The sequence below is a fragment of the Physella acuta genome, unplaced genomic scaffold (assembly GCF_028476545.2).
Source record: "Physella acuta isolate Inbredline_101_S28 unplaced genomic scaffold, ASM2847654v3 ptg000260l, whole genome shotgun sequence".
In the NCBI taxonomy this organism is placed as follows: domain Eukaryota; kingdom Metazoa; phylum Mollusca; class Gastropoda; family Physidae; genus Physella; species Physella acuta.
In genome coordinates, this window is record NW_026731779.1 from 389,289 (window position 1) to 461,377 (window position 72,089).

General features: G+C 37.4%; 3 protein-coding genes across 12 annotated transcripts in view; 2 read left to right on the forward strand and 1 right to left on the reverse strand.

The window, feature by feature from the left end:
• LOC131938962 (ankyrin-2) overlaps positions 1–3,651 on the forward strand; it is a 23,318-nt gene extending 19,667 nt beyond the window's left edge. The window contains exons 32-35 of the mRNA XM_059297212.1: positions 538–670; positions 994–1,230; positions 2,056–2,193; positions 2,681–3,651. Coding sequence (XP_059153195.1) covers positions 538–670; positions 994–1,230; positions 2,056–2,193; positions 2,681–2,838 — 666 coding nt within the window. The 3' untranslated portion in view covers positions 2,839–3,651. The remainder of the gene's footprint in view (positions 1–537; positions 671–993; positions 1,231–2,055; positions 2,194–2,680) is intronic.
• Positions 3,652–7,971: 4,320 nt separating this feature from the next.
• Positions 7,972–42,902, reverse strand: LOC131938963 (uncharacterized). Its single transcript, XM_059297213.1, has 8 exons — positions 42,803–42,902; positions 39,683–39,753; positions 13,750–13,921; positions 12,917–13,001; positions 12,623–12,800; positions 11,749–11,936; positions 10,876–11,051; positions 7,972–9,881 (listed from the first exon to the last, which is right to left on the reverse strand). The coding sequence occupies exons 3-8, from the start codon at positions 13,843–13,845 to the stop codon at positions 8,025–8,027; spliced, it is 2,580 nt and encodes an 859-aa protein (XP_059153196.1). The 5' UTR covers positions 13,846–13,921; positions 39,683–39,753; positions 42,803–42,902; the 3' UTR covers positions 7,972–8,024.
• Positions 40,441–48,591, forward strand: LOC131938938 (mpv17-like protein 2). 10 transcript variants are annotated; one of them, XM_059297179.1, is made up of 7 exons: positions 43,757–44,366; positions 45,307–45,509; positions 45,893–46,054; positions 46,249–46,325; positions 46,538–46,673; positions 47,754–47,786; positions 47,960–48,591. In XM_059297179.1, the coding sequence occupies exons 2-6, from the start codon at positions 45,332–45,334 to the stop codon at positions 47,765–47,767; spliced, it is 567 nt and encodes a 188-aa protein (XP_059153162.1). In that variant the 5' UTR covers positions 43,757–44,366; positions 45,307–45,331; the 3' UTR covers positions 47,768–47,786; positions 47,960–48,591. The 10 variants fall into 10 exon arrangements, 9 of the variants coding, with proteins under 9 accessions (XP_059153158.1, XP_059153161.1, XP_059153157.1 ...); XM_059297175.1 differs by lacking the exon at positions 43,757–44,366 and adding exons at positions 40,441–40,462; positions 40,824–40,882 and having other exon boundaries at positions 46,538–48,591; XM_059297174.1 differs by lacking the exon at positions 43,757–44,366 and adding exons at positions 40,533–40,560; positions 40,824–40,882 and having other exon boundaries at positions 46,538–48,591.
• The last annotated feature ends 23,498 nt before the right edge of the window (positions 48,592–72,089 follow it).

The window sequence follows — 72,089 nt, forward strand, 5'->3', positions numbered from 1 at the left end:
CTGTGGGTTTTTGTTCCATGTTCTATGGCAGGTCCTACTGTGGGTTTTTTGTTCCATGTTTTATGGCAGGTCCTACTGTGGGTTTTTTTGTTGGATGATATATGGCAGATGTCAGGGTATTTTTTTGTTTTACAAATTCCCCCCCCCCCCCCCCCTTGCACCCAACCCCCATGATGGATTCCTTAAAGTTGATCTTTGAAATTCAAGTTATGACAAATTTTTGTTTTAAACATTGCTATTGAAATAATTGTACTGTATATTTTAGGCCCACAAAAATATTAATACTCATTTGCATCATAGTTAACTAAGTATTCCAAATGTTTCCTAATACCATTTTCTGTCATTTCAGTATTTTTTAAAAATCAAAAGCACCAATTTTTTATAGGCTGTGCTGGAGAGATTTTAATAGAAATTAAATATAACTGAATGCTAACACTCTTCCACCAGAAATATAAACAAAAAATACAATTTTAGTTCCTCAATAATATATTAATTGCAGATAATTCTGTGACCAAAAATGTGTTGTTACTTCTGCAGATTGGAACGGATTTTGTACAGCCCAACACATTAAGTCCCATAGATACATTTGAGTTCTTGTTCTTTGCTCTGTTTGGGTTGACAGACCCAGCCAGCTTTCCTCCCTTGGATAGAAGCCCTATGTGGACTACAGGTTAGCACTAAAAGTCTTTTATTTCTTTATTTGGTTATTGATAAATCATTTGTCATTTCCAAAATTCATAGTCAGTGTTTCTCTTAGACTTTTATTTTTCTCAAGGGGAAAGGGGGGACTTGAAACTTCTGGGAGGGAGGAAAAGGGGTTTACAATTAAAGTTTATTTATTTAACATTTTTCATTTTGTGCAGTAGAGGGAGGGGTGGTAGACATGCCTGAAGGAAACACTGTACACAGTTACCTTTTCAGAAAACATTAAAAAAAAATTAGTTTCATAATTAACATAATATGAAAATATGACTTTTGTTTTTCTTCTTAAAGTTTTGTTGAAGGTGGTATTTGGAACGTACATGATGATCACATTTATTGTGTTGATCAACCTGTTGATAGCCATGATGTCAGACACTTATCAACGCATCCAACAACAGTCTGATGTGGAATGGAAGTTTGGCAGAGCTAAACTCATCAGAAACATGAACAAGACATCCGCCACACCTGCCCCTCTCAACCTGTTTACAAAACCTTTTTTCTACTTGAAACTGGCTTTGAAATTAAAATGTAAATTTGTTTCTCACACCTTTGTTTCATATTTTTAATTGAACTTCTTCTTCTTTGTTCTTAATTTTTAGTGTTGGAAGGGATCGAGCCGTATCTGCCAGAGGGTTTGAACTCGACTTTTTTCAAATTTATCAACCCCATGAGCTTTTTGCCGGCTCGACCAACCATGAGCTTTTTGCCAGCTCGACCACGCCTCCATCACAATTAAGGATATGTGTCAACTGGTTATGCGCCATTGAGGCCATTGACTCCGATTTCAGCCTGCTTTTCTTTTTGGATTTGCTTCCATAGCCTTTGCCCAACCAAGAACAAACTACAAGGCAGCAGTTGTTTGATTTTGGAGTTGTCTCTCCTAGAAGAGTGGCTGTCCCCAGCTAACGAGCCTCATCTGCCCAAGGGTTCGAACTCGAGACTTTTCGGTTTAGCAACCATGAGCTTTACCGACTCGACCACGCCGACCCCTTGTAATTGAACAAAAAACAACTTTTTTAAAAATAAATTAAACTAAAGATTCATCACTGATTTTTAAAATTATTTGTTTAATTTAATATTTCAATGAGTTAAATGACTACTTTATTAAGAGAATTCATAACTGTCAAATTACTTGATTGTTTATCTTAGATTTGGAGTCTTCCAGCATTAAAAAAAATGATTTGACTGATTTTTTGTTAGGTATAATCTAAAGCATGCTAGCCTTAAATTATTTGACTGTTATTTGATTGTTAGGTTAAATCTGGAGCCCAATAGTCTTAAATTATTCGACTAATGTTTTTATTTGATAAAATTTGGAGCCTGCTATTCTTAATTTGAGTGTTTTTATGTTAGGTAAAATCTGGAGCCCACTAGCCTCAAATTTCATGAATGAAGAGGATCACGACACCATGTCAGACTCCAGGTCCTTGGATAATTTTGGTGGCTCCAACTACAAGCTGTGGAAGCGGAAGAGCACAGTGGAGCCTGCAGGTTGGGTTTTGTTTTCTGGGGTTGGGTTTTAGTGTCTTAGGTTTTTGGGTCTATGGTTGGGTTGTCATGTTTATGGTTGAGTTTTGTCATTAGTGGTTGGGTTTTAGTGTCTTGGGTTGGGTTTTTGGGTCTATGGTTGGATTGTCATGTTTATGGTTGAGTTTTGTCATCAGTGGTTGGGTTTTGGTGTTGTGGGTTGGGTTTTGGTGTCTTGAGTAGGTTTTCAAGTGTTCAGGCGAAGCTATGGTATTTTGAATAGGTCTTAGTATAATGAGTAGGTTTGTAGCTTAATTTAGTAGGTTTTCCAGCCTTTTTAAGTTATACCTGCTTGCCCAATATCTGTATAGAATTTATAGTAAACTGAAACTAAAAGCTGTATAGAAGCAACTATAGAAAATCAAATCACTTTGCTGTAATTCTTATAAGTGCACATTGAAAAAATGTAACCCATCCAATACAATAACCTTTTTAACATGTTTTTTCTCAGGAGTGCAGGTGCATGCGCAGAACATCGAAGACGTGGTGGATTGGAGAGTGGTGACTCATCGGTACCTGGTCATGCAAGGGGCCAGTGACCTGGACGAGACGGTCATCAAAAGCTTCAAACCCTTTGGGATGGATGCTCTAGAAGATGAGGTGACCTAGAACAACATTGCCTGTGGGTGGGGGGAATTCTTGCTGCAAAACTGATGGAGTGTTGTCTAATAATACATCTAATTGAATGTGAAAAATTCTTATAGCCAAGCTTCAGTAGCCTGATACCCCATATCTAATGGAATGTGATAGATTCTTAAAGTTACTCTAGGTAATGCAGTATTGAATAGCCTTGAGCTAATTAAATGTGACCGGTTCTTAAAAGTTAAACTACAGTATCCAGTTAGTCTTCAGTTAAGGAAATGTGATGTGTTCTTAAAGCTAAACTCTAAGGAAGGCAATATCTGGATAGCCTTGAACTAATGAACTGTTATAGATTCTTAAAGCTACACCCTAAGGAATGCAGTTGTTGGATAATCTACAGCTAATGGAATGCAGTTGTTGAAATACAGCTAATGGAATGTGATAGATTCTTTAAATGTAAGGAATGCAGTATCTGGATAGCCTTGACCTAGCAAGATCTCATCTGCTCCTTGTTACTCTTAAGACTTGTTACTTGTTAAAGTGATATTTTTATAATGTAAAATGCTATGGAGTGATTACTTCAACCATGTTTCTACTTTAATGTTACATCCCTGTCATTCATTACCAAATTTTTTCTTTCACTGTGTAAATACTTCACATCTTCATGAATAGGTGTGTTAATTTAAATGTTTTTGTATACATTTCTATAAATAAATATAAAGCACTTTGTGAGGTGTCCAAACAAAACACCTGGACATAATCCCCTATCAACATTAGACCCCAGGACATAAACCCCCAACCCCAACAGAAGCCCCACAGGACATTTCTCCTCCTCCCCCCCCCCCCCCCCCATAATATTAAAAACCCCAACTATAAAGCTTATATGAAGAAAAAAAACAAACATTAACAAATTAAAATAAGTTTAAAAACTAATCAAAGCTTATTTTTTGTAAGAAGTTTTTTCTCTGGTTTAAAAGTAAATATTTCTCCGAATATTTTGTGTTAATGTTTTTGTTAGCCAAAAAAAACTTGTCTTTATATTTGATGTTACTTTGCCTTTAGAACACACAAACAAAATAACACATGTATTTATATTTGATGTTACTTTGCCTTTAGAACACACTGCTGCTTACAGACATTTTGTTATCACTGTTCAATTCCACGATATGTAATTGTTTAATTAATCAATGTTTAATTAATATCAATATTTAATAAAAATATAAATGTTCCATCAAACTTAACTGTGTTGGTAAAGACTGAACTTGTGGACCAACATCTCAAAACATTTCTAGTTTTTAACTTGTTCTCATTCATGCCTGAAAGTGTTTTCTTCTCCATATTTTGCTACATATTTCATAGACACTGTTCAAATGGTTTAAACTGTGCATGTACAGATCTGCATTGGTATAGTTGTCAGGATATGCTGTCATTATCTGATGTCATGATATTTGTCATATGTAAACTCTACCTTCAGGAATGAAACAATATTTCTTGAAATCTTGAATGAATTAAAAATATAAATCACATGTTACAGTTTACATATTCTAATTAATAATACACTGTACGTTTCTTTTAAAAAATCACAATTTAAGGTAGGCTATATTTTTCTTCAAGCTAGCCTACATCTTGTTGTCTATCATTTATGATTTTAAAATTTTTTATAGAACAAGTAACTTTTCTATTTGTTTCAATGATTTAGTAAAAAAAAAACTAACTCAAGTACAAGAGTTAGAAGTTTGTGACCACTTACAAGCCCTATTTCTACAAAAATAAAGATTTTTATAAAAATGGCACGTCAAATTTCTTAAGCTATCTTCCTCCCCCATGTAGTCTATGTCACAAGTGTGAAGTCCCCACCTCCTATTTTGGGATTGCTATGTGACATTATTTATGGATCACCACTAAACATGCAAGTTTCAATCCTGGCTAAATGCTTTTATTCGGTTGACTGTGAAATGACAGATTGATTACATGATTGTTTCATTGATGATTGAGTCATGATTGAACAAAATACAGGCATAATTTCTACATGATAGGCTCTTGATTTTAATTTTTAAACACAAATATTGTAACTTTTCTTGTAATTTTATTTTACATTTTTCAGTAATGAATTCTGGTTACAAATAGTTAAAAGGTTCATTTACATTGTAAAAGCCTAAATGTTAAAGGGAGGTCAAAGAATATATTTTACATCATATACAAAAATAGAAGTTTCAAGAAATAGTTATCAAATTGTTACTTCTCAAAAAGGTTTCATTTTCAAATAAAATGAATGCTATTTCTAGTATTGTTATTTTTCATTGATGTTTTAACCTTTTTTTTTCACCATGCTATCTATATGAACTAGATTCTATTAAAATTGTTGATAGATGGTATTTTTCCATGATAAAAAGCATAATGCCAATTTAGGTGTTAAAAATATCTTGACTTAATGCAAACATTTTTATAATTAAATCAATGCATGTATTTTGTTTAATTAGTTAATTTTTATTTAAGTTAATATACATTTTTGTTAAGTTACCCATCTTTAATTAACACATTTTTTTATGCATACATTTATTTGATAAACTTATATTTTTAAAAATAAATGCACAATAAATAATGCATTAATTATTTAAATAATTTATCCATTTTAAATTTTAATGAATGCATGTACTTATTGTAGCTGATATGAGAGAAATACCTGGTTCACTTAGACAATTCACAAACAACTCATAACATGTAAGGTTATTTTTATTTACAAAAACGTTAACACATAAATTCTATGTACATCAAACAAAATAAATCATAGCATTAAATTATCACCAAATTAAGTTATGGAGACAAGTGTCCATACTAGAAGTCAGGTTAGAAGATACTGTAAAAATTTCTAATTGGCTAAAAAATTACTGCTTAAAAAGACAATTTTTAATATTTACAAAGCATTGACATTGTTTTGCAAATTTTAAGACAAAGTATACAAATACATAAGTACCTGGATGTTTAAAATGTAGCACTCAATGACTCATGGTTTAATGGTTAGAGACATACATCAAGAAAACAGACTGCAAGTTACATCTTTAAGGCTAGAAAAACTTCATTAACATGATTTAATGTACAGCAATCTGCCATTTTGTAATGTGAGCCATGAAAAACCTGGCTACAAACAGCCAGCCTCAGTGCATGAACCTGTAACAATGAATGAAGACTGACACCACTTCTCCTGACACAACCATCAGAAAGTCTATTGAAAGTCAGTGGTAATGGGAATGAATGGATTAGATAAGGCCTTCAGTAACATAACATCTCATGTACTTGCCTAGTAAAATAGCTCAAACATCTGCCTTGATGAAAACAAATCTCATGAAAATACGTCACACATCTACTTTAAGCTGAGTGAAGACAATGTGTAACGAGACAGGTTTTAAGTCATGTTAAGAAATTGTAATTACATAATGTAAGCTAGGAAGTATGTAAGTGGGAGAATGATCCATAAAATTGTAAATTACCTTAGTGAAAAGGTAGATAGTTCCCATGACCCTACTGAAATTAACATCAAATGATCATAAAAATAAGATTTAAAGTTTTTTTTCTATTCATAAGGACACATTTAGTTCCCCATTTATCTTCCTATTTAACACAAAAATATTTTCCAAGCTGATGTGGAAATTTGAAAAATTACTTCAAACTAATTTTGGCAGTATTTACAATGATTAAAACAGTTTAAAACTAACCTGTACTGACAATCTCAAACTTTGACAAAAAAAACACATCCAAACTCTACAATCAAGGGAGATAATTATGTCACAGACAGGGCCAAATTTCTGTTTTGGCTGGGATTTCAAAAATCTTTACAAAAAAAAAACAACAACAACACAAGAGGAATGATCTAGAGATGGAAGCATTAGATACATCTAATAAAACTCACAATGCAGTTTCTTCAAAATGGTTTTAGCTTGAGACAAAAAAAAAACCTAACCAAATATGGTTTAAAACATACAATGACATGCAGAATTTCTCATTTGAGATGTCTACCAACATATCCTGGTCATAAATTCTGAATACAAATTAACAGTGAAAAGACACATTAAAATATGTTGTTTTTTCTTCAGAAAAGTTATTTAACATCAAGAGATATACATGCAAAATTAAACTGTTGAATAACTGAAACTGTTCTCATAATGTAGCTTTAAAAAAAAAAGATGAAAGAACTTAACATTCAGTTTTATACTTCAGATGATAGCATTGGTTTCTTGGTGTGAAGCACTACGTTTTATACAACATGAGAGTTGTGGTCTTCATATTTACAATAACTGATTTAAAAATAACAACATACACTTAATGAATCTTGTTTAAGATGAAATTTAAATGGTGAAGAGTCTTAAAGATGTAAACAACATACATGATTTAAAATATTGCCTAGGGATAAAGTCAGAAATGGAGGGAATTAAAGATAAGTGGGGAAAAAAAAGATTGCACAACATTTGTAAGTTGTTGATTACCATATAAGGTAAATGCAAGCAATGAACCAACCTAAGGCAGAAGTTGAGCACAAAGTCTCTTCACAAACCCTGTGCTTGTTCAACACAGGGAAGTAACTCTGGAGACAACTCATTTTGGCATAAAAAATCTTGGATGACATTGACAGATCAATTTATAAAACAAATAATTTAACATGACTTAATTGAATGATGCACCTCTATAGCTGCACATAAATTTGTCTTCATAAAACTCTAAATGTACAGAATCTTACTGTAGTTTGGTTAGTTTAAAAAAAAAAGGATAGTATGTAACTTTTAACCTGTATGATGGTTGGAACTGAGATTCTAAATATGCATCTTTCTTGTAAGTGCTGGAACAGTCTGAGCAGGTTTTTTGGTCTGGATGTCAGCCTCTCCTGGTCTAACTTCTCTTCTGTGCTACCCTCCCCCTCCCACCCAATGTCAGCCTTTCCTGGTCTAGCATCTCTTCTGTGCTACCCTCCCCCCCCCTCCCCAATGTCAGCCTCTACCATGTACTAGCTTACACTTGTCAGCTTTTCTCCCATGTATCCCTCCAACGTAGGCCTATCCCCCTCTCTCATCAGCTCTTCCTCTTCAACTGCTAAAAAACAAGGTTTTCAAACCCCTGAACGTAGTCTATGTCAGCCCCTCCCCCCCCTCCCATATCAGCACCTCTGTAACAACTGCTGAAACAACTTGACCAGATTCTCTAGCCCCTGGATGTATTCTATATCAGCCCCTCTGCAACAACTGCTGAAACAACTTGACCAGGTTCTCTAGCCCCTGGATGTAGTCTGTGTCAGGACCAGAGTGGCGCACCTTGTCAGACATGAAGCCTTGATGTGTGGTGTGGGCAAAGTCAATCATCTTTACATCCACCTTCAGATCTTGCCCTGCTGCCGCCTGGGTCAGGTTGGCGCTTGCTTTCATCCCCAATGGCCGCTCACTTCCTTCCATCTCACTAGAGACTGGCTTACCATCCAAGTGTGGAACAACTCTCTCTGTCAAGCCTGGGTAATGGCTGTGAATAGCAGGGGTGGCTGCCTGGAGAGAGTTGGTTCCACCGGAGACTGGCGGGAGAGAGTTTGGCAGCAGAGAGTTGGTTCCATTAGGCTGGAGAGAGTTGGTTCCACCAGAGACTAGCTGGAGAGAGTTGGTTCCACCAGAGACTGGCTGGAGAGAGTTGGTTCCACCAGAGACTAGCTGGAGAGAGTTGGTTCCACCAGAGACTGGCTGGAGAGAGTTGGTTCCACCAGAGACTGGCTGGAGAGAGTTGGTTCCACCAGAGACTGGCTGGAGAGAGTTGGTTCCACCAGAGACTGGCTGGAGAGAGTTGGTTCCACCAGAGACTGGCTGGAGAGAGCTGGTTCCACCAGAGACTGGCTGGAGAGAGTTGGTTCCACCAGAGACTAGCTGGAGAGAGTTGGTTCCACCAGAGACTAGCTGGAGAGCATTGGTTCCACCAGGCTGGAGAGAGTTGGTTCCACCAGAGACTGGCTGGAGAGAGTTGGTTCCACCAGAGACAAGAGCCTGACTACACTCAGTACTTGGGTCTGGAGATTTGCTGTCACCTGGCTCATGTACTGAACAAAGGGGAGCTGGATCTGATGTCAACACACTAGAGTTTTCTTCATGTATTTGGCAACTGGTTTTTGGCTTGTTAGGGATTGTCTCATTGATTTCAGTCTTACATGAGTTGGCCAACTTCTCACTATCGGCTAATACCTGTTGTAGAAGTCCTTCTTTGTCCTGTAGATTAAGTCCTTCTTTGTCCTGTTCTTTTGAAACAAGCTGTTGTATGATATAAGAACTGAAGATGGAAGTATTTTCCTGTTCAATCTTGTCTGAGCAGTTGTAAATGTTAAAGTTTGGGTCAGATTTGTTGAGCTGGTCATTACCATGTGGGTCATTTTTAAACTGGTCATTACCATGTGGGTCAGTTTTGTTAAACTGGTCATTACTGTGTGGGTCAGTTTTGTTAAGCTGGTCATTAGTATGTGGGGCAGTTTTGTTGACATAGTCATCAGAATAAGGGTCAGTTTTACTGACCAAATTTAAGTGGTCATTACATTGAGGCGCTGTCTCTGTGGAATGTAGTGGGCTGGCATCTGACAAATGACCACTGGTCAACACTAGTGGTACATCTGGCATTGTTGTTTGAGCACTGTGGTCCACTAAAATGCTTTGTGAATGCTGTGAAGGGTTGGCTCCATGAACCGAGATGACCCCAGACCCTACGCCCAGATCAGGTGCAGATGAATCGTGAACATGATCTGAACATAAATCACGCTGCATAGGTTGGCAAGATGATTCTGCTGTCACACCAGGACTAGAAGGTCCACGACCAACAAATTCCTCACCGTCGTAGATGATTAACAGAGAACTAGCATAAAACCTGAAGGAATGCAGACCTTTGAGGCAGAGGATGAGCTGGGACAACTTGCTGACTATGGGCTGGACGAGCTCAGTGCGGAAGTGGAGGCCGTTGTGGAGGAAGCTGTACAGGGTGTCACTGAAAGATTGGTCGTTCAGGTTCCTGCCGTGGTACTTGTCTACGCTGTGATACACCCCAGTCACAGCATTGTACACCTGTCAAATAAACAATAACATTTTACACACGTCAATTAAAAAATAAAGTCGTACACCTGTCAATTAAACAATTTAACTTTACACCTGTCAATTAAACAATTTAACTGTACACCTGTCAATTTAACAATTTAACTGTACATCTGTCAATTAACCAAATTGTACACCTGTCAATTAAACAATTTAACTGACTGTACACCTGTCAATTAAACAATTTAACTGTACACCTGTCAATTTAACAATTTAACTGTACATCTGTCAATTAACCAAATTGTACACCTGTCAATTAAACAATTTAACTGACTGTACACCTGTCAATTAAACAATTTAACTGTACACCTGTCAATTAAACAATTTAACTGTACACCTGTCAATTAAACAATTTAACTGTACACCTGTCAATTAAACAATTTAACTGTACACCTGTCAATTAAACAATTTAACTGTACACCTGTCAATTAAACAATTTAACTGTACACCTGTCAATTAAACAATTGAACTGTACACCTGTCAATTAAACAATTGAACTGTACACGTGTCAATTAAACAATAAAGTTGTACACCTGTCAATTAAACAATTTAATTGTACACCTGTCAATTAAACAATAAAGTTGTACACCTGTCAATTAAACAATTTAATTGTACACCTGTCATTTAAACAATTTAACTTTACACCTGTCAATTAAACAATTTAACTGTACACCTGTCAATTAAACAATTTAACTTTACACCTGTCAATTAAACAATAAAATTGTAAACCTGTTAATTAAACAATAAAATTGTACACCTGTTAATTAAACAATAAAATTGTACACCTGTTAATTAAACAATAAAATTGTACACCTGTTAAGTAACCAATAAATATCTACACTTGTCACATCAACACAAAGTTGTAAACCTGTCAATTAAACACAAAATTGTATTGTCTTTGCAGCAACTACTGTGAACCTTGTAGAAAAAGTGCTACATCTTTATACAACAGGCAGCCTTGACCTACCTGCATGCCACAGAGCCTCAAGCCCAGGGTGCTTGATGTTGTCTGGCTACACTTTCTTGTCTGGCTCTCCACTTTTGTTTTGGATGCATCATCGCCGTGGAGACGTGACCCAATTTTAAGGTCAAGGATGCAAGGGTGCCTGAAGTCTGCTACAACATTTTTCAGCAACAAAAACACTGGGGCGGGGTTAAGGAAAAAATTAATTGTCAGGTGATACAGGTGACAACCTGACACAAACAGTAAACAGTAGCAGCTGACAACCTGGTGTCAACTGTCACAAACAGGTGTAAAAAAAAGGTGAAAACCAGGTGTCAAAAATGAGTAACAGCCATATCATCAAGGTGTCAACAGTGTCACAAACATGTAACAACCTTTTTTTCTGTATGTTAAGACATTACTTAATTCTTTTGTGATGAGAATTTAAATCTTCCATTGTGTTTTAAGACTGTAGAAAGCACACTGTATATCAACAGTGTTTACCTCCCATGTTTAAAGTAATTAAAGGATACTGATTTTATTGTGGCTGTGTTCTTACCTCTCGTGTTTAAAGGATACTGATTTTATTGTGACTGTTCTTACCTCCCATGTGTAAATAATACTGATTTTATTGTGGATGTGTTCTTACCTCCCATGTTTAAAGGATACTAATTTTATTGTGGCTGTGTTCTTACCTCCCATGTTAAAGGATACTGATTTTATTGTGGCTGTGTTCTTACCTCCCATGTTTAAAGAATACTGATTTTATTGTGGCTGTGTTCTTACCTCCCATGTTTAAAGGATACTGATTTTATTGTGACTGGGTTCTTACCTCCCATGTTAAAGGATACTGATTTTATTGTGGCTGTGTTCTTACCTCCCATGTTTAAAGGATACTGATTTTATTGTGGCTGTGCTCTGACTTGCGCATCTTGTCCAACAGCCTCTTGTGGTTTTTCAGGCTCCAGGGGTTCAAGTTCTGTGTGACAGGGTGCTGGGGGTTGGACCCCTGGGTGTAGAACAGCTCCTGGTTGGCGGTTGATGATACTTCATAGCTGCCACTTCTCAGCACACGCACAACACATCTGTATAAAAACACAACACACCTGTACAAAACACACCTGTACAAAGACACAACAGACCTGTACAAAACACACCATTACAAAGATACAACACACCAGTACAAAGACACAACGCGTCTGTACAAAAACAATACACCTGTTCAAAACACACCTGTACAAAGACAACACATGTACAAAACACACCTGTACAAAGACACAACACACCTGTACAAAACACCTGTACAAAGACACAATACGTCTGTACAAAGACACAACACACCTGTACAAAGACACATCACACCTGTACAAAGACACACCTGTACAAAGACAACACACCTTTACAAAGACACAACACACCTGTACAAAGACACAACACACCTGTACAAAGACCTAACACACCTGTACAAAGACAAGAAAGTTGTCTTACAGTCATTTTGATCAATGAAGTATTTCAGTGTGGCAGTGAAATCAACAAGGCTTTAAAACTTGTGTAATCTACAAAAATCATCTCGGCATGTTTACCCAAGTAAAAATGTGGTCCAAATCCATGCCAAAATCAGATGGCATGATACACAAGTAGGCAAGAAAAAATGACCATGACCTACAAATGTAAGGCTGGCACCATGACCTACCTGTTGACCTACAGATATGAGACCGGCACCATGACCTACCTGTTGACCTACAAATGTGAGACTGGCACCATGACCTACCTGTTGTCTTCCTCAGAGTGGCAGAGACTTGGCTTATGGTTGACGTGGCTGTTTGTGTTTTCTGTGGGCTCAGGGTCAGAAGAACACGGGCACGTGGTGTCTGTGGGGGTCACCTCCATGGCCACACCGTACAGGTGGATGTAGCCATCTTTCTCAGAGAGCTTCACCTCAATCTCACCTAGACACATATCAACACATAGTGGCATCAACATCAACATAGTGAGAGTAAGATATGAAAGCTACAATAAAAAAAACCCAACAGCAACAGGGAAAATTGAATAACAAATGTCTCACCTCTAAACTCAGGTGTAAAAGCTTTGAGCTCCATTGGCAAGGTCTTGTAGACAAAATGTTCTCTGGCTATCAGAGGCTTGCAGACCTGGGGAGAGGTTGTATTTTGGGGTAACTCAAGACATAGTGGGACTGACAATGTTTACAGGAGGAGTTTTAAATTATTTATTTTTTTTAAATTGACCAACTGACCCAGCTGACCATGTGACCCAACTGGCCAACAATGACCCAACTGGCCAAAAGTGACCCAAATGGCCATGTAACCCAACTAGCTAACAGCCTCACAAATCAAGCAGCTAAACACACACCCAGGTTTAAAAAATGAAGGCAAATCAATATGATGCAGCCATACTTCTACCAGCAGCAGACATAAAACTGTCCAAGAGGCTGAGACAGTTGAACAGAGGTGGGGGAAATGATGCAGGTAATTCTGTGGCTAGGACGCATTAGACAGTTGGGTAATCACATCAAGGAAATGTCTGCTTCAATAGACTTACTGTGGTCAATGACCCAGTGAAACAGTTTACTAGAGAAGATCTAACGGCTCCTTCCTTATCTGACGCTCAGGAAGTGCTTATCATTGTACATGGGTGCACTGTTCAGTGGGGTTGTGTAAACTAGCAGAACATTTCGGGGGGGGGGGGGGGGGGGAGGGGGGGACGACACGACGACGGACGACCAAGCAGGACATTTGTGAGTCACCAAGAAGGACATTAGTGTAAACTAGAAGGACATCTGTGGGCCATAAAACCATAATCAAATCATGACCTTACCTAGTGGTGTTAGCGTTATACATATTAAATACCACACTACAACATAAATTTAAAAAATCTCACAGTGGTTGCATCATATCTGAGCATGGACGACTGACCAGCCACCTGGTGATCAAATGGTGCCAGGGGCTGGCACCCCTCCGTGGGGCGCCACTCCATCTCTGACAGGGTTCAACTTGAGGAATCACAGGCTGCCTGTACAGCAGCCCAGGGTGGCTTCACATTTTATCATCAGCTGAAAGTGGCAACAAGAGGGTTAATAAAGTTATTTATCATCAGCTGAAAGTGGCAACAAGAGGGTTAATCTAGTCATTTATCATCAGCTGAAAGTGGCAACAAGAGGGTTAATATAGTCATTTATCATTAATAATCGTGGAATAAAATAATTTTACATTAGCTAAAAGTGGCAACAAAAGGGTTAATATACAGCAGCCATAGGTGGCTTCACATTTTTCCATCAGATCATCAGTTGAAAGTGGCAAAAGGAGGGTTAAGCTAGCAATTTATCATCAGTTACACGAGAGTAATATAATTTATCATTAGCTAAAGGTGGCAACAAAAGTATTAATCTTGTAGTTTATTGTTAATAGCGTGTGGGGTAAATATACTAATAATAAATAATCGCATTCCCATACCCGCCCTAAAGATAAAACAACTGACTTTCTACTCAAGTTCCCCTACTTACCTTACAGTTAAAACAACTGACTTTCCACTCATATTCCCAAAACTGCCCAACAGTTAAAACAACTGACTTTCCACTAATATTCCCAGATCTGCCCAAACAGTTAAAACAACTGACTTTCCACTCATATTCCCAAAACTGCCCAACAGTTAAAACAACTGACTTTCCACTCATATTCCCAAAACTGCCCTACAGGTAAAACAACTGACTTCCCAATCACACTCCCCACACCTCCCCTCCAGGTAAACCAATCAAGCTCATATTTCGCCGCTCAATCAATCACTGTTTACTGTCATCGATCGCGTCAAATCCTTTGGCGCACGCGACATTATTTATAGCGTGTCAAAAGCCTGATGTGTTTGCATTAGGCCGGGTAGCATGTTTGTTACACAGAATCACGGCATCGTTAACTCATGCAACACAAACTTCCACAGAGATTAAGTGAAACAAGTAAAACAACATCACTGAATGGCGTACTGGTAGAGTTAAGGATTGAATAAGTCACAGCATATCATGGTCTAGCGAGCGCTGAAGTCAAGTCTTTAAAATATACGTCTTCTTCTTCTTCTTAGTCCAGTTCGTGTCGAGTTCATCTGGGTCATTGACCTCGGCATATGAGGGGATAGTGTGGTCAGCACTGTGCCCAGCCGCCTTTGTTTCCTTAACGTAAGTTGGGGTCACCAGAGATTCGGGGGCGTACAACTGATTAGAACACGGATTCGAACACGAGACTCGTGTTAGCAGTCTAGCTCTCTACCGCTAGGCCACGCCGTCACATAAAATGTACGTAACCTACTATTAATATAACGCAGTTGGTGGCCTAATATGAAACGTTTTTTGTAGGATATAGGCGGCTCGAATATGGTACATCGATCACGATGCTGCATATCAAATGTGCCGTTTATTAACAGCTGTCGTATTTGCCGAATATATAAAAAGATGCCGTATTAGCCTTATATAAAAAGCTGCCATATTTGCCGTATATAAAAAGCGTCTAAATTCTGCAATATAAAAACAGATGCCGTATCAGCCGTATATAAACAGCTGCTATATATGCCGTATATAAACAGCTGCTATACTTGCCGGATATAAATAGCTCTGGCATATAAGCGGGCTCATTGGCCTGATTGACAGACAAGGACGTGGAAAGTACCCGATTTCCTCAGCGAAATACAAAGCCCTTGAAGTCTGGCATCCAACAGACGAGTTCAATTCTAGCAATTAACTGTGAAGTTTAATTCTAGCAATTAACTGTGAAGTTTAATTCTAGCAATTAACTGTGAAGTTCAATTGTAGCAATCTACTGTAGTCAGCTACAGAAAAAAAAAAAACATGGGGTTGCGGGTACTCAACATTTAGTGCATGTCCACACACGAACACGCCATGCCCTGTCTATGCATGTGTGTGTGTGTGTGGTGAGTGAATGACGTAATACATCAGTGACGTATGTTTAAATTCTCCCTTCAGCTAACAGGACACAGCAGTGAGTGCGGTGTAGAGGGGGGTGGGGCTGTGACGTATGTTTGATGAGTCCCCCCTAAGCTAACGACGAGATCCAACATTTACTCTAAGAACCCGGACCTCTCCGGCAGGTTCATGGGTAACCTTTTTAAAACGTTTCACGTGAGCTTTTAATTCAATGCCTGCCTGTGTCGCTACTGTGGCAAGTGTGTATGTGGTATCGCCACTGTGTCAGTGTATGTAGTATCGCCATTGTGGTGAGTGTGTATGTGGTATCGCCACTGTGTCAGTGTATGTAGTATCGCCATTGTGGTGAGTGTGTATGTGGTGTCGCCACTGTGTCAGTGTATGTAGTATCGCCATTGTGGTGAGTGTGTATGTGGTATCGCCACTGTGTCAGTGTATGTAGTATCGCCATTGTGGTGAGTGTGTATGTGGTATCGCCACTGTGTCAGTGTATGTAGTATCGCCATTGTGGTGAGTGTGTATGTGGCGTCGCCACTGTGGCGACTGTGTCAGTGTATGTAGTATCGCCATTGTGGTGAGTGTGTATGTAGTGTCGCTATTCTCACGTCATTAACTGTTCAATCTATTCTGACAGTCTTAGTTATTGGTTGACGTCGAATGGTGTGTGACATTATAATCACGTGGGGGGGGGGGGTGTCAGTAACATTATCTCGTGAGGGTCAGTAACGGTATTTCGTGATGGTCAGTAACATTATTTCGAGAGGATCAGTATTATCAGTAAGACACGACTTTTCTAGTCTACTACAAACTGCCGATTCATACAAAAAAAGCCACAGATTTTCGTCACTACAATAAACCTCATTTAAACAACTTGTAGCAATTGTAGAAAAACAACATCAGAACAGGCCTAACCACCGTACCAACACAACTGATTAACGCCCCCCCCCCCAACCTAAGCCCCAGGGTCTCGAGTAGGAATCCCCGAGAGTACCAAAAGTTATTTATTTGTGTCTTAGTTTTAATTGGTGCCCTAAAATAGTGTCGGGACAAAATATTGATCCAGGGCCTAACGCCTGTTTGTATGGCCGGCTCAGGACTAAACGTCAACAAACAGATGGTGTTTTACACATTTCCACAGACTTCTTGTTATCAGATGTAAGCAGAGTGACTCTGAGATAATTTGTAACCAGAGTGTCTTTGGGATCAGCTGTAAGCAGAGTATCTCTGAGATCAACTGTAAGCAGAGTATCTCTGAGATCAGCTGTTAAAAAAGGGTGTCTATGTAAGCTTAGAGTGTCTCTAGAATAAAAAGTTAGCATAGAGTGTCTCTAAGATCAGATGTAAAAAGATTATATAAAATCACTGTATTCAGTCATTCCCAGATCAGCCTGGCGGAGAGCCAACAGTTGATAAAAAAAAATTCGACAAACCAAATCAAACATTTACTTGGCGATTTATTCCGGAAATAGTACAAATCGAGTACAACACAGTAAAAAAGATATAATTCTTGAAGTAAATTAATTATATTTTTGAAAGTAAAACTATACTGAGTAGACCAAGCGATAGCCAAATAATAAAAAAACTGCAATTATCAAAATTAAATATCAACTTTATATATAATTGTATAAAAAAAATTAAATAAAAAATAAATAAAATAAAAGCCAAACCATGATTGTTTTGACTAGCACCCCTATTTCTTCTACGTTCCTCGTTTAGTAAACACATAGCGTGGGTCTCCTGTTGGTGTCTATACATAGCAAGTCTACTTACTTGTATTTATAGAGAATATTTCATTATTTGTATAGTTACTGAGTGGCTTGAAAACGTCAATGCACACGAAGATATGAGCTTATATTTGGTTGTAACATTTATCGTGGAACACAACACACTGATCACTGACGATAACACTAACCACATTATCACTGATCCTATCACGCTTATCACTGACCACACCACACTCATCACTGACCATAGCACACCAATCACTGACAACTATACGTCCAGACCACAATGTTGAAAGCCGCATTTTCATCATGGGTTATCAGAAAATGATCTAACATTCATTGACAAGGTTTTAGGTATTGTACCGTTAATCTGTCACTCTGAGGGCAATAACAGTGTATAACACGGCTATATGAAACTCATGGGGTGATAGAAGGGAAACGAGCATTGATTGAATAGGTCATTAGGTATTGAGGCGTAACAGAGAAAGGAATTTTTGTATAGCCAGCACCAGATGGCGTGTTGAATAATATTTTCGTTCAATGATGTATAGATTGTGTACATGGGCTTATAAAGTGGTCAGTACACATAGCAGGGGTTGGCAGGTATAGATACCATATGGTTGGCAGGTACATATACAAGTGGTTGGCAGGTACAGATACAACAGGTTGGGAGATACAGATACAAGGGGTTGGCAGGTACAGATACAAGTGGTTGGCAGGTACAGATACAAGGGGTTGGCAGGTACAGATACAAGGGGTTGGCAGGTACAGATACAAGGGGTTGGCAGGTACAGATACAAGGGGTTGGCAGGTACAGATACAAGGGGTTGGCAGGTACAGATACAAGGGGTTGGCTGGTACTATACAAGGGGTTGGCAGGTACAGATACCAGGGGTTGGCTGGTACAGATACAAGGGGTTGGTAGTTACAGATACCAGGGGTTGGCTGGTAAAGATACAAGGGGTTGGCTGGTACATATACAAGGGGTTGGTAGTTACAGATACCAGGGGTTGGCTGGTAAAGATACAAGGGGTTGGCTGGTACATATACAAGGGGTTGGTAGTTACAGATACCAGGGGTTGGCTGGTAAAGATACAAGGGGTTGGCTGGTACAGATACAAGGGGTTGGCTGGTACAGATACAAGGGGTTGGTAGTTACAGATACCAGGGGTTGGCAGGTACAGATACCAGGGGTTGGCAGGTACAGATACAAGGGGTTGGCTGGTACAGATACAAGGGGTTGGTAGTTACAGATACCAGGGGTTGGCTGGTACAGATACAAGGGGTTGGTAGTTACAGATACCAGGGGTTGGCTGGTAAAGATACAAGGGGTTGGCTGGTACATATACAAGGGGTTGGTAGTTACAGATACCAGGGGTTGGCTGGTAAAGATACAAGGGGTTGGCTGGTACATATACAAGGGGTTGGTAGTTACAGATACCAGGGGTTGGCTGGTAAAGATACAAGGGGTTGGCAGGTACAGATACCAGGGGTTGGCAGGTACAGATACAAGGGGTGGGCAGGTGCAGATACCAGGGGTTGGCTGGTACAGATACCAGGGGTTGGCTGGTACAGATACCAGGGGTCAATTGCAAGTTTCGATGACAGGGGTCGTTGTTGCCTTCTCTCTACTTGTGTGAGTGTAAACAACCCCTGTGATTTCTAATGGCTGGCTCAGACATGCCATCACACAACCGATACAAACACGCTCTACTTTCACGTTAGCCAGGTTTACAACTTTGTAAGGGCGCGTAGGTTAAAGGGTTGATGGAGCTAGGGCCTGCTAGGGCTAAGGCAGGGAGGTGATGCTCGCCAAGAGAGATAACTCAGGGAATAAAAACAAAAGGTAGATGGTTGAGCCGGCTGATCGGGACTAGAACAAACAGCGGCTGTCATTTAGAGAAGGAATTATCGCCTGTGTTGCCAGTTTGTTTAGGATGGTAAAGGGGAAATATATTAGATAGGTTTGTGTGGGAAATATGTACAGATAAGTTTGTGTACATTGTGGGAAAGATGTACAGATAGGTTTGTGTACATTGTGGGAAAGATGTACAGATAGGTTTGTGTACATTGTGGGAAAGATGTACAGATAAGTTTGTGTACATTGTGGAAAATAAGTACAGATATGTTTGTGTACGTGTGAGACAGGTTGGTGTAAATAGATTAGGTCTGGGCTCAGAAACCAACAGCGGGTAAAAGAAATGCGGGTACCGAAGCGCCCGAGTGAAAATAGAACCAATAAAACAATCTTTGCGTCATTAACCGCAAGGGCCGAGCGTTCAACAGGATATACCCACACTCTGTGCCATGATACAGCTAGAGTAAGTACAGAACCACCACAACAAGGTTTATAATATCCCAATGGAGACTACTGGTATAGCGGGGTCTAGCTTCACACTGTGGATTTTGGAGTCTCATAGAAAACATGGCGACGTAGCGTGCCGGAGGAGGTCGAAAGAATAGGGAGGGTTAAGGAACAGCTGACGAGTGTGTCAGGAGACCATGAAGAGTCGATAACTGACAGAGACCTTATAATCCACAAGGAGCGAAAAAGGAAAAATGATGATCACGACAGAAGGATTAATCTGAGAACATTGATTAATGATCATGTTAAAATAGTAGTGCAATGTTTAAAGTACCAAACCACATAACAAATGCTAACGTTATTAATGTCCTCAGCAATAGAGTTAGGGACATCCTGTGGTAGGTGATGGGAAAATGACACTGTACCATCAGGAGTAGAGTTTGGTACACGTTACCACATTACGTAATACAATTTGGGAGGGGGGGGGGGTTGTTGATGTGAGCTAATGCTGGCAGAGGGGTTCAAAGAACAGAAGAAGAAACATGCTGACTGCATGGCTTTTTTTTTAAATGTATCCAAGATTTCTCTTGACCGACTACTTAAGTGAATAAACGCCTGCCGGGTTTAAGCGACTACCAGATGTAAACGAGTACTAACTATAAAAAAATGTCATCACTAACGACCACGACCAGAGAACACAACAAGCTGTATCGACTAACGATACGACAGATCCCCTCGTCACTACCCCAACACTGCTGTGGTCCAAGCATAGGAAAGCAGTTTTAAGATGGTTTACAGCAGGCCAAGTATCACACGACAAAACAGTTTTAAGATGGTTTACAGCAGGCCAAGTGTCACACGACAAAACAGTTTTAAGATGGTTTACAGCAGGCCAAGTATCACACGACAAAACAGTTTTAAGATGGTTTACAGCAGGCCAAATATCACACGACAAAACTGTTTTAAGATGGTTTACAGCAGGCCAAATATCACACGACAAAACAGTTTTAAGATGGTTTACAGCAGGCCAAGTATCACACGACAAAACAGTTTTAAGATGGTTTACAGCAGGCCAAGTATCACACGACAAAACAGTTTTAAGATGGTTTACAGCAGGCCAAGTATCACACGACAAAGCGGTTTTAAGATGGTTTACAACAGGCCAAGTGTCACACGACGCTGATAGAAGGGTGCAACAGCGAGGATGGAGGTGTAAGGTCCCACGGTGTAATTATCGAATACACCCGATTTAGAAACACATTCTGTAAAAACCGCATTCAAATATGTAAGCGTAAGTGAAATCCCCACTATACACGGTGTAGGACGACTGCACTAATCACCTCTATACACGGTGTAGGACGACTGCACTAATCACCTCAGTACAGCAAAAAAAAAATTGAATAACAAAGTGACACAACATTTGTGTGCCAAATGACAGGTACTGGCCTAGTAACACATCGCCTGTTTGAGGACTCTATCTACTACAGCCACAATACAATGTTCATGTACAAGCCAGCTTATGTAGGTACACGATATCTGGTAGAACAAAGACTGTCCCCTTAACACAGGGAAACAATAAACAAAAACCTAGCTATCACATCAGCTTGCATGTATAGAAGGGGCGCGTTCTTTGATTAAACAAACACAATAGCTGGCTATTGTATTAGTTATCAAAAACCTGTTACAATAGTTTATTGATTTAAATGCACATCCCTCAATCTAAACTTTTCAATTATATTTCCTAGTTAAATATAAGAGTATACCTAATCAAAAATCAATTTACATTTTTATTTTACATTTTTTTGTCCTAAAATATCCATCCTTCCTTCTACAACCTTTTATCGTAAATCTAACGAGCCGGATAACGGCCTGTCTCTTATTCCATTAAAATGTTACAGCTAAAATTAACCATCCATTAACTTTCCAACCACCCATCGATTAAACCATTTATTACAGGGCTCTGCAGGATGTAAGTGTAATTAATGGAACTTTGTGTCTCTTGTTTACACGCGAGTGTCAGCTTCACAGAAAACTGGACAACTTCGGGAGGTTATGTTACCTCTTTAAACTATAGAACCACTGAAGCTATGACATCATGGCTTACGACTATAAAACTACTGGTGATTATACCATGATGTATAAATGATATAACTACTGAGGTCTATGACACCATGACATAAAACTATAGAACCACTGGAGACTATGGCACCATGACATAAAACTATAGAACCATTGAGGCTATGACACCATGACATAAAACTATAGAACCACTGGAGGCTATGACACCATGACATAAACTATAGAACCATTGAGGCTATGACACCATGACATAAAACTATAGAACCATTGAGGCTATGACACCATGACATAAAACTTGAGAATCATTAGAGCAATGACACCATGACATAAAACTATAGAACCACTGGAGGCTATGACACCATGACATAAAACTATAGAACCACTATGACACCACGACATAAAACTATAGAACCACTGGAGGCTATGACGCTATGACATAAAACTATAGAACCACTATGACACCATGACATAAAACTATAGAACCACTAGAGGCTATGACACCACGACATATAACTATAGAACCATTGGAGGCTATGACACCACGACATAAAAACTATAGAACCACTGGAGGCTATGACACCATGACATAAAACTATAGAACCACTGGAGCTATGACACCATGACATAAAACTATAGAACCATTGAGGCTATGACACCATGACATAAAACTATAGAACCAGTGGAGGCTATTACACCATGACATAAAACTATAGAACCACTGGAGCTATGACACCATGACATAAAACTATAGAACCACTATGACACATTGACATAAAACTATAGAACCACTGGAGCTACGACACCATGACATCTATAGAACTACTGAAGGCTATGACATTATGCCATTATACGACTCCAATATTAAAACCTTGCAGCCAAAGTTTGTATTGTAAACACCAGAAACCACCCCCAGTGCCAGTGGGTCTCTAGAGGCGGGAGCAGAACATTCCTTGACCAGACCAAGTTCTAAACCACACGGGAGGAGGAATGTCCAAAAAATTGTTGAGATAAAAAACAAACGTCCCAAAAGTCCTTGGTGAATAAAACTTCATTAAAAACGCGGATCCCTTCCAAATATGCAACAAATTGGCAATTTTTACCACGGCACAAAGAGATGCACTTTGGTTAACTAGCTCTGATGGTATTAATGGAGGATATCTGAGATACAGAGATAACAGATATCTGATGGTGCTGGTTAATGTAAGACTACAACACTGACGGTCCGATGCAGGAGTACAGTGGGGGGAACTACATTATAAAAGCCAAAAATGTGGGGAACTATACTATACAAGCCTAAAGTGGGGGAACTTAATTATACAAGCCTAAAGTGCGGGGAACTAAATTATAAAGTTCTAAAGTGTGGGGGACTAAATTATATCGGCCTAAAGTGTGGGGAACTAATACCGACCTAAAGTGTAGGGAACTTATACTAGAGTAAAGTGTGGGGAACAAATACCGACCTTAAGTGTGGGGAACAAATACCGACCTAAAGTGTGGGGAACTAATACTAGAGTAAAGTGTGGGGAACAAATACCGACCTAAAGTGTGGGGAACAAATACTAGAGTAAAGTGAGGGGAACAAATACCGACCTAAAGTGTGGGGAACAAATACCGACCTAAAGTGTGGGGAACAAATACCGACCTAAAGTGTGGGTAACTTATGCCAGAATAAAATGTGGGGAACTTAACAAAAACAAAGCGTGGCTCGACACACTCAAATATCGGTTTACATAATTACGTCATCGACCTCCGTGAGATAATGGTGAGCTAATTTTGGACGAGAAAGTAGTCAGACAAAAGTGTTTCAGTCCTGGGGGTGAGGGGAGGGGGGAAGGAGAGTGGGATTACGTGTATTTAGGTGTCGTGTTTCGGTGGTTTTGGCTCGTCCTATTCTGACATTTATTTTTTTTAAAAGACGCGAGACAACAGATGAAGGTTAAACTAAATCCCAAGCAAAAGCAAGATTGCCGAGATAGAGGAAGTGATGGCGAGCTGAAGTCAAATATTCTACATGGCAAAACTTTAATACATTGATACTTTCACTTGTATCAGGTAGGAGATGGGTACAGTAGGTTACACAGAGAAAAACACGTATACATTGATTCTACGAACTCTGTATTGATTGTCAGAGGGTGTATGGACTCGTCTAGTTTAGAGGATGAAGATCTTGAAAAACGTTTCTAAAGGCCACTTTGTTCTCAACTAATCAAAAAATAGTTCTTGAGTCAGTACAGACGCCCTCTGTTTACCCGGAGACTCTTCTAAGTACTGGTCGCATTCGTGGACTATTTACACACTCTACAGCAGCTGATGAGGTTATGAGCGGGAAGACAACTACACTCACATCGTGTTTAAGTGCAGGCCGACAGCTACACTTACACTTTGTTTAAGTGCAGGGCGACAGCTACACTTACACTTTGTTTAAGTGCAGGAAGACTATTACATTTACTTTTTGTTTAAGTGAAGGGAGACAACTTCACGTCCAATTTTTGGTAAAGGGAGACAACTACACTTATACCTAGTGCAGGGAGACAATTACACTTACATTTTGTTTAAGGGCAGGGAGACAACTACACTTATAGCTTGTTTAAGTGCAGGGAGACAACTACACGTACCACTTGTTTGATTATCCTTTATTTCAGCAGCGGCATAAGCTGGCTAGAGCCTTTATTTCCATCAGGTATTAGCAGGAATCATCAAATAATGTTCAGCATCAAAGTACAGTTTCAAAACATGCTCGCCGAAAGTGGGTTGTTTTATACAAAAAATTCAAGGATTCACGTTAAAAACAAGAAAATATTTTATTAATGCAAAGAACAAAGAAACGCTTAAAGACCACATAAAAAGGGAAGAGCATTCCGTCTGACATGAGCAACCAATTATTTTGTGCAAGCAGTTCCGAAGCAATTAAAAAATAGCATTGGAAACAACAGATCTGATTTGGAAAGTCTAGCTTGAGTTAATTGGCGGCGACATTTATAGTATCAGAGTTATTCGTGATCACTTCTACTTAAAGAACACACAGGCATTCTAATTTTGAATGGCGAGATCGTTGTTCTAATGGCATAGGAGCAGTTAGTTCTTAATGAACCAGACTCAAGTAAATACCGCCTTGATTAACCCAACAATTAGTTCTCATAAAATCAACCAGTAAATAGCGCCTTAATTAAACCAAACAATTAGTTCTCATAAAATCAACCAGTAAATAGCGCCTTAATTAAACCAAACAATTAGTTCTCATAAAATCAACCAGTAAATAGCGCCTTAATTAAACCAAACAATTAGTTCTCATAAAATCAACCAGTAAATAGCGCCTTAATTAAACCAAACAATTAGTTCTCATAAAATCAACCAGTAAATAGCGCCTTAATTAAACCAAACAATTAGTTCTCATAAAATCAACCAGTAAATAGCGCCTTAATTAAACCAAACAATTAGTTCTCATAAAATCAACCAGTAAATAGCGCCTTAATTAAACCAAACAATTAGTTCTCATAAAATCAACCAGTAAATAGCGCCTTAATTAAACCAAACAATTAGTTCTCATAAAATCAACCAGTAAATAGCGCCTTAATTAAACCCAACAATTAGTTCTTATAAAATCAAACAGACGCCTTGATTAAAGCCAACAATTAGTTCTTATAAAATCAAACAGACGCCTTGATTAAACCCAACAATTAGTTCTTATAAAATCAAACAGACGCCTTGATTAAAGCCAACAATTAGTTCTTATAAAATCAAACAGACGCCTTGATTAAACCCAACAATTAGTTCTTATAAAATCAAACAGACGCCTTGATTAAAGCCAACAATTAGTTCTTATAAAATCAAACAGACGCCTTGATTAAACCCAACAATTAGTTCTTATAAAATCAAACAGACGCCTTGATTAAAGCCAACAATTAGTTTTCCTTAAATCGGACCACTGTTCCCCGAGTATTGATCCCGTCAGCACATTTAGCCAGCAAACATTTGTCTCAAATAGTTTGATGGGTCCCACATTTAGCCAGAAACATTTTATTAGTCAGCCACCATTTTTTGTTGGGTCCCACATTTAGCCAGAAACATTTTATTAGTCAGCCACCATTTTTTATTGGGTCCCACATTTTGAGAGCCAACATTTTGTTGGGTCCCACATTTAGCCAGCAAACATTTTGTTGGGTCCCACATTTAGCCAGAAACATTTTATTAGTCAGCCACCATTTTTTGTTGGGTCCCACATTTAGCCAAACACATTTTATTAGTCAGCCACCATTTTTTATTGGGTCCCACATTTTGAGAGCCAACATTTTGTTGGGTCCCACATTTAGCCAGCAAACATTTTGTTGGGTCCCACATTTAGCCAGCCACCATTTTTTATTGGGTCCCACATTTTGAGAGCCAACATTTTGTTGGGTCCCACATTTTGAGAGCCAACATTTTGTTGGGTCCCACATTTAGCCAGCAAACATTTTGTTGGGTCCCACATTTAGCCAGCCACCATTTTTAATTGGGTCCCACATTTTGAGAGCCAACATTTTGTTGGGTCCCACATTTTGAGAGCCAACATTTTGTTGGGTCCCACATTTAGCCAGCAAACATTTTGTTGGGTCCCACATTTAGCCAGCCACCATTTTTTATTGGGTCCCACATTTTGAGAGCCAACATTTTGTTGGGTCCCACATTTTGAGAGCCAACATTTTGTTGGGTCCCACATTTAGCCAGCAAACATTTTGTTGGGTCCCACATTTAGCCAGCCACCATTTTTTATTGGGCCCCACATTTTGAGAGCCAACATTTTGTTGGGTCCCACATTTAGCCAGCAAACATTTTGTTGGGTCCCACATTTAGCCAGCCAACATTTTGTTGGGCCCCACATTTAGCCAGCCAACATTTTATTGGGCCCCACATTTAGCCAGTCAACATTTGTCTCAATAGTTTGTTGAGTGTCACACACAATTGTGGTGTGGAGAGACGCCATACTCAAGCTACACAAACCACCACAACAACAACGGCCCATGCATGTTTTATGCTAATAGCATATCCCTGGCAGTTTTCTGGCTGATGATGAATGCCATTTTCCGTGGTCGTAAAGTGTACGATGCAGTTTTCATGCTTATGTTGTGATCTTTGCAACTTGGCCCCTAATGACGTGATCAATGCAACTTTCACGCTGATTACAAAATCAATGCAACTATTACGCAAATGACATGATAAATGCAGTTTCAAAATATTGACGTGACCCATGCATTTTCACGCCGATAACGTGATCCATACAGTTTCACATCATCTAGTGATCCACAAAGTTTCACATCATCAAATGATCCACCAAGTTTCAAATCAAGTGATCCATACAGTTTAACGCCACTGGCGTACAGTATCATGTTTTAAAACACTCCTAAACATTTTAAAAACAAAGTTAAAAAAAAAACAACCTCGTATTTTACTTTGTTTTTCCCTTGATTTATTTAACATTACAGAAAAAAAAACGGAAGTACGATGTCATATGCTGTATTATAAACACAAGAATACAGCCAGTCCATCTAAATCAATCCGTTTCTATGGCAACTGGTTAAACAACACGTGCCTCAATGATTATTTCTCTGTTTAAGCAGAAGAAAAAAAATCTCACAACAAACGAGTTGATCAACACATTCAAAATAATGACGTAGCTGGGGGACATGTAGCTGTAGACATACTTGGGATATGTAGCTGTAGACATACTTGGGATATGTAGCTGTAGACATACTTGGGATATGTAGCTGTAGACATACTTGGGATATGTAGCTGTAGACATACTTGGGATATGTAGCTGTAGACATACTTGGGATATGTAGCTGTAGACATACTTGGGATATGTAGCTGTAGACATACTTGGGATATGTAGCTGTAGACATACTTGGGATATGTAGCTGTAGACATACTTGGGATATGTAGCTATGGGCATATCTGGGATATGTAGCTGTGGGCATATCTGGGATATGTAGCTGTGGGCATTTCTGGGATATGTAGCTATGGGCATATCTGGGATAAGTAGCTGATTATGTAGCGGTGGGCATATCTAGGATAAGGAGCTGCTAATGTAGCTGTGGGGATATATGGGATATGTAGATGACGGTACATCTGGGATAGGTAGCTGTAAGAGTAGCTGGGAAGAAATGTACATATGGAATGCAGCTGTTAACATGTAGCTGGGATAAGTAGACGAATTTGTGTAATTAAGAGAAACATTCGAGACACATTTCTAACACAGCAAGGTTTGACGAACCGCTATAGACAGTTACTAGTTTGTCGACTAAATTCCCCACCCCTGTCGTTTTTTTTTTCAATCTCCAACTTATTTATTAAGTCTTCGATCGAACATGAAATAAACACCACCATTTGACACAAATATTAATAAGTATAATAACAGCCTTAAAACATGAAAGTCTCGCTTAATTTATCCCTCTAAAAAGTTTAGTTAAACTAATCAGGATACGGGATTAGTTAGCTCAGCTACACGAGTCTAATCTGGGCGTTTAATCAGGCGTAATTTGCATGTTCAAGTCAAATAAACGAGGGCCGAGCAAAATCGATGGGTCTGGCTAGTAAATGAGGCTTTTTAAAATTCACCTTGACTTTGCTTTTTTTTCTCTAAATTGGTCAGAACATTTAACGTAGAACGTTTAAAAACTTACAGGCCTCCGGAAATGTACAATGGTCATTAAAACGTAATCATTTCTAGTTCATGGGTTAAAAGTAATTTTAAGAGTTCACTGGAATAATCACTGGAATAATCACAAAAGTAGTTCACTCTTCTCACAACCACTCACGAGTTCGCTATTTTTAGGACTATTCACAGTCAAAAAAAAGTTTACTATTCACACGTTCATTTTCACTCAACCACTCACGAGTTCACTATTCACACGACGACTAACCACAAAGTTCACTATTCACACAGCTACTAACGAGTTTAATATTCACACGACTACTAACGAGTTCACTATTCAATCGACTACTCACCATAAAGTTAACTATTCACACGCTTACTCATCATAATGTTAACTATTCACACGACTAATCACGAGTTCACTATTCACACAACTACTCACCATGAAGTTGATTATTCTCTCGTCCACTCACGAGTTCACTATTCACACGACTACTAACGAGTTCACTATTCACACGACTAATCACCATTAATTCACTATTCACATAACTACTAACGAGTTCACTATTCACACGACTAATCACGAGTCCATTATTCACACGACTAATCACCAATAATTCACTATTCACTCGACTCCTCACGAGTTCACTATTCACACAACTACTAACGAGTTCACTATTCACACGACTAATCACCATTAATTCACTATTCACTCAACTCCTCACGAGTTCACTATTCACACGACGACTCACCACAGAGTTGACTATTATCTCGACCACTCACCATCAAGGAATAAAGAGACACGCGATGGACGAGATACACCTGACGTCTGGTCAGGAAAATGTTATGTAGGAGTTAGGGGCTTGGGTATTTTGTAGTAGTTAGGGGCTTGGATGTGATGTAAGAGTTAGGGGCTTGGATGTGATGTAAGAGTTAGGGGCTTGGATGTGATGTAAGAGTTAGGGGCTTGGATGTGATGTAAGAGTTAGGGGCTTGGATGTGATGTAAGAGTTAGAGGCTTGGATGTGATGTAGGAGTTAGGGGCTTGGATGTGATGTAGGAGTTAGAGGCTTGGATGTGATGTAAGAGTTAGGGGCTTGGATGTGATGTAAGAGTTAGGGGCTTGGATGTGATGTAAGAGTTAGGGGCTTGGATGTGATGTAGGAGTTAGGGGCTTGGATGTGATGTAGGAGTTAGAGGCTTGGATGTGATGTAGGAGTTAGGGGCTTGGATGTGATGTGGGAGTTAGGGGCTTGGATGTGATGTAGGAGTTAGGGGCTTGGATGTGATGTAGGAGTTAGGGGCTTGGATGTGATGTAGGAGTTAGGGGCTTGGATGTGATGTAGGAGTTAGGGGCTTGGATGTGATGTAGGAGTTAGGGGCTTGGATGTGATGTAGGAGTTAGGGGCTTGGGCATTTTGTAGTAGTTAGGAGATTGGGTGTGATATAAGAGTTAGGGGCTTAGATGTTATGAATGAGTCTGTAGAACGTGAGGACTAACATTGTGTACCAGGGAATCCAACAACCAAGATCTTTGTTTTCCGCGAGATAAAAAACAACAACCCTATCATGCGTAATGGACAAGAAACGAAAGCGACAGAAACAGATGGCCATCACGGCCATTATAAGGCCTGACGTAGATGGAACTGGTGCCAAAAGATGCGTTAGCTGCTCTACAAGGCAGGGATGACTTCCGTTTCCTGTTTCATCTCTACGCATGTCTAGCTGTGAGTTCATTGCCAGAGTTTGTAGCAAGACATTTTATACGTATATTAATGAAACGTACTATTCGTATTTCTTACCTATTAAATCTACACATATAACATGTTCTATTAGACTTACTACGACTTACTAGGTAGACCTATCATTAGTAAAAAAAATTGAAAGTTTAAAAATTCAACAAAAATGCAGATATGATAAGGCGAATACACATATAATTAATTCGTTACAGAAATAGTTTTTTAAATGAGTTCAGGACAAGGTCGTCTATTTTGGCAGACGCAGTAGATTCCGCGTATTTGTGAGGTATGCTAAGACGGCATATAATCAGCAAATGACCCAGAGATTTTTTTAAAAACCGATCCCCAACTAATGTTGAATATAACATATGAGCTGAGCTGGCTCAGTATTGTTTCAATGATCTATTTCGTTATCTTGTGATATATTGAACGTAGACTAAAAACAATGCGTTCTTGCCCACAAGCACCCAATTTCAACTTAATTTACATCTAACACTCCCCCCCCCCCGATACATTTGCTACAACTTCATTCCAACACTTCCCTCAATACAAAATGGCTTCGATGAATTTTACATTTCTCGCAAGTGCTATCTTCAAGTAAAAAAAAAAGGCTGAACCGAACAAAATGAAAATGTTTTCCAATTGAATAACTAACATCAGCACAAAGCGCCAACACAACGTGTGGATGTTCCACAGACAGCTTTGTCCATCAGCGCTAAAGAAAGATTATAGCAAGCAGCTATCTCCTAACTAAGCATCTTGTATTCTGGTTGAGTGGGCCGATAATTAGTCCCGTTACCTGGGGCTCAAATCTCTAATTATAGCCGGCAACTGGCCTCAATGTAATGAGACGGAGAATCCAGCCGCAGGGGATCTAACTGTGCACACGAAATGGCAATTTTCTAAACAGGAAACCTGTTGTATATACATAGATTTGTATAAAATATACACACTTACGGTTTTTATCCACCACTGCCCTTTATCTATTTGTCGGTCCATCTGTCTGTTTATCTATCTATCTATTTATCTATCTATCTATCTATCTATCTATCTATCTATCTATCTATCTATCTATCTATCTATCTATCTATCTATCTATCTATCTATCTATCTATCTATCTATCTATCTATCTATCTATCTATCTATCTATCTATCTATCTATCTATCTATCTATCTATCTATCTATCTATCTATCTATCTATCTATCTATCTATCTATCTATCTATCTATCTATCTATATACATATATATATATATATATATATATATATATATAAAATTAGAATATATATCTACATTCGGGCTATATATATATATATATATATATATATATATATATATATATATATATATAGCCGGAATGTAGATATATATTCTAATTTCTATGCCCTGTACAACCGAATAATATGAGTACTTAACGTAACTTATGTCTTACGTCGTTGAATATGAACTGGTAACCAAACAAAAGTCCAGGAAAAAAGCTGTTGTCACAGTATGACTGACAGGGTTAGCCGCTTTCTATAAATTTTAATAAAGAAATTAACCAGATGTTATTGAATCGATCGTCGAATGGGGTCAGATGACGTGCTATAAATAGCCGGGGTGTGGGTTATGTAAATATAGATTTATGAAAATATCTCCGTGAGATGGGTGTTATATTGCCCCGTGTCTTAAAAATGTATCATTAATTTAAGGCAGTACAGCTTAACTCAGCAGCGCTTAAAGTGCATAAACTTGGCCTGTTTTATCAGGTATCCAAATTAGTCATTTAGATAATATACGGGAAAAAGTACCATACATATTTCAAGTGTCAGGCTATAACGTTTGGACAACTGTCAGTGCCAATCACAAAACTGTGACCACTTTATGTAAGCAACGCAGGCAGGGTATATACCCCTCTAGACTGCATTCTGATAATTACAAAACTCGCGATACAATGAGCACATTATTCCTGTAGAATGTGCTGTAGAGAAAGGTGTTGTATAAATTAAAATGTACACAATTACATTCTTATAACTTTTAAATTTGCTGAAATATGAAGTAGCCTCATGTCATTGGCTTCACAAAGTAAAAACACTTGTCTACCTTTGAGTGAAACTATGATGTGAATGTCAAGGTGACCCATGTCAGTGTGTCCCCGTCACACCTGGCTGATTTTTGACGCCGGGAGCATGTGGGGGATTATGTTGTCACGTGACTGACTGGATCCAACCATCTGGTAGGTAAATGTGACAGACACGCGTGGACAGGTGGGTGTATGAATCATAACGACACAAATATTGACCTTTTTTCACCTGATCAGGTGGGTGGACGTTACTGTAAGGGACAAGAGCAGGGTGTGGGAGAAACATGGGAAGTCGCAGGGGGGGGGGGGGTCAGATACAGGTAACAGAAGAGAAATGAGCAGAAGAGACTTGTGTTTAACTTAGAACTGATATTTGAGCAGAAGAGAATTGCGTTCAATTTTAAACAGAAGACAAACAGCTGAAATGTTGCCTGTTTTGATTGATCGATTGTTCACAAGTTCAACATGACACGGGCAGTGTGACGGAGGGATTTACAACTAATCGTAGCTAGACTAGGCTATACCAGAAGTTTTTGTCCAATTGTGTGCCGACAACACCTGGTCACGTGATACTGGTAGAGTTTACTATGGGATGGGAGAGGGGTGATCCAGGGGTCGATGGGTTGTGAGGGGTCTGATCAAGGGGTCTAGGGGATGGGGGAAGTGGGATCGACAGGTCTACTGGATGGCAGAAGTGTGATCAAGGGGTCTAGGGGATGTGAGAGATAAGGTCAAGGGGTAGAGCACAACTGTAAAACCTGTAGGATCGTATGGTCAAAACTCAGTGAGGCGAGGCCCCAGTCTATAGCACTGTGTCCACGTAAAAGTATCACGTGTTCCAGACACAGGTCATATGCCATGAAGCTGTCCTAATGACCATTATTTAAACACAATGAATAGGCTAGTCAAATTTCTTGCCTGGATAGAATACTAAAGAGACCCATACTTGACTATTTGTACGGTGGTTATTAATTAAGTAGCCAAACCATAGTAACACACACGAGTTCAATAGCACTAGGATATCTACACTATAATATTTACACAAACTATTTTATTCATCTTTATATTTACAATGTGTTATTGTTTTAATCAAGTACATTTTATCTACAGTACTGCAGTATTTATATAAATTACGTGTAATATCTACACTAACAGCTCAGTCATGGTTAAATACAAATGTAATATCTACATCTACAGCAGTGTCATGTTTATATAAAGTACATTTAATATCTACACTTATAGTACATGAATGTTTACATACAGATAACTCTAGGACAGCGTATGGGAGATAACTCAAGCAAAATGTACACTGATGTTGGGAGTTTGTTGACCCTTGACACCTCCCGTAAGGTCAATGTCAAACTCGTGTAGCTACTTGCAGGGCGCGGCCTTAAAGCGGTAGGTAACACAGAGACAATCAAGGCGCGGCGTTGAAGCGCTACTTAACATAGACTCTCATTGTGACAATCAATTAGTCTTTATTAGACCATAACCAGAAACTTGGACTGTTTTTTTTTAAAAATTCAGCTGACTGGGCTACAATTAGGATTGGTCCAGGCAGTATTTGACTGGGCTACATTTCAGACTTATTTCTCCGGGGGGGGGGGGGGGGGGCGTTTGATATTTTCGGGGGCCGGGGGTGGTAGGCCTTCTTTGGCGTGGGGGGGGGGGTGCCGCAGAGCTGCCAGGAAGAATCTGTGTGAGATCAGGTCTATGACTGTGAGATCAGGTCTATGGCTGTGAGATCAGGTCTATGGCTGTGAGATCAGGTCTATGGCTGTGAGATCAGGTCTATGGCTGTGAGATCAGGTCTATGACTGTGAGATCAGGTCTATGACTGTGAGCTCAGGTCTATGGCTGAGAGATAAGCTCTATGGCTGTGAGATCAGGTCTATGGCTGTGAGATCAGCTCTATGGCTGTGAGATCAGGTCTATGGCTGTGAGATCAGGTCTATGGCTGAGAGATAAGCTCTATAGCTGTGAGATCAGGTCTATGGCTGTGAGATCAGGTCTATGGCTGTGAGATCAGGTCTATGACTGTGAGATCAGGTCTATGGCTGTAAGATCAGGTCTATGGCTGTGAGATCAGGTCTATGACTGTGAGATCAGGTCTATGGCTGTAAGATCAGGTCTATGGCTGTGAGATCAGGTCTATGGCTGTGAGATCAGGTCTATGGCTGTGAGATCAGGTCTATGGCTGTGAGATCAGGTCTATGGCTGTGAGATCAGGTCTATGGCTGTGAGATCAGGTCTATGGCTGTAAGATAAGCTCTATGGCTGTGAGATCAGGTCTATGGCTGTGAGATCAGGTCTATGGCTGTAAGATAAGCTCTATGGCTGTGAGATCAGGTCTATGGCTGTGAGATCAGGTCTATGGCTGTAAGATAAGCTCTATGGCTGTGAGATCAGGTCTATGGCTGTGAGATCAGGTCTATGGCTGTGAGATCAGGTCTATGACTGTGAGATCAGCTCTATGACTGTGAGATCAGGTCTATGGCTGTAAGATAAGCTCATGGCTGTGAGATCAGCTATCCAGCACCAAAATATCGTTAAACAGTTCTTCTTTTACTAATGATACGAGAGTCTGAAATAGAAGACCCGCATCTGCATAATCCTATACTTCACATACGACACAAAAAAAGGAAGAAAACGGTAACGTGATCAATGTCCGTCAGAAAGATTTCTCCAGCGTGGAAGGAAACGGGCACCATAAAGGGCGAAGATGAAGGAAACGGGCACCATAAAGGGCGAAGATGAAGGAAACGAATGGGTCACGGGATACGCAATCACGTTAAGCCGCGGGGTTAATGAGGGCGCGCCCTTTGGGTTCGTGTCCTCCGGAGCGGCAGAAACAGACGGGGAGACACATCGATCATAGGGCGTGAAAGATAATAATGTCATCGACTAGCACGCCCGGCCGTGGCTACTTGTGGGGACAGCTGAAGATAGGGATGGGAGATCAATCTAAGGATAGAAATCAATGGGTAATGGGAGTCAGTGTCCAAGTTATGCAAGGTGGTGGTGGGAATATGCAAGTGATGATGGGAGTCAGATTGAAGTTTTTGTGGGAGTCAGTATTCAAGTTGTTATAGGAGTTCAATATGTTATGGAGGTCAATATGCACATGATGATGGGAGTCAGTATTCAATTATTATGGAGGTCAGTGTTCAAGTTCTGCGGGAGTCAGTATTCAAGTTGTTATGAGAGCCAGTATTCAATTTATTATGGTAGTCAGTATTCAAGTTGTTATGTGAGTCAGTATTCAAGTTATTATGGTAATCCGTATTCAAGTTGTTGTGAGAGTCAGTATTCAAGTTATTATGGTAATCAGTATTCAAGTTGTTGTGAGAGTCAGTATTCAAGTTATTATGGTAATCAGTATTCAAGTTGTTGTGAGAGTCAGTATTCAAGTTATTATGGTAGTCAGTATTCAAGTTGTTATGTGAGTCAGTATTCAAGTTATTATGGTAATCAGTATTCAAGTTGTTGTGAGAGTCAGTATTCAAGTTATTATGGTAATCAGTATTCAAGTTGTTGTGAGAGTCAGTATTCAAGTTATTATGGTAGTCAGTATTCAAGTTGTTATGGTAGTCAGTATTAAAGTTATTATGTGAGTCAGTATTCAAGTTATACAATTGGTGTCGGAGTCGATATACTTGTTATAAAATTTAACATTCTTGCCAGTTTGGGGTGGTCATATTTTATATTAGTGTAGGGTGGTCTTATTTTATGGTAGTGTGGAGGTTATCATATTTCCCCTCAGATCAAATTAGCGTCCGCTGGCCAGACTTGTAACCCCCATCCACCCCATTGAATTAATCGAGGAATACGGTCAGTCTAAAAACGGACGGTTGGAACGCATAGAGCAGGGGTAGATATCTCATCACCACTGATCAGTTTATTTCTAGACCAACAGTCACGTGACCAAGCATACCATGAAACAGGATGACGTATAAGGGTTATTTTTGGCTCAATGCGGGCAATGGCGAGATATTGGTAAACATTGCGTCACGGTACATGACTGGTTATATAACATGATTTTTTAAGACAAACTGTGGGCTAAATAGATTGTAATAATATAACGCGTCACACAAACACACACAATAAGCGCGTTACTGGAGGAACTATTGTGTGCGAGGTTACTCGACAAGCACGTAACTGAAGTGACTTATTGTGTACACGATTACTTAACTAGTTAAAAGACATAAAAGATAAATATCCTTTTTGAAATAATGTTGGGCGGTGACCATTTGTTCGGGTTTTAAAATTATGTTGAAGGATTTCATAAGATGGTTCGCAATATTTACAATGTCGAGGATTAATATAATTATTACTGTTATCATGTCAAGAGCACTCGTGTAAAACACTTTGACAAACGTACTTTAAGCGGGCGTGACACTACGTACATTACGCAGAAATGTAACATCCGTGAAAAGTTTTTCATAAAAACCCGACAGTAAATTCTGATTCCTGGTCAAGTTTTTGACCACTTGTGCTAGGGGGAAGGGGGGGGGGTACGCTGCATATCACATCCTGAATCCGGGAATCAAGACACAAGTAACCACAAGCTTTTTTTTAGGGGGGAAGGGGAGACAAATTCCTCAAAATACACGTGACGTACCCCGAAGATATGTTTCTCCTACAGAAATCGTGCTCTGTTTAACACATGGGCAGTGTCAGAGCTCGACGGGTCCCATTCGGTATTTTCACTGCTCAGGGATCACCATCACATACGTTTCCATACAGCTAAACTATCCTAACAGACCTCATCACATATACCATAGTGTCAACCAGAGGCGTAGCGAGGGGGGGGGGGGCGGGCGGGGGTGCGGACCGCACCGGGTGACACCATTTAGGGGGGTGACACCAAGGCAAAAAATAGTAAAATATATAGAGAAAAATGTGAGGAGGGGGGGGGTGTGCAAATCGAAAATTGAAAGTTTGTCCCCGGGAAGAGTCGCTACGCCTCTGGGGGGGGGGGGGGGTGACACCATTAAGTGCCGCACCGGGTGACACCCGACCTCGCTACGCCACTGGTGTCAACAGTTTCCACATAGCTAAACTATCCTAACAGAACTGATCACCAACACATAGGCCTACACCATAGAGTCAGCAGTTTCCTAACAGACCTAACTAGAAAAAAAATGTATCTTTTGCAAGCTTATCTTTGTTCCAAATTTCTTTTAGAAACGTATGAGTCGGCAAATCCATTTCAGATGTGAAGGAGCTCACAAAAGTGTGAAGTTACCTGTTGCTGCTATCAATTAACGCGGCGTAATTACGTCAGGAAGAGAGGAAGCTAGCTTTGTGCGCGATATTATCGTGGTCTAACTTGCACGGTTAGCAAAAAGATTTCTGACAGGTTTATTTTAAAGTATGGGAGTGTTGATCTACCCCACTCCCACCCCTCTCTATTGTAGAACATGTCATCCACTAAGTATACAAAAAAACCAAGGGATTTTCAGACAGGGAAATTAATTAATTTTGACTAATTAAATACATTCTTGTTCTGTCAATCGGTAATTATGTGTTAAGTAAATTTAAACGACATAGATTAAATCATTAGTAATTTGAATCCTGTCATTTTGAAATGATTTAATATCGAAAAAATTATTGGATAATTATTTCTAGGAAAATTAAAACGCTATAGATTTGCAAATTAAAAATTAAGTCTTAGATAATTGAGATTTAGACATCGCATATGAGCAACCCGATTCAAGCAATGATAACGTGGGGTGTCTATAGAAATAAACTAAACGCTATGGAAACATGAACAACCGAATGTTTACATTCAGCGTTTCAGCATACAATGGATGCGTCCATTTCAAATGGCGGATGTGTCGACCAACTCATCCACCTGTCAGTTGTGTATGGTCGCAGGTTTAAACGGGTATCTGACATTTCGCCTGTCAGTTGTGTATGGTCGCAGGTTTAAACGGGTATCTGACATTTCGCCTGTCAGTTGTGTATGGTCGCAGGTTTAAACGGGTATCTGACATTTCGCGGATGGGGACACATATTCCGGGTGGTCTAAGCTAATTGCATGCGGCACGTGATCGATAAAGCCTTAATGGCCCGGACTAGATGATATCTGATTAATTGTCGGCGTGCTGATTGGGACAATTAACTTTTTATAATGGGATGATTGGCTGCGATTGGCGGACTAAATGTAGATTTCATTGCTGCAATAGATGGTGGATACTGGATACTTGGGAATACTGGATATTGGATACATGGCAATATCCGATATTGGATAGGCGGCAATGTTAGATGATGGATGCGTGGGAAAGATAGATAATAAATACGTGGGGATGCTGGATATTGGATACAAAGCAATGTTCGATAGTGGATACCCGTTAATCCTAGATGATGGATATGTGGGGATTTTGGATAATAGATACGTGGGAATGCTGGATCTAAGATAGACAACTGTGTATGTTCCTGGCAAAGATTTTATTGAGAGCTTTTTCAACATAAGATGATATTTTAATTCCCTATTTTAAATTTCTATAGGCCAACTTGTTGCTTGATAGTACTAAATTAGTAGACTTTTTTTATAGTGTGGGATATGATATCACATGTTGAGAGTTATATCTTAAAGCTTGTAGTGGTAAATCCAAATAAAGGAGTAGTTGTTATAATGATATTTAGGCAGGGTGCTGACTATGTAATCCATTTATACCTGCATCCCTAAACAAATGAACTCTGGTTTATCTCATTCTGTTCTTCAGGACTGTACAAAAGATTACTCGACATTTATTTTAAATGCTAAAGTTTCAATAAAAATATAAAAAAAATGACAATGGTAACAGACAATGAATTCATTACCTAACAAAACTGGGTGGATTTATTCATCACAAATCACCATCATAACAAGCCAAATGTGGGAAATGTTCTAGTTGTTTTAGGAGTCTATGAGAGTTATCTCTCTTGTGTTTTAAATATTTATATCTGCAAGCTTGTGGGATTCTCATATTTAGTATTGTTATGTCAGATTATCACTAGGCTATGCATTTTATGAGTAAATTAACATATCATGCAATCAGGTTAATTGGAAGTAATCATAAATGAGGTAAATAAAAATAGATGTGCAACACATAATGCAAGGTCAGAACAATAAAAGAATATGCAACATACAAGAAGTGTTAAAATTAAAACAAAATTTACCACACAATAGAGTGGAGGGTCATAACTAAAATGTATAGAAATAACCTCAGAGAGTTATTGGTAACAGGTAGATAAATAGAAGATTCACCACATTCATCCAAAATGAGTGTCAAGGAGATACTTAAAACAGAAACACATCATATCTCAGCTGTGAATTTAAGTTTTTAAAAGAATCTTACCTGCAAGTTATCTTTCTAGTCAGGTAATAAGTTAAAATATATTCCACAGATTATGTGTTGAACAGGGAATTCTGTGAAACAAAAAATATCACAAAATTAAAATACAAGTGTGTGTGTGTGTGTGTGTGTGTGCGTGCGTGCGCGTGTGTGTGTGTGTGTGTATTTGCATCAAGCAAAAGTGAACAAACATTGTGTAGGCTTACTAAATGATGATTGAAATGTTACTAGACTATAGAAGTTCAGGAGAGTTAGTCCAGTTAAGAGTGCAGTTGATAAAACAAAAGTGCTGAGTGTGTTGTAATCACTTGTTTTTTTAACCTTCAGCTATTTCAGCCAGACCCACCCACTATAAGAAAATTCAAACTTTACTGAAAGAAACTAGCAATTTAGTTTGCATTTTTAAAAACCATAATATAGTAGCTTTAACAATTTAGTTTTGTGAAATTTTAGCTTAAAACTATGTAATTTAATTTAAAAAAAAAAACAACCTTTGAACTATACAAAATATAACTGAAAAATCATTTCTCATTGGTCCTCAACTTTGAAACCACAAGTTACAAAATTACTAAAAACTCGTTAAAAAGTTTTTACATTCTTAACATAACTTCCTTTTATTCTAAAAATAAAAAAAAATAAAAAGAAATAAGCATATTAGATTAGATAGCCTCATTTAGTTCTGGAAGAATACTAGGCCTACTTTAAAACTAGTTTATTTACAGTTCTGCAAAAGCAAGATGAGAAAACTTTAATGGACAATTAGAAAAAAAAATTTAAAGAGTGGTGAGACATAATTTAACCTAGATTTCCTGAAAAATAACAACAAAAGTAGCTAAACTTTAAAATTTCAAATAATTATTAACAAATCTTTACCTATTTCTGTAAGTATACTACAATAAAGCTGGCTCCTACTATCAATTGTATTTAAAAAAAGATAATTTGGATTTTAAATTAAAATAAAAAGCCTCACAGCCTCTATTCACTCTCATCCATATTTAATGGAATTGGTATAGTAACTCATTTATCTTACTTATTAACCAAACTTGGTTTATTTATTAACTATTGATTGAGGGAATCATAAAGTAGGCCTATTATACAGTTAGGCTTATGGAGTCTTTAAATAAAATCTTATTTATATTTTCAGAATGATTTCATTATTATCTGCAAAACAAAGGTTAATTAAAAAATAAGTTCTTATTTGTGGTAAGTCATATTTTCCTAATCCCCCTTCCCAACCCCTATTGACTTTTTTAGTAGCAGACCTTCATTTATTCATGCATTTTATGACTATACTAAATTTTAGAGTTGCTAAGAGGCTTTTTTTCTAAGCAATATTAAATAGTCACATTGTGCAACATAAATTAATGTATAGCCTCTCATCTAGTCACAGTTACATATCTTACACATAAAATGGCAGGGGAATGGTACTTAGTTTGGGGTTTGTATACAAAATAAGGTGTGGGGGATGGGAAGGGGGATGGTACTCACTAGAATGAAGCATATTGAATGAAAATGTAACTGTTCATAATTATTTAACTCCATCACCTTTAAAAAAAACATGATTGTCCTTTCTATGCCAGGCAAATGTGACTTTTTGTTTATTAACTAAATACATGCTTTTGAAGAAGTTGTGTCAGTAAAAATGAAAATTTAGGTAAGATTACAAGGTTCCAGTAAAAAAAAACAGCCAAAATGGAACATGATTGTAACAGAAGTAGATGAGATATTTGTTTATAAAAAATGTCTATCCCCCCCCCCCCCCAATTAATAATGATTAATTTAATAATTTTAATTGATTAATTTATAATAATCAATTACTTTTAACTTATAAATATAATTTTAAGAGTCAAATCTATAATGTAGTCATGAGCTAATTCTGTACCTAGTGTAGAGTAGACTCTAGAGCCAATAGAGTTGAAAGAGAAGATCAAGATAACTGAGGATAGACCTGCTCTATGCTGCTCTATAGAAGTTAGTAAGTGAATAGGGCTTATTGTGATCATTTGCAGATAGTAGAGGCAGAACAGGGGGTAAAACTGTAATGTAATCAGTTTTAGGGTGGCGACTGACATAAGCAAAACAGAGCTTACAGTGACTGACGAACAAGAGGAGGTGTTCTTTACAGCCTTTTCTACAACTAAGTGAAAAACTTACTGTACATTTGATACCAGACAAGTATAAATTTATGACGCTGTTACTAGCATAAGCAGTTTATTAAATCAAATCATTGTCATCAAAATAATTCGCTTTAAGATGAAAAGAAAAAAAACGCTACTGTTCTTCTTCTGCCACTCAGTCTTGGTCAATTGTTGGGGGAGCCACTAATGTTCTAATTGCATTCCTCCATTTCACTCTGTCTTCTGTTGTTACCAGTGTCAAAGCCAACTCTTCCATGATGTTATCTTCTTAATTTTTCTACTAGCTGTACCAGCCTTTGTTTCTTTTGATTTGCACTGTCTTTCAAAAAAAATTTTTGCTTCACCTGAAGACCTTAAGATATATTAGTACTATTTCTATTTCCATTTTTAATGGTTGTCAGCCTATCATCAAGATGACCAATCACCCTGTGGGTCCTGACATTTACTTCATAGTTCAAAATACAGTCTTTGTATCATATGACGAACTGAATGATCTATCAAGCTGACAGCACTCAAGATTTAATTCAGAAATCAGTGCTATCAAATCAAAACATCCAGATATTAATATCTAACTCAGGCCCAAAATGCAGATGGTAGGCCCCAGATCGACTCTGAATGTTAAAAGTTATCAGTTATAGAATAGGCCTATAGAATATAGATTATGATCTAGATTTTAGGTCAGGACTAGCCTAGCTCTAGATTCTTGATCTAATATCTATTTAAACTTTAAACATTTATAAGAAATAATTTTTTTTTTAATTTTCCACACTCAAATTTTTAGAGACAGTGTGTCAGTGTAGTCTTCAGTCTTCACTATTCTCTCTCTAACTCTAAAGTAGTCTAAAGACAAAGTCTAAACTTGACAAGAGAATAGTTTTTCTAGATTCTAGAATGATGTGGAAGGAATATTGAATATAGATCTAGATCTAAAAGTTTGTATATGAAACTATTAATCAATGATTTGAATTATTAAAAATAAATATACCAATAAACAGAATAGTTCCAACAGCAACTGAACAAAGTTAAGTGTAACAATGTTTAAACATCATAGGAATGCATGAATAGCAGAAAATATAAAGCTGTTGCTCCAAACAACAGAACTGTTAACTGAGCTAATAAAGGGACATTACTCTAAAAATACCTTTCTACACCCTCATAACTGTTCGCTCTTTTTAATAATATAAAAATTATAACCCATCGTCGTTGAAGGTTTCATAAGATTTCGTTTCTGAAAACAATGAAGACCAGTGTTTCTTCCAGACGGGGGTACGGGGATACGGGGCGGGGGGGGGGGGGGGGGGGGGGACGACGGGTCGTGGCGACAACGACGACGGGGGGGGGGGGGGGGGGGCGACGGGGGGGGGGGGGGGCGGAGTGAGGATGACGACGGAGGGACTCCCCCCTTGAAGAGAATTTACCACCCCCCCCCCGAACGAAATAGAATTTATATAGAAAAGATATACTTCTAACAGTGTCCGCCAAGCCCCCCCCCCTTCGAAAATTTCATCTGCAAGCATGTTACACTAGATAAGTAAGCTCAAATCTTTGTTTAAGCAAATATGGTCTACAATATCGAATTCTCCGAAAGGTGTATTTAAATAACCTAAAACAAAATCGGAAATAATTTTTTTCCTAGCGGGAATAAAGTTTTTGTTTTATGGATCTGTAAATCGCTTACTTTCTAAATTATAAAGCTGTAGGCCTATTAGTTATAGGATAGGCCTAAATAATGTATGCATTATGAATTTATATTTTACAAAATTGTATATGGTATTACATCAATATTTTTGTGATGCAGTAAAGTATCGTTACATAAATTCAAAACGTAAATAATGAATATAAATATCGTCTTCAGAAGCTGAAGACAGCTAAACGAGACAAGAAACGCATGTTTTTCTGCGTTTTCTTGAAGGTTTCGGTATCTATGTACTGTTTGCATAGGAATCAAAATGGCTGCGCCCTTGGAAGTTCACAAAAATAACAATAACATACAATTCGTTACGTTTGATATATCTTTATGTATACCACACTAGATCTAGATCTAGATGTTGTTACGCGTACAGTATTTTTATGTGTTAATATAGAATCTAGTAACTTATTTCCTTGACTGTATGAAAGTAGATTTAAATAAAAGGGGCCTAATTGTTAAAAATTAAATCAAAATTTAAAAATTAGTTTTTTTTAGGCCCGCTTGCCGCTCACAATCACAAGTGTGACTAGTCGAAAAAAAGTTTTAATAAGAGTAGGGCCTAAATAATTTTGCAAGGTATACAATACATCAGAACAGGGTTTTTCTATGTTAAGTTTTTAGATAAAAATCCAAAATTTTAACTATTGGTCCTAGTCCTTAAACTGGAAGTCTTGGACTTGGACAGTCTTGTCTTGGCTTGGTAAATCTAAAATTCTAAATTTAGCAGCATTCTATTGGGTATTAATTGGTGCTTAGGGCCTTAATAAATATTTATTTAGTCGTGTATATATCTATCTGTTGAATGAGGTTCTTCATCACTGCATCGACACCATCAATCGACACAAGTTAAATAATAAAGGTAATATATAGGCTAATATATTCAGCTCTAACTGTAACAAACTTTGTTAATATTTCAGTCTAGATCTAGCTATTACTAGCATGAATAATATTTATATAATTTCTGCCCTAATTAAAAGTCTACTTTAATACAAGGCTTAATTGTTGGTGTTTAGACAATTAGTTATCTATGATTGACAAAACATGCTATATAACTAAGTCTTTAGATTTAGCTATCCATTGTGCAGGTAAACTTAAGTTCATGTTTTTTTACCTCGGCATATGAAGGTACAATGTGGTCTGCCCAGCCAGTGAGCCACCTTTACCTTTCTCCAATGTATGTCAAGTGCCCATCAGTCAGACATCTTAAGGCTTATGTCACAAGTCCAAACCAAGATCCAATCTTGAAACCCTTGGGGCTAGAAGCCAAATGCTCTACCATTTGACCAAGCCGTCCTATAAATACATTATATAATATATAGTTATAAAAAATGTGACTTGGGCATAGATGTTACTAGTGTTACTAATACTTAGATATCTATTTTAAAAATAATTATTTTTTTTACCTTATTCTGTTTCGACTAAAGATGTGATACGTTACCACCTAGACATCAATCACTTCAGTTTGCTTTAACCATCCTAATTAAATCTTAAACAAAGCAGTCTTTAGAATCTATTTGTACTGTACTCAAATGAGTCAAAATCAATGAGTGTATGGTAAAATAAAAGATCCAAAAAAAACCAAGAGATTTGTTCAGGCTGTATGTATATGTTAAAGCTTTGTAGCAACAAAGATTCCTGGGGGGAAAAAACAGATTGTTTCCGTTGCAATATTATTTAAGTTACTTAACTTTGAGGTGATTTAAATGCATTAAGTTTTAAGTCCATATTTTTAGCACTGTTATTCTTAGCATAAATTAATACGTTGTGTGATAATATAATTCTTATAATCTATTTGACAGGTTCTTCAAACAAGAATAATTAAAAATGAATGCTGCAAAATATCTTTTGGCCAAAGTGGATCTGGTGTTTTCCAAGCACCTGCTGTTGAGTAATGTTGTGACATGTGGGGCTTTGATGGGGGTAGGAGATGCTCTTGTGCAAAGTATGAATATTGTTCAATCGGACAAACAGAAGCCTATCAAATTTGACTTTCCCCGTACAGGTATGTTAGTTGTTTTGAATTTAGGCAAATGAAAACAATTTTTAAAAATTAGTTATGTTATGCATTTTTTGTTTGTAATTTTTTATGTTATTTAAAGAATATAAGTATATTATTAGTATGTTTTTGGTTAATCAAAAATTTAACTTAATATTTTAACTACTACTGTAGTTAGGTGGTAATACTTAAAGCCGGTTTTCTCAACAAAAGACCTATACATCGCCACCTTTTTTTCTCAATATATTGCTTCATTGGGCTTTGTCCTGTCTTTTCCCAAACTTTGCCAAACCATATAATTCAAACCTGTTATTGATTTGTATGATTGAGAGGCCACAATTTGGTTTTCTGCACATGCACGTCTTATGGAAAGTTTGTTTTGTTTACAGGTAGAATGATACTCATAGGGTTTTGTCTGGGCCCATTTAATCACTACTGGTATGCCATTCTTGACAAAGTGATCAAAGGTACATCAGGGAAAGCAGTTGTGCAAAAAATTCTATGTGATCAAGTCATTGCTGGGCCATTTTTTTGTACAACTTTTCTTTTTGGTAAGTTCTGAATTAATTTATTTTCTAGAAATTTTTTGTCAGCTTATACATCTATAATAAAATTTAAGGTTAAAGCCTCACTAGAAGTTCTTGATAACACTATTGTTAAATTTATTATAATATATGTTTCTGGCTTTATTCCTATTTTTTAAAACAAAAATATTGTTTAAAAACTGCTTTACTTCATTTCCCAGGTCTAAGTTTTCTAGAAGGAAAGGGGTTAGAAGAGTCCTATAAAGAGTGGAAAAGCAAATTTTTACATATATACTTTGTAAGTAGTTATTATACATTCATTTTTTAATTTTTAGCACTAAGGTTAATTAGTTTTTAATCTTAATTCAGAATTCTTAGTGATATAAAAATATAATGTAGGCCTATATCAAATGTTTTCTATTGAACCTTGTTAAACTTGGTTTAGAATAATTACTAACAAATTTTAGTTCTGATTAAAAAATAATGAAACCTAATATTTCAAATTATTAGGTAGATTGGATGTTTTGGCCTGCTGCACAAAGTGTCAACTTCAGATTTGTACCTGGCCAGTTCCGTGTGGCCTATGTGAGCTCTGCCACCCTTATATGGAACTCCATGTTGTCATACTTCAAACATTCAGATATGGGTGAGTTTTTTAATACCATTCTATCATCAACATTTACTTCACTGTTATATTCTACTGGAGTTTTCAGCCATACTAAATTCTATCAGGTAAGTAGGAGTAAAAAATAACAACTTACTGTACATTTTATATAAGCTGACCATCATATTCTTTTTTATGAAAATAGTGCTGTAACATTTAAGTAACATATTACAGCATATTAATCATTGATATTCGTAACAATGATCTTAAAAAATTATAAAGAACAGTTAACATCAAAGCTAACCACAGTACTACTTTAAAACCATATAACAGTAAACTTCAATATAAACCATACAACCCAACCCAAAACCAAACTGATAATCCTGAGGTGATACTAAACACGAGGTGTAATATTTATATTTGTATTATTCAAAAAATCATTCAAAAAAAGTTGTAAGTAAAGTAACTTTTATTAACATTTTATTTGTGTGGTAAAAATATTTTCTTGAATAGGAAGGATTATGTACAGGATTTTGATAAATAGAGATTATGAAGCTAGATGATTTCTCTTTTTTAGATTTAAATCCAAAATATTGAAAGTTTAAGTCATTTGTTTAAACTTATAAAAGTAAAACAAGTATACTAGTATATGCTAATTGAAGCTTTATCTTTTGTTGTCTATAAGCTAACACAGTAACTGATGGTATATTCCACAACAATATTGTATATCTAACACTTCAAGTACTACATCAAAGTTTGTGTTATAGAGTGTTATAGACCATAATATTTATAATATTAGGCCTTTAAAAAGTGTTTGCATAAACATATAACAGTAGACTAATATCTAACCTATAAAAAATTTTTTAAATAAGCAACAAAACTAATTCTTTTCAAATCTTTTAGTTTACAATATTTAAAACAGATACTTTTTATATATGAAATTATCTTACAAATAAACATTGAATATATCTAAAAATGACGTTTTAAATAATCATTTCTAAACTGCATTGTTGATAATGATATTAGCATAATTTTAGCCTCATTTAATAAAATCCATATAATATAAGTTACTTATTATGTCTAAAAATTGCTAGGGTGTAAATGACCATTTCTTTTACATAGCAATCTGGAAATAAAAAGGAAACAACCTATAAGGTAAACACTTATTTACAAATACTTTTAAATTCCTGCGTCAATTCTGCCTGACAATTCTAAAATCTTTAGCACCAATCATTTGTCCATACTTATATGGTACAAACAAAAAGTAACTGAAGTAAGATTTGGCCTGATTGAATACTGAAGTAACATTGTTTTTTTTTTTCTCATAGAGAGGTATAGATGAAAAAGTAATTAGAACCAAGGGCAAGTGACTGTTGTTGTCTCACCATCAGTATGCTGATCATTGAAACAGATCAACTTGAGAAATTCATTTAGTAAAAATTAATTAGGTTTAAGATTCTTTAAAGGGTTGTATTTCATGGATGTATACCACAACAAATTGTATTGTTATCAAATGACTTAGTGACTATGTTGTAAATTCTAGCAACATAATAGCAACAATTTATTTGGACAATTTCTCAAAACTGGTTTGTCATTTAGGATATGAAATGTATTCCCCATTTTTATTCATGTTATTGTAAATAATTTCCTTAGAGTATTTTATAAACTAGTTGCTTATACCTTTTTTAAATTAATGGAAAATTCACTAAACACGATGCATTATATTCTTAATTTTCATTCATTTTTCTTTCAAAGAAGGCTTTTTAACAATGTATATAGCAAAAAGATGACATAATTTTATGTGTAAAGTATTAATAATGTCAATAATCTTCATATGTTTTTGTGTGGATATGCTGTTGTATATCAAATATCAGAAGCACAAAATGAATCGTCCATCTATTTATAATTTGCTGAAGTGTGAGATTACTGAAGTATATGAAATGTCCTAGTGAGTTAAGGTGTACGTAACCATTTGTTTGTTATAGCTAGTTATAACCTTTGGACTTGTTGTCTCTCATGTATCATACTTGGCTTTGGTTTTTATTGTAATCATATTACAGAGTGTTTTGAATGTGGTTTGTTTACACTTTTTTTGATTTACTGCACTCATTTTGTCTGGGTATACATTTTTTTTAAATTATTAGCATCAGCTGTCAAGTAAGAATAGATTTTTTTTTATTTTAAAAACTTTTTTTGACAGTTTGATGCCATTAAGGTGCAAGTTAAAATCAATATTTTTTGTTTTAACTGAATGTTTTTTTTTTTTTAAAATAGAAGTTTTTATATTGTTATTTTGTAGAAATCCAAGTATATTTTTAATTAGCCCTTTCTAGCTTTTTAAAATAAATGTAAAGACAACCTTTTCTAGTAATATTTTTTGTTTGTTTTGTCTTTAGTTCTTTTTCTGATTAAAAAAAAAAATAGTTTAAATATTAATTCTTTTAATACTGCATGCTTTTGAAGCCAAAATAAAATTCATCATAAGGCTCCATATAAATGCAGTTTAGAATAAGCTAAGTATAAATATGTACCAGTGCTTAATCAACTGCAGTGATTATTTCATACCTTTAACCACTGAAATTTTGTGTTGCAGTATTGCCCAATTAGTAATGCAATTTATGTGACATTTCCTGAAAAAGCACAGTGTGATTTAGTTACTAGTTGTAATTAATTAATTTAAATTATTATAATTGATACCCAATAATAAATTAATTTAAATTATTATGATTGACACCCAATTATGACTGATAAATGACAAATTTTGTTTTATAACATGGTTATTTTTTTTTACAAGCAACTATTTCTGCTGTGTAAACCAAATATGCATAATTTATTCCAATTGATTGCCACATGCTAATTAATTTCTTGGTTTTATTGACATCGAATTCCATTTTTAAAAAAAGATGATGCATACAATTTGTTCATAGTACAATTGTACTAACTCAGGGTAACTATATGAGGATGGAATAGGCCTATCATTAATCTTAGTGAGAAGGTCAATTATGCTAATCAGTCAGAACTAACATGTCCAAGATGCAGGTTGTATATGTCAGTCTCTGCTGCTAATAATGTTTCATTTTGTCCTGTTCTGTTTAAGACATTTAAAAACATAAATGTGATTTTGTAACAAAACAAATACCCCAGTATTTTTGTTCATGTCAAAATTAATATTTAAAATAAATTGTAATAAAATGTAATATAATAAAATGTACCAAAGTAAGAAATTGTCAGGTTTATTTTTTTTTGTACAAAGTTTTCTGCTTAACCAAAGGGTCATAAGGTCATATTTTGTAGTAATTTAATGTTAAAGGATCCATCACAACAGTCATAAGGTCTTATTTTGTAGTAACTAGCCGTCCCGGCCAGGCCCTGCTCAGGCTTCTGTGAAAAACCTTTCTGTTAAAGACCATTACCTGTGTGTTTAGTAATCATCATAAACCCGGCATTGCCCACCCAAACCACAACCAACCAAAACCAAAACAACAAAACGCAAACATAACGCTAACACAATTACAAATACAAACGAAAACAAAAACCTAACAGCAAACCCAACTACAACCACAAACACCAATACAAACACAAAGAAAAAACAAACAAAAAAGCAAACGAAAACAAAAACCTAACAACAACCACAAACACCAATACCAACACAAAAAAAAAACAACGAAAAAGCAAACGAAAACAAACCAAATCCAAACGCAAAACCAACCAAAAACACAAATACAAACCCAAAGAAAAAAACACAAACAAAAACGAAAAAAGAAAGAACAAAAACGAACCAAATCAAACCGCAACCACTAACGCAAACCCAACGGAATCGCCTGTTTTAGCTTAATAAACGACTATAGTACCCCAACTTATTCATAGTCTTTTGCACTCACTTAAACGAACGCGCCTGTTTCAATTTAATGAACAATTATAATACTCCAAGCTTATCTGTAAAATACCTACAACATTTGCACTTGATCAATCCCCGCTAATTATGTAATTATTTTTTTCCCAACACCAAAATAAAGTAATTAAAAAGTAAATTCTTTTCCATAAATGCAATGGTTTTATAAAGGGAAGTAATTGTGTTTTCCTAATTTATCAAAGGGAAGTAAGTGCTATAGGACTAAATAAAGACATAATTAGAATTGTTGTAAAAGATGATATTTTTTAAAAATTTGTGTTTAATAAACATGCCGACAATTTTTACTTTCAGTTTGATAAATGAAAATTATTTCCCAAAACTTTCAATATTAATTTTTAAACTCATAAATGTAGACCGTAAGAACTTTAATTATCTAACACTTAAATCCATCCAAGACCAACGACAAACATATGCGTTACATACAGAACTGAGCTTTACATATTAGATGTACTGTTTAAGGATCCATCACAACAGTCTTAAGGTAATATTTTGTAGTAATGTACTGTTTCAAGATCCATCACAACAGTCTTAAGGTCATATTTTGTAGTAATGTGATGTTTCAAGATCCATTACAACAGTCATAAGGTCATATTTTGTAGTAATGTGCTATTTCAAGATCCATCACAACAGTCATAAGGCCATATTTTGTAGTAATGTGATGTTTCAAGATCCATTACAACAGTCATAAGGTCATATTTTGTAGTAATGTACTGTTTCAAGATCCATCACAACAGTCTTAAGGTCATATTTTGTAGTAATGTGATGTTTCAAGATCCATTACAACAGTCATAAGGTCATATTTTGTAGTAATGTGCTATTTCAAGATCCATCACAACAGTCATAAGGTCATATTTTGTAGTAATGTGATGTTTCAAGATCCATCACAACAGTCATAAGGTCATATTTTGTAGTAATGTGCTATTTCAAGATCCATCACAACAGTCATAAGGCCATATTTTGTAGTAATGTACTGTTTCAAGATCCATCACAACAGTCATAAGGTCATATTTTGTAGTAATGTGATGTTTCAAGATCCATTACAACAGTCATAAGGTCATATTTTGTAGTAATGTGCTATTTCAAGATCCATCACAACAGTCATAAGGCCATATTTTGTAGTAATGTGATGTTTCAAGATCCATTACAACAGTCATAAGGTCATATTTTGTAGTAACGTGCTATTTCAAGATCCATCACAACAGCCATAAGGTCATATTTTGTAGTAATGTGATGTTTCAAGATCCATCACAACAGCCATAAGGTCATATTTTGTAGTAACGTGCTATTTCAAGATCCATCACAACAGCCATAAGGTCATATTTTGTAGTAATGTGATGTTTCAAGATCCATCACAACAGCCATAAGGTCATATTTTGTAGTAACGTGCTATTTCAAGATCCATCACAACAGCCATAAGGTCATATTTTGTAGTAATGTGATGTTTCAAGATCCATCACAACAGCCATAAGGTCATATTTTGTAGTAACGTGCTATTTCAAGATCCATCACAACAGCCATAAGGTCATATTTTGTAGTAATGTGATGTTTCAAGATCCATTACAACAGTCATAAGAAATCATAATTCATATAATTTGATATTATAATGGTGAGAACCATCTAGCAGGTTAGAATAACATAATGACCAATGGTAGAGATCTTTAGCATACAATATTATTATTATGTGAACTCTATATTTTCCTACATCACAGTAACAATATGCCTCTACCCTCGGGACCTAGCCTGTGGACATGTCTTAATGTCAGATGTCATTGACAGTTAAGACATCTTTGTCTGGTGTCTGGCAAATATTGGCTGACTGCCAAACTACAAATCAGACTTTGTTAAGGTCTCAGATGTTAAATATTCTGTGTCGCTACTGTAACAGTTCCCCTACACTTTCACAATAATGTTTTGCCATCATTTAAACATGTTTTTTTTTTATATTTTAAAAAGAAGTGTAGAAATTTTAATTATTTTTTACAACCAGTTGATATTTTGTTGTTCTCCTGTGTGATAAAAAAGTAATCTACCTAATGTTTAAAGCTTGTTCTGCTTCACAAAGGCCATTGTGTTCTAGCGTGATGCATAGAATGGGGCATAACTCTGCTCTGACATTCCTGACACAATGTCTATTGCTGCTCTGCTACTCAGTCTCTGGCCACTGGGGGGGGGGGGGGGGGGAAAGGGATAGGGGGGGGGGGGACTGGAAGAATAAAAGGAATTACTGTTGCATATCTGTAGCATGTGAATTTATCTATAGTACAAGCACTTTTCATTCACAGAGCAATCTTCTTAACACATAACACACACACACACACACATATATATATATATATATATATATATATATATATATATATATATATATATATATATATATAAGCATGATCTATATAAGCAAGATCTACTCTCTAGCTACTCAGGGACCCGAAACAAACAAACCACTCCCAACCCCCCCCCCCCCCCCCCCCACGAAATGAAGTCTTTATCGTTACACTCATTCCCCCCCCCCCCCCCCCCCACACACACACAGAACCTACTAGGCTGATGTTCACTTAAGTCAGATTACGTTTCTCCCTACTGCGTATGACATCATTTATAGACCCCCCCCCCCCCCCCCACACACACACACATTTCAGTTCCAGTAAAGTATCACGTCATCCCCACCACCTCACTTGATCGGCTACGTCTCCTGCGGTCCACGGTATTATCCCCCCTGCTATCAATTATTTCTTTGGTCTGTGGTCATGTTGACGTCACACTAACGTCAGCATCAAGGGAGAAGAGAAAGGGGCGGGGTGGGTGAAAGACGCCAAGCCGCGTCATCAACGATCGCGGAGAGAAAGACCAGAAAAAAAAAATCAACAGAGGCCGTCAATAAATAGGAAACCTGACAGGCAGTCGAGTGGCGGATTTTGTCATTATTCTCTTAACACAAGATACGATAAACAGACTTGGGGGGGGGGGGGGGGAGTGGGGATTAAGATATTCTTAAATGACAATCAGCACCCTAGGAAGAAGACTGAGCCTCCCATTTTTGATAATGTGTGATGCCCAATAGAGGTTGGGGGGGGGGGGGGGGGCTGACGTCACGTTATTTTTAAAATAATAAAAATAATGAACGACGTTTGTCTCCCTTACCGTAGCTTGATTAATGTGCTAATTAAACTAATACAACTACCGTTAAGCCTACTTATAATAAACTAATGAAGTCCCCCTTTTTCCGTAAACAACAATACTAGTTTTCAAGTAGTCAATACCTCCCCCCTTCCCCCCCCCCCTCCCCCCAGTAAATAACTAATAGTAACGGGCAGTAAAAAAAACATCCATGAAACAAAAAACTTTTTTTATCGCTTAACAATCGGCTCTTCATTGTTTGAGCGCCAATGGTTTTATCCCTCTGAAATTCGGCTCATGTTCTAAGCCAGGGGTCTCCAAACTTTTCAGCCCGAGGGCCGCAGTAACTATCAAATATCAGTCCGGGGGCCAGTTCCTTCCAAGCATCTCTTTGGGGTGGCGGAGTCCCCCCCCCCCCCTCCCACTCCCCACCGAAGAACATATAACCCCTCTTCCCCCCCCCCTCCCCACCATAAAACATATACCCTCCCCCCCCCCCCCCTCAACAAAATATAAATTATATATAAATATAAATTTCAGCGACTCATCCATTGCAATTGAAAAATGGCGAAACTTGTATGCATTTTTTCCACTATTTGAGTCACGACGTTTTCACCCATGTCTGCAACACGGCGGACAATGGTATTTGCACCCAAAGGTACATTTTCAAATTGTTTTGAATTTTGTGGGCAAAATTCCTCATCCACCTCCAACCAACAATTTTTCTGTGGACAAAAAAATCTCCGCGGGCCGGATGAGAGGACCTCGCGGGCCGCATCAGGCCCGGGGGCCGTAGTTTGGAGACCCCTGTTCTAAGCTCTTGGTTTAGTCAGTGTTGTATCAAACTGGAGAATTAGCCTAATATGGGACAATGGTGTATATATATATATATATATATATATATATATATATATATATATATATATATATATATATATATACACGATTGAGTGAACCTCGAAATTAAGCTGCAACAATAACATGCCGTAAAGGCCCTTAAGCCAGGGGTCGGCAACCTTTTGAGACGGAAGAGCCAAAAGTTACTATTTTAAAAAATTTCCCAGTTTTTAAAGAGCCAATAACTTTTTTTCAAAATTTGGTATTTGATTACGATTAGGTAAATAAATAATTGTATTTGTTATTTGAAATAAATACCATTAAATATGAAATAATATTTATTCTTATAAAAACATTCACATATTTCGTTAGAATAATAAACTTAGTTATCAAATAATATAACTATTGGACTATCGCAATCCATTTTTGAAGCTGTTAATTTTTTTTTTCTTTCTGACGGATATCACCAAGCTCAGAAGGTGTATGTCATTAGCCAGTCAGGCCTCAAGACGACAAACTCCGACTAACTGGCATGGATATAAGTTTGATTACCGTGTATCTGTCACTTCTGTCCTTTGGTTCTCACCAGGCCTATCTTCGACCCAACAGAGCCTAGGGTAAAATAGTAGGAAGCTAATAACTAAAAAAACTACGTCACTCAGGTCAAATTAATGATAACTGACAGATAGGGAAATGCATTCTAAATAAAATAACATTCCCCATTAAACGATATTCGAAACAGTCGGCACTTGGGCAGTGGCAAGCATGGAATTGTTGTCACGGGGCTGGCTACAGCATGGCTGTGGGGCTAGGTCTGGTGCCCAAGCGGCTGTCAGCTGTCCGGATATTCTATATTGCACCTATTCTCACTGTTCTGTGATGAGTTTTTTTTAACCTGTTTAAAGTTGTGTTTCTTTACAGTATAGATTTTGTTATGAGTTTTGAAAATAAAATAACTATTAATATGTGTGCAAGGAGCTGGAGAGCCGCATCTTGACATCAAAAGAGCCGCATGCGGCTCGCGAGCCGCAGGTTGCCGACCCCTGCCTTAAGCAATACATCTCAATACAGTAAACATAAATTTAAAAAAAAAAAATCAGTTAAGAAATTATTAGCTTATAATCCTTGAAGAATTAAGTATTTGATGTGATTTTCTTATTTTGTAAGGCCACCGAGTATTGGCTAAAAGTTACGTTTTTACTAAATTTTTTCCCCATTTGACCGGTGACCTAGTAACAGTTTTCCTTGGAGTTGCAGGCCCTTGCGAAGATTTCGTCATGGTTGGCTTGATTCCTTGCAAAGATGGATGTGTAATTTTGCTAAAAGATTGATCAGCAAGCAACGAAACAATGAGAATTGTAAAGTTGCTTGCAGTTTTCCACCAACGTGTGCTAATTAAAGGAACTACAATCTGATGAATAATTTATTTTAAACTCGATAGTAATTTAAAGAAAAAATAAAGTTCTCTTTTTTTTAATTAAACCCAGAACAAAAAACATCAACATATCAGGGTGTTAAAATCAATTTGTCAAGAATGGATTAATGACGTATGGATCTTTGTTTTCAAGCGTGTGTACTGACAGCCATAGTCGATTGTGATTTCGGGTTCAATTAATCGAATATCGAACTGTGTATATCACCCAATCAGGATTAAATGTGTAGCCGATTGAAAGAGGCAGAAAAAAAAATAGAGAAATAAAATCCGTATTTAAAAATCGATCCTCGTTTAAAGTTCTCGGAGATTGGGAGCTGACTGTTGTATTCGGCACATGTGATGGGAGGTAACTCTTATCGTATGTAAACGGCAGGGAGGTAAACAGAAGGAAAGGTAAATATTGTAACAGATAATAATTATTTTGTATGTAGCAACTATTGTGCAAACATACTTATAAACAAGCATACACGTATTAATATATACAAGATAAAAATAAACAGTATGTATACATATATATTTTAATATATACGCATTGTAATATACATTTACATACAAACTAATAAATAAATAAATACATATTTTTATATATAATGTATTGATTATATATATTCAATTCCGTTGTTCTCTCTTCTGAGTCGGTTACTAGGTAAAATACAGTAATGTCAATCTATAAATAGCTCCATTGAATTTGATTTGTATTAAGGTTTTGTGGCTAATGTTTCTAATCGTGTATTTGAAAATGAACTCTCTATAATGTGCTAGTTTGTTGGTTTAATAAATGAGTTGGGTAATGTAGAGTTCGCCACTACGAAAATTATATTTGGAATGATATATCTGTTTACTAATGCAGATCTGGCAAAGATGGTTGTGTTGCAGTATTGGTATTTTTCCAGATTGTAATTTTATTTTTCAGTGGCCCAAGTTTCTTTGTCGTCTTGTGTGGGATCGCTGGTATAGGTTATTCCATAAATTCTGAGTTTGTCTGTTATTGTGATGTCTATTTGATAATTATCTTTACATAGACTGGAAATTCTCACCTAGCTAATAAAATGTATAGGAAAACAATAAATAAGGTATTAATTTTAATTAAGACAGTCTCAAGCCAAACATCACTCGATCAGCCCTCGAGTAAATTAACGTTAGAACAGTCTTCTATTTCCCAGGATTTAAAAGGGCACAGTCTGAATGGTAGAAAGATATAAAAGAGATACACACCTCACCCCCCCCCCCCACAAACACATACATACTCCCCCCCCCCCCCTCCCCACCCAACCGGACTGGCGGATATATCGAGGACAGCGTGCCTACCCTCATCGCCAAGGGTCAATTTTGTGTCATGGAACATTTTGGAATGATAGATCAGTATGAATATTACAGAGACCCTTCTCCCAGAAGCGCAGCAAAAAATAGCAAAATATATAGAGAAAAACTTGAGGGGGGGGGGGTGCAAATCGAAAGTTTGAGGGGTGGGGGTGCAAATCGAAAACTTGAGGGGGGGGGTGCAAATCAAAAGTTTGAGGGGGGGGGGGTGCAAATCGAAAACTTGAGGGGGGGTGCAAATCAAAAGTTTGAGGGGGGGGGGGTGCAAATCGTAAATTTGAAAGTTTGTCCCGGGAAGGGTTGCTACGCCTCTGGGGGGTGACACCATCAAGTGCCGCACCGGGTGACACCCGACCTCGCTACGCCACTGCCTTCTCCCACGGTCGTTTCTATTTCTGTCCATAGGTGGCTACAATGTGAACTTTTGACTCCGCAGCTAAGGACTGAGCGCAGTAAACTAAGCAGTCAAGAGAAACCGAGTTTGCACACCTTATTTTAGTCTACTTCTTATGTCATTTTATTTCTCCCTTTGATTATTATATATGCAATTGATGTTCATGTCTTTGATGCTGTGTAAAACTATCAAATAAATTATTATTACTATTTTAAATGTTTAAAACAAAAATTACAAAATAATAAAGAAAAAAAAACTGTGGGAGGACTGCTAGAGATATAGATGTTTGAAAGGGAAGAATGTTTGATTGGATGTGTCTCAATGTAATCAACATAACTTTTCCGGTTGCTTAAAATTTGTATCAATTTAATTATCTGTAATTCCAAATTTATTTCATCTCTACTTAAAAGCCAAAATCCCCCTCAGCTCACCACGCCGACGGAAAAAAAATCCCTTGAATCATCATTTAATTACACATTTGCATTTTCAGGTTTTTTTAAAAAAAATCAAATTGTAATCAGACGTTTTGTATTAGATCTATGTATAAGTAAACCATCTTAAATGAATGAAAGTGCTTACGACATATACTTAAAATAAGATGGCCAGACAAAATATCAAACAAAGACCTGTTGCGAACTTTAAAGCAACAGCCAATACAGACAGATGTCAAGGCCCGAAAATGGGGATGGATCGGACACACATTAAGAAAGGAAAAGAAAACATCGCAAGGCATGATTTAGACTGGAATCCCCAGGGGAAAAGGAGGGTGGGCCGGCCAAGGAAGACATGGAGAAGAACGGTTGAAGAAGAGGCGAAAGCAGCTGGGTTCACATGGGCACAGATAAAGGGAGCAGCCCAAAACGGAGTCCGCTGGAAATGTGTAGTTGCAGCCCTTTGCTCCCCAGGGGCCACAAAGGAATGATGATGATAAGTAAACCATCTTAAATGAATGAAAGTAGGCTACAAGTAAGAAAGAAGTATTACTATTGTAAATCTGTATCAGTCCTCACAAGCCGATGATGAAAACTGTAAACTGAAGCAAACATGCAAGGCAAATCGACGCTGTAAATTACATGTCTGAGGCAGAATAGGGATAAAAAAAGTAAATTGTAATAATGTCAATGTACGTTGCTTACTTTAAACTAAAGAGAGACAGTCAATAGACAGACAGTAAACAGTGAAACAGTCAATAGACAGACAGTAAACAGTGAGTCAGTCAACAGACAGATTTGCTCTATAACTCTGATAGAATCTTTGAAAATCTAAATTACAGTTTCTATACATTATAGCTTATATTAACGTTTGTTTCGTCTATCGTTTTCCAGACCCATTCTCATGGAACAAAAGAATCAGATCTTCAACTCGATAAAACAAGGAAAGTCCAGGCAGGTGAGGGGCAATAACTCTAGTTGTATAAAACATTCTGCAGGCTGAATTATAGATGAGACAATCTGGTGTTGAACGAGGACACAAACACAACTGGAGCGGAAGTGGGTTGCAGGCAATCCAATAAAATAAAATAAATATATAAAATGACGGAAAAATTAAATATCCGTTTTTTAATAACTAATTTCAAATGCACAATAGTAAGAAAACACACAAACTCTTTTTAGCACTAATACTGTTGGAGTAAATACGTTTATTTAGCATCACAACTTTTCATATTTATCTAACAAAGCTAATTAGCACAAAAAATTATGTTTCTGTTCCACAGTAATCTTTTGCTATCATTATTGTTAAAAATAATTGGCCGATTCTAGCCGGAAAAAGATACGCATGCGCAATATAGAGAAACTACCTTTTATTTATATTACAAACAAACCGTAGAACCCTAACCCTAACCGATCCCTTCCCCTAGCCCTAACCCTAGCGCATGTACATAACTATTGAGTTTCGTATCTTCCGCCGAAAAATCTTTTTCCGAGTAGTCACTTTGTTATAAACCCCCTACCTGTTTGATCTCGAGTTAAATTAGTCTCAATTAAATGTCTTTTAAACAGGGGTAGGCTGGCTGTGTTTAAAAGGTCGAGGGAAGAGAAATTTGGACTTATTATGCAATTTTGTGTGTGCATGATTTTACGGGACTAGCAATGAATGATGGGAAATGGTATGGGAAGGCTGGGGTTTGTTTACCAACAAATACTTAAACAAAAATAATGAAAGCACTGAGTGGTTCGTTAAAGAAAAGTTCAAGACGCTCACTGGCCCGGTGTCTCTTGGCAGCCCATTGAGATTTTTCCGGGTCTCTGTACATCCATGATTCTTGAAATATGCCACCGACAAAAGATACTTGGATAAAAGTCCCCAGTTTGGGATTTTGTCCAGTTTTTAAAAAAACTGATGCCACATATTGAATGGCCATCAAGGTCTTCACTCAAAGTAAGGAGAGTTGTCTCTCTTCTAATCATGTGATCCTGATTTTTATTTTATTAAATGTAAATCAAGCAAGGTTTCATCAAAAGTTACTTTCAGGCATCTCACCGTGCAGGTGGGGAGAATGCAGTTCTTACCAAACAGCCACACCAAAATATGGGGTTTACCCTGAATATTTGATTGAGCTAGACTATTTGTTGTTTTTTTTCTTATTTATTTTCTGTACCATCCCCTCTCACCCCTGCGATTAAGATCATGGCCTGGGTTGGTCTTTTAGAGAAGCCGGCTCTAGGTTGGTTCGTTCTGGAGTTTAGGCATGTGGCAACACTTGCACCAGAACTCAGGGAGGTAAACATATTTTGCGCACGTAAATTCCTTTCAATTAACAATCATCTCTAGCACAATTACATAAATCACGTGCGCATTTTGTTATCTATATGTGCTAAGGTGCTAGAAATATTACGTGTGCATTTTGTTATCTATATGTGCTAAGGTGCTAAAATATTACTTGTGCATTTTATTATCTATATCTAAAGTGCTAAAATATTACGTGTGCATTTGTTATCTATATGTGCTAAGGTGCTAAAATATTACGAGTGAATTTCGTTCAACTATGTATCTACACCTAGGTAACGTTGTTACTGGAAGGCGGATGTGACGTCAACGTGACCAACGTCGAGGGCTGGACGCCGCTGATAGCGTCCATCGTCCACGTGTATGACGCCGGTGCCAGAGCCCGTCTTGTCAGGCAATTGGTCAAGTCTGGGGCAGACGTCAATAGAACGGACCGGAAAGGGAAGTCGGCTTTAACATACGCATGCGCACTCCATCAGAGAGACACGGTGGAATTTTTGCTGCAACAGGTTTGTGGTTTTCTCTGACCTCACTCGTAACCTTGACATATTTAAACAACCAAAAAGCCAGAGGCGTAGTAAGGATGCCCTCCCCCCCCCTCCCCATCTGCAGTTCTCTCCTTGCGCATAAAATATACAACACGTGTGACAAAGTCCAGAGTTCTTCCCCTTTATTAGTATGTTAAATAGGATTGAATAGGGCGTAATGTCTCCATTAGTCTCTTATTTCATTTACATATCTCCACACCGTCACTTAATTTACGCTCAATGAAATAGATAAATATTCAATTAGCTCTCCATGTAGCGAAGATTAAGACATTAATGTAAAGAATAATTAACCTTCGACATTACTACTACCTATTGTTCGCCGTTTTTTGGGGTCTATACCAGATAATTGAATCATTCGACTCCATAGTTTTAAAAAAATCCTGCACATACACACGCACATCACATACACACACACAGGCACACACAAATACACATACTTAACGTTATTTACTCATATAATCCGCATTCATCGCAAATTGCCACTCCGAGTACAAAAAACAACAACCCAAAACAAATACAACGTAAAGAAGAGATTTCTTTCAACTGAATTTCGAAGAAAGAACAACAGACCAACAAGTCTTGAGTTTTTACTAGATAAGCACCAGGTTTTACAAGCGTATTTGAGACACTATTTGTAGGAAAAATAAACGACTTCTAGAAGTCGGTAAAACGTGAGGTTTGGAGAAGGGCTGGTGGAGGGGCTAAGCTATGAATAATTAATTGAATCATGAGTAGGGGTGAGGTCATTAAAGCTGGTTACAGTCATTAAATGTGGTAGACTCATTAGCAGGGTTCACAACACAGAGAGCAATAATTACCTCACGTAACACTCGCTAAGTTTGGCTAGGCACTGTCTTTAATCATTTGAATGTCATATTCAGTTTTAATGTAAGTATATGCTGTCATTTGAATGTCATTTTCATTTTTACTTCAAGCATGTGCTGTCATTTGAATGAAATATTCAGTTTTACTTCAACTGTATGGTGTCATTTGAATGTCATATTCAGTTTTACTTCAACTGTATGGTGTCATTTGAATGTCATATTCAGTTTTACTTCAATTGTATGCTGCCATTTGAAAGTCACTAATATAATTAACTATGACTTGGAATAATTCACCACAGTATAGGGTCTTTTAAATGTCAGTATTTAGCCTAATTTACCATAATATTACATCCTTTAAATGCCAGTATTTAGCCTAATTTACCATAATATAAAATCTTTTAAATGTCAGTATTCAGCCTAATTTATCATAATAGAAAATCTTTAAATTGCCAATATTTAGCCTAATTTACCATAAAAAAAAAATTAATGTCAATATTTAGCTTAATTCCTGTAGTATAAAATCTTTTAAAAGTCAGTATTTAGACAAACTGACCATAGTATAAAATCTTTCAAATGTCAGTATTTAGCTTAATTCGCCACACTATGAACAGTTTCAAATGTCAGTATTAGCTCACATCATCACAATTCCCGTATCGATTTATCGATACTCCCTCCTGTGTGATTGTCTGATCAATGTCTATTATTGGTGACGTATGTATTATTTATTACTGACGTCGAGGCACGCGCAAGGCGGGTGAATGCGTCTAATAAAGTAAAGGATTGTGGGAAAAGGTTTTTTAAAAAGTCGATTTTTTTCCGGGAGCTTTGGTGCAAGAGTAGCGTAAACAAAATGAGGTAGGCTGAAATAGGTTCGTGGTGAAATAAATCAATGTATTCTTTTTGCACACAGCATGGAATAGTGTTATAATCAATGTATGTGGTCTTGTAGCAAAAGGGTATAACGCTAACAAGTGCGAATATGACGGCTTTATAAAACTAATATTAATTATGCTGATATTTTGAAAGAAAGTTGACTTTAGCGTGCGCCAGAATAAGAATACTTTATAAAAGACATGTTTATTAGCCGATTGATTGATTTAAAATATGGCAGACAGAAAAGGTCATTGCATTGTTTTAGTTTAGCTCGGTTGTTTTTGTTTCTTTATATGAGAAACATTTGATGACGTCAATTGTATCAGAACACACACACACAGAGACAGACAGACAGACAGACAGACAGACAGACAGACAGACAGACAGACAGACAGACAGACAGACAGACAGACAGACAGACAGACAGACAGACAGACAGACAGACAGACAGACAGACAGACAGACAGACAGACAGACAGACACACACACACACACACACATATATATATATGTATATATATATATATATATATATATATATATATATATATATATATATATATATATATATATATATATATATATATATATATATATATATATACATACATACATATCCCTTGTGGCCATGAGCTGTACGAAGAGAGGGGTATTATGTATGTAGCCCAGACTTTGTGTTTGGATTTTTAATGCGCAATCATCCAAAAGCCTCCCCACACCATCCATTCACCCTCCCTTCAACCTCCTATCACCATCCCATCACCCCACCCCCCAAACCACCCTCCCAACACCCTCCCATCACCATCCATTCACCCCCGTCACCCTCCATCACCTCCTATTACCCTCCCAACACCCTCCTATCATCCTTTCCTCACCCTGCCAACTCACCCCCACCCCCTTCCTACCACATCTAGTTTCCCCTCTACCACGAGTTAATATAAAGTCAGTTCCTAAAGCGACCTCTTATTTTCCCTCGGTCCGACGTCATCAATACGGAAAAGGACTCAATAATCGATAAACATGTAGAAAAACTGCTCGGAAAACAGGTTGATTTGTGCGTAAAACAGGTCAGCCTATTCAAGTCACTTGAAACTGTTTGCCATATTTTAAATGTATCCTTCTTTCATATCACTTTACCATCTCCTCGCCAAAACGGCTGCATCAGTAAATACCTTCCGATCAATAATTCTTGAGATCGAAGATTTTAAACGACAGAATGACGCGTGGCGTGTTTTGATCATTATCATTTTGTTTCCGGTTGGGGATTGTGGGTAAGAATTTAAAACAAAATATTCACAGCTAATGGTAAATTTGAAAATGGATAAAGTGGGAAAAATGGCAGAACATTTCTCGACAAAACCACCTCCAACTGTGAGAGTAATTTGAAAAGCCTTACGTGTCTGAGTTTGCTTGTATATGAAAGTATATTTGTGTTACTTTGTATGTGTGTCTGTGAGCAAGAATGTGTGTAAATGTGTATGAGTGTAATGGTGTGTGTGTGTGTCAGGTTGTGTGTGAATATGTGTGTATTTGTGTAACGTTGTGTGTTTCTGTGTGTATGTATGTGCGTGAATATATATGTGAGCAACGCTGTGTATGTGTGTAACGTTGTGTGTGTGTGTATGTGCTAGTCAGATTGTGTGTGAATTTGCATGCGGATAAGGTTGTGTGAAAATGAAAATGATTTATTATGTGTATGTGTACGTTTGTGTCTGAGTGTAACTTAATGTAAAAAAAAATTGACAACAGCCACACTGACTGAAACTGAAATAAGTATATAGTTCGGCTATCTTCAGACTCTCCCGAATAATCTAATACCAATGATGCATGTGTTTCATTAAAAATAATCATTGCCTTGGTAAAGATCGTGCATTTAGATACACAATACTAGAGAACTAAATTAAAATGGTTCTACGGTTATGGATAGAAACGACCAAACTTATGACTGCTGCTTTACATTTTTAAAATTAAAATTTTGTTGCCGATAAAACCAATTCAAACCCAACCATAACCTTCACACTCAAAATATCATTGCCTTAGAAATAATAAATCCAAAAAATAAAAATAAATATAATATAATAAAAACTTGAATATTTACGTCAAACAAAACCGTACCACCTCCACCCTCCCCCTAAATCCTTTGATGCTTACTTTGTAAGCCTATCCACATTTGAAAATTATTTTAAATCACCCAATTGCCCACTTATTGGATCATGTCCAAACATGTTCGCCAGGTAATCGATTCCCCAGTAGTCGATTCCAGAACAAAAGCCCCCCCTCCACCACTAGCTGGAAGAAAAAGATTCAACCGAGTTCGATCTCTTCGCTGGCCTCAATTAATCAATGAAATCGATGTTTGAGTTCCTAATACAAGACTTGCAGGAATTGATGGGCAATTAACGGCTTAAGTATCGATACCGCAACCTGGGCAGTTTTCGATATCATTTTACAAAGAAAAAAAAAGAAAAAAAAAGAAGAAAGAAAAAGGAAAATAAAGCACAGAGAAAAAAGGTAATAAAACAACAACCTTTTGTCGGTTTTATTTAGGTTAAAAATAAAACTAGACAGCCATGAAACTTGATTATTAAGGGGGAAAACAATAGCGTCATTTGACCAGCAGATCTGAAACATTAATCTGGCAACTATTGTCCCCTAAAAAAATTCTATTTTTTAAAGTCTTATCGGACTAAGTCACTTGAGATCAGTGCGTTAAAAAAGAATTTAAAAAAAAAAATTTTCCTCTTCTTTTTTCTTTTCTTTTTATTGCGATAAGGTATTGCGGTATTTTTTGTTGTTATTATACAATATCAATGTGTGATTTTTCCCCTATGTTATCTTAGAATTTAAGCTGCTTCGTATTTTTGTATTTCCTCTAACTGCAAACGACCATTTGAGCTATTTAAAACCTGTTAATCCTCCCCCCCCCCTCCTCCCACAAAAACTAGTAGTTAAATCTGGTTGAAAATGAGAAAACAAAAATCCTTTTATTTTAATGTACAAGCCGTTAACTAATTTTAAAAATAATCGTATTTGTGCTTGACATTAAGTTTCATGTTGTTCCAATACCCCGATACTGTTAAAGTTGGAAGGAAATTACAGCATCGATACCGAGAAGTATTGAAGCGGCCCAGACAATGTTTTGCGGTCAATTTCATCAAGGGCTACAACTCGTGTCAATGTGTTTCTACTGTGTGTGGAGAGAGAGAAATTATCTTTGGTGTTTCGACAGGCTGGTTGCCGTTTTTTTTAATTGTCCGTAACTTTAATTGGACAACAGTTGATTGGCTGTGAGAATTATTTCGCAACGGATTAATTGGTCTGGTTAATTAAATCATTCAATACGTTGGTGAGCTTTTAAAACTATTTTAGAGTTGTGTTGTTTTAAAATTAATCAAGTTGTTGGCTAAAACACCTAACTAAAAAACCTAACTAAAATGTATCCTCTTGAATAGATCTACATTTAAACACAAATATCATCATCCTAAATAAGTTCCCGCTCGTGCCTAAGACAGATGTGACAGGTGAAGTAGAGTTCGTCTGTTTCAATTATCTCGGCACACAGTGGGATAGAATGGTTAGAACAAAGCACAGCCGCAATAGTTTCCCTAATTTTAGTTCGGTACCAATCAGAGCTGAGTGGACTCAGGGACGTTCTACCGTCGTTGTCAAATATATCTTAGGAGTATAACAGTAATGTATATACCTCGTATTGCATGATCTTAATAAACAAAAATATCGGTCAGGAAAACGTACAAGCCTGCCTTGGGTTTAGAAATAATTTTGTGATATTTCTCTCAGGGGAGATAAATACGAGGTATAACGATAATAAAACCCTCAGCTCGTTAAGTGAACATGTATGACAAAGTTCAAATGGATGTGGAGAGTGGAAAAAGTTCAGAACATTTGGCTGTCATTCAGAAGTAACTGAACTTTTTGCATTCAAAATAAGAAAATTCAAACAAAGCAATCGTGAAAGTCGTGAAAATACATTTGTAATTATACTGTCGGGAGATAATACCTGCGCTGTTTGTCAGGTGTTGTATTTAATATACTGGGGAAAACGGGACGTAAAGTAGAGCGTGAGATTGCTAAGCCGAAAGTCTCGAGTCTAGAGTCCCTGGTTAGAGTCGTAGCACCTCCCTGAGTCCACTGTACTCGGTTGGGAAAGTAAAGGCTGCTTTTCATAGTGCTGACCACACTATCGCTACATATACCGAGGTAAAAAAAAATCTGCTTCCTGGATCTTCAGGTACGAAATGGAACTTTGCTTTACTTTACTGTAAAAAAAAACCCAACCCAGTCTGACCATATTCATATAACGTTTCAATTTATTTATTTATCCAATAACGGTAACAATAGTAGGCAAGGAGACCTTTTTTTTACATTGCCCGTTTTTTTTCCAAACATAATAACAACATTTTAATTTTTTAATAAGTAATAGTAGTTAAGACATAGCCGTAACATAGCATTAAAAAAATAGAAAAAAAGAAATAATATTACATAGTTGTAATAAACTATGCGACAGAATGAGAATATAATAGAATTAGGAGAAATGTTGCAATGAGTCAGTTAAGGAGATCATTAAATAGTTGTTTTTTGTTGAGTTTTGAATATATTTTCAGATATACATAGTTTTATTTTATTAGGAAAATTGTTCCACAAATTAGAACGAGAATAGGCGAAGCTATGTTTTTGACAAAAAAGTAGTATATGGAATGGGTAAACTAAGACGTAGGAAGATAATTCTAAAATCTAAGACTGATTTTTTGCTTTTGCTGTGTGGTTTTGGTTTAGAGCGACAACTCCTTATATATATATCTATATATATATATATATATATATATATATATATATATATATATATATATATATATATATATATATATATATATATATATATATATATATATATATATATATATATATATATATATATATATATGTGTGTGTGTGTGTGTGTTTGTCTTTGTGTGTGTTAACATCGTGTCTGTCAAACGAAACGTCCATCCTCACATCTGCACATTACCATAAACCCGCAGCGTGAACTTTCCGTCTATCAGCTCTCACCATCGTCACGCACGAGTGCCCACAAACACGTGTGCCATGGTGCGTGACCAGCCTTAACGGACAGACTTCTCAGAGCTAGTCTCGTCCATTGTGTAGCAGGCGCTGATGCCTTTTATTCTTCGGGGAACTGGTGTGTGTTCTGGGAAATCTTGGAGCATCAATATTTTAAGACAAACGAAAGTTTATTCCTTATTAACTTACATATACATAATGTTACGTCTAAGGGTTATATATATATATATATATATATATATATATATATATATATATATATATATATATATATATATATATATATATATATATATATTGTGTGTGTGTCTATAAAACCTGCCTTTTGCCCTATTTCTCCCCAAATTAACCCTAGTCTGCTCAGCGACTATTAAATATCTCGACGATACAAAAGTTAACGCCCCATGTCCATTTGTTAATGCGCCATTTAATCTCTTTTGCCCAATCGAATGCGGATTTTTACAATTGATGCGTGACGTACGTCGTGACATGGCCGGTCGACACGTGACTAAAGTGACGTATCAAATTTATTCCGGACATAAAAACAACGCGCAGGTTATTAAGCATGTGAACCCCTCTTCCCCCCCCCCCCCCCCCCCCGAACGAAAACACGCCCAAATCAATATTTGATTAGGTTAACGAACCATGCCTAGCGTAACTAAGCAGTGTGGAAGGTTGGAGGAGGGGGTGATTGCGGATGTTAAGTTTGTAGCTGCCCAGGTGGTGCTTTGTTTAATTAAATTTGATTATAATTTTCTAAAATAGTTTTTTTTTACCTCTAACTTTAAAAAAATAATTCAAGTACTTTTTGAAAAAGTAAAATTATTATTTTAATTAAATTAAAATATTAATTAATTAATAAAAAATAGATTGAAAATATGCATGTTGCTTTTACTTGAAGTTGGCATTTTAAATAAATAGAGTTACTTCTCTTTGTTTGTACAGAGTAACATAGATGCCAACCTATCCGACTCTGATGGGGTGACGCCCCTGATGCTTGCTTCAAGACTTGGCAACTCGGAGATCGTCAGGCTCATGATGGAGCTCAACAGGACCGGCGCCATCACCATCGACCTGGGAGCCCGCGACAGCAACGGCATGACCGCCATGGACCACGCCCGCTGCGCCAGCGCCGACAGCAGCATCGCCGGAAGTCCGGTCGAGGTACAGCAGCTGCTGGGGTCCTACGTCGGCGACGTCGGGGCCGTGCGTTGTCCGACGCCGACGTCGTATGCTGGGGAGGAGATTGAGTTGAGTGACATGCACAGTAGTGAAGACGATACACGGGGGGACAGACTAGCGACTGTGGCGCGCCCTAAGGCGAGTAGCAAGCGGGTCAAAACAGGGCGTAACGAAACATTGAAAGAAAAATTATCCGCAGATGGTGGAGACTCAAACGTTAAATCGTGGACAGTGGAGGTACAGAAACAACATGAAGAAGCCGGAAGACTTTCAAGTCTAGTTTCGCATTCAGCCGGAAGTGGGTCTAATGCAAGACAAGGCAGCGCTTTGAAAGAAAGATCCCCTTCATCGCTTTCTGTTCCAGGGGCCTCTTATGGCCGACCAAGCAGACACGGGTTTCGAAAAGGGTTTAAAGGAGATCAGTCTGATGAAGATGATGAAGATTTTAGCTTAGAGAGTTTGTCGGATTTGTTGGGCACGGTGCGGCAGTACGCGCAGGAAATTCACGAAATTTACGCACCGATTCGGAAAGACGAGGAAGAGAGGGTGCGCAAAAGGAACGAGAGAAATGAGAGGAAGAAAATTAAAGAGGCTAAGAAAGCGGAGACGGAGAAGTACGGGTCGCGACCCATTTCACCGGGTCAGCACGAAGTTCGCGTGGAGATTCACAAGCTGGAGGAGAAAAGTTTCCGGAAAGATCGAGAACGAGGCAGGCCGGGAGGACCGTCACATTCTAAATCTCAAGAGCCGTCCCCCACCCACCCCGTAGCGTATTTACACGTGGAGAATGAGCAGCTGTCTAGCACGTGGCCTAGGGGGCGCCAAAGGGCCTCATCTAAAGAACGGTTTTGGTCAGACACTAATTTAGAGAAAGACAAAAACGGCGCCATGCGTCCGTCTTCGTCCACCGCTTTCATTCGACCTCCTTTACCTCCCGACTGGAATGAAGGCAACAGTCTACTCCACGAGAAGGAGATGTTCACCAAGGCTTTCAACCGCCTGCATATACCTAACAAAGACCCGCTTTTAGACTTAAAAAAGAAACCCTCAAACCCACAAATGCAAAAAAGTCTCAACGCCTCGCGCCAAAGCGTCATCGAAGTTGCTAAGCAACACCAACAATCCCGTCAGATGGCGCTGCCCAGTATCAGTATCATCCCGCCCCCTTCAGAAGGCGGGAACAGGTGGGCTCAAGATGGCGGCATATTCCCGTCCTCGCCTTCTGCTCCGCCATCCCCCGGCTACTTTGAGCGGGAGAGCCAGGACTTCGTGATCCCCATAGGTCAAGAGTTCACGGAAGAGAAGGCCCCGCGGCAGTCGAAAAATGGCGGCGCTGGGGTCAAGTCGAGCGCCAAAGCGGGACTGCGGAGACGGAAGTCCGTGGAGCAAGGTCTAGGTCAGCCCAAACCTGCCCTGGAAAAATACTGAAAAACTATTGGTTGATACAGTAATAAAACCAAACATCACATTTATATATTTAATTTATGTGTATATAAAAATATATTTATATATACTTTTGATGATCTGAAGTTAACATGAATTGACATGAAAACATTTACTTTGTTAAAATCACGTGCAACTCTTTACATTAAACACATTACTTTTCTACTTCCCAAAAACCTCAAAACACGACAGCTTTTTACGCCGATTAACGATGTTTTTCTAGGTGTAAAGATCCGACACCCACCCCTCCCACAAACTGAAAATTACTCACACTTCCCCTCATAAGCATACGACATCACTTTTTAGTTTGACCTACACGCCCATATCAACTTGACGAATTCTCCTCTGAATGAAACCACAAATCGACCTCGTGCAAACCGCACTGGAAGACGCCATGTTTTTCTGTTTGTTGACAGTAGCAAAATCAAAAACATTTTTCATTGTTTTTTTTAAAAGAATAATTTATTACAACCTGATCGATTGGTTTATCTTATTATTATCAACCAGTTGAAGAGCACTCAGTTTTAAGAGTTTAAATGTATTTTAAACGAAGCATCAAAGTGTAGAACACTTAACTATTAGGTTTTTAATGTATTTTTAGCGAATCATCAAAGTGTAGAGCACTCAACGTTAAAAATTCAAAAGTATTTTCAAACGAATCATCATTGTGTAGTGCACTCTAAGTAAAGACTTCAATTATATTTTAAACGAGATCTAGATTTCTAATTCCAAATCAGAGGAACAATCTCACCATAAAGACCGATAAGCTAAGCAGGGGCGTAGCGAGGGGGGGGGGCGGGGGTGCGGACCGCACCGGGTGACACCATTTAGAGGGGTGACACCAAGGCAAAAAATAGCAAAATATATAGAGAAAAACTTGAGGGGGGGGGTGCAAATCGAAAGTTTGAGGGGGGGGGGGTGCAAATAAAAAACTGGAAAGTTTGTCCCCGGGAAGGGTCGCAATGCCTCTGGGGGGGTGACACCATTAAGTGCCGCACCGGGTGACACCCGACCTCGCTACGCCACTGAAGCTAAGAACTTTTAACAATAATTTTACTTTCATGTACATTTACATTTTTTTTTCATTGATCGTGATTAGCAGATATATAAATTTAGAATTTGTAGATCCTAATTTAATATGATCTAATCAGAATGTTGTATACAGTGATAATTGGTATTAGAGGCCTATTTGGTGGCGTTAAAATAATACCATTATATATAGACAATTACAATATCGTTAATATCAATACAAAAAGACACGCCCCTCCCCCTCCCACCCAACTATACATAACACAGCTCCAACACTAACCACACGTCTGTCTAAATTGTATATATTCATATATTTTATATATTTTATTCAAATGTTTCAACCTTCGACAAAAATGTTTATGACATTTGCAAGTATCCTGTCTTGATTTGTTTAGTTGTATTTCTAGTTATTACACCATAGGCTGAGTAGTGATCTATCACAATCATTATGTACACACAATCATTATGTACACACAATCCATATGTATACACAATGATTATTTATGCAAATCTGACAACGTACTATATAGCTGCTGCTGTCTTGTGAATTATAACATGTTATATTTATACACTTGTAACTGAATATTAGATTTTAAAACTGTTGTTTTTATAGTGAAGCAGAAACTTGTAAATATTGTATTAAGTATGAGATTAAATTACATTTTGTTCTCATAATGATTTTATGACTTAATTAAGTAGTATCATTGTCATTGCTTTGTCAAGACACATAATCTGAT

Coding starts and splice junctions, on each gene's coding strand:
- LOC131938963 (XM_059297213.1), bottom strand. CDS start 13,845: ATGGAGTGGCGCCCCACGGAGGGGTGCCAGCCCCTGGCACCATTTGAT. Junction 12,801..12,916: donor TTTTACACCTGAGTTTAGAG/GTGAGACATTTG, acceptor ATATGTGTCTAG/GTGAGATTGAGGTGAAGCTC. Junction 9,882..10,875: donor TGAGGCTCTGTGGCATGCAG/GTAGGTCAAGGC, acceptor TTTATTTGACAG/GTGTACAATGCTGTGACTGG.
- LOC131938938 (XM_059297175.1), top strand. CDS start 45,332: ATGAATGCTGCAAAATATCTTTTGGCCAAAGTGGATCTGGTGTTTTCC. Junction 46,055..46,248: donor TTGTACAACTTTTCTTTTTG/GTAAGTTCTGAA, acceptor TTCATTTCCCAG/GTCTAAGTTTTCTAGAAGGA. Junction 46,326..46,537: donor AATTTTTACATATATACTTT/GTAAGTAGTTAT, acceptor TCAAATTATTAG/GTAGATTGGATGTTTTGGCC.